Raw genomic sequence first — 72,089 nt, 5'->3', positions numbered from 1 at the left:
AGTGATATCAAAAACAAAAGCAGCTATTAAACGGGAACCTAAAGTCGAAGGGGAAAAAAGAGGTGATGGACAGCAAATTGTTCCTATTGGATGGGGCTTTGTACTTGAGTGACCTGTGACCTGTTTCTTCATGGATTTTTGGGACCATGAGGCCATATGGCAAACAGGATATTGAGATGTATATTTTAACAGGAACTATGGAATGAACTATGGATGAATCACAAATTTTCTGGCTCGATATTTCAGTCCACCTGCCCGTAAGAAAAAATAACAATAATGAAAATTAAAACATGGAGATTTGCAAATCACTTTCATTGTTTTTATTTCCCCTTGTTATCCACGAGCACCGTTGGGCAGGGCTATGACATCTTATAAAAAAAAGAAAGAAAAAAAAAGGCCATTTTTAGATTGTTTTACATAAAGCCAGATGTTTTTCAAAATGTGTTGTTTCAGTGAAAACGTATTCTCGTTTATTGAGAAAACAAAACATGTTATCTCTCAAGTGTCTCTTCCACGCATGTGCATGCTCAGCTCACAGTGCTCTCTCTCTCTCTCTCTCTCTCTCTCTCTCCCTCTCTCTCTGTCTCTCTCTCGCTCTCCTGTTATCTGGGCCACACTTGCAGGATGACATTCAGCAGGATTAAAGTCTCATGTAAGACCCTCCTCAGTTTACAACAGGGCTGCCAAGGGAGGGATGGGGGGGTCTATACAACAACGCACTGTCATGAAACCATGTGCACACACGTGCGCACGCACACACTCTCACACACAAGCAAGACTGGTGCCTACTAAAGCGACTGCTGAGTGTATACAGCATTAAGGTGAGCGCTGTCTCCTTGCTCCAGAGTGTTGGGAAAGAAAAGAACAAGGAAGTGGCCAAACCTCAAGAGGATTTGTGTGAGTGAAGACACATCAAAGGTTTTTCATTTGGCCTGCAGGCCTACAGAACGTGCCTGAATGTGAGTGTGTGTGTGTGTGTGTGTGTGTGTGTGTGTGTGTGTGTGTGTGTGTGTACACATGGCATCAAAGTCGGACGTGTTGTGCATGCAGAGTTGCTTTTTGATGTGCAAATTGATCTGGAAATATTGATACTTCTGATCTGGACAATTTTCACAAATGATTGATCCCAAGTCTGTTTTCACAGGAAATACTACCATGAAGACTACAATGATACCGAATGTGCCATCAAGTCTAAAAAGGTATAAAGTGAAATATGTAGTCAATATTAGTGTCAGATATAGGAACTACTTTTCCTTCCTTTCTTTCCTTCCTTCCTCTGCTAACGCTTGCGCACACTGATTCGCCAGTACAGGGAAGCGGCCTTGTTGATCACAGCGAGTCAAAGGAGAGAACGAAAGAAGAAGCTGGCCAAAAAGAAAACAAAGCATCGTTTAGAGTCGTTTCCCCCGTGTACACGTAAACGAGGCAACGTAGTGTGTGTGGAAAGTCTGCGAGGTTCTGTGTCAACACCACAAATCTTATCAAACACCCGAAAAAGTACCACACAGAAGAACACGATGAGTTACAGCGGAGGCCAGTAGAGGAGCGTGAGAGAGAGGGAGTGCAGGGAACCCCCCCCCCCCTCACACACACACACACCCACACCCACCGCCTGGATGAGACAGAGCTCTATGATAGAAGCAGACCATGTCAAGGTACATTGTTATTATTTGATACATTTATATATAGTACAATAATGTATTCTATCAATTTTGCATTAAAAGATGATCTTTATTTTTTTTTTTAAATTAAATTTTAGTTTAGTTGGAAGAACAATATGTCGTAATTCATTTAACTCGCATTCCTGTCATCATCTTAACACAAGGGGATGAAACGTAACCAAAACAAAAATTGGATCCCTTCTTTTTTGACAGTGGTGGACTGAGTATCTTGCATCATGATACTCAAAATCCCACTGTGCGATATTAGGGCACAAAGAGTTCCCTTGGATTTAGCAACTCTAATTTGTGTGATGGAACTAAAGCAGGCGTGGGCAAACTACGGCCCGGGGGCCATATGTGGCATGTTAAGCTTTTTTAATCCAGCCTGCCGAACTTGAAGAAATGATATCAATAGTGAGTAAGTCATAAAATATGTGTATTTCATCCATTTCTTCCAGCGTTATAAGAGTCATGTGAATTAAGAGCTCCATACTGTGGGGCTTCAAAGACACACACACTGCCTGGCCAAAAAAAAGTCGCCACCAAAAGTAAAGGTCACACATTCTAATATTTGGTTGGACCGCCTTCAGCTTTGATTACGGCACGCATTCGCTGTGGCATTGTTTGGATGAGCTTCTGCAATGTCACAAGTGTTGCTTTCATTTTTTACCAAGATCTTGCATTGATGATGGCAGAGTCTGACGGCTGCGCAAAGCCTTCTCTAGCACATCCCAAAGATTGTCAATGGGGTTCAGGTCTGGACTATGGCGGCCAAACCATGCGTGAAAATGATGTCTCATGCTCCTTCAACCACTCTCACAATTTGAGCCCGATGAATCCTGGCATTGTCATCTTGGAACATGTCCGTGCCATCAGGGAAGAAAAAGATCTATTGATGGAATAACCTGGTCATTGAGTATATTCAGGTAGTCAGCTGACCTCATTCTTTGAGCACACAGTGTTGCTGAACCTAGACCTGAGTGACTGCAGCAACCCCAGACCATAGCACTGCCCCCACAGGCTTGTACAGTGGGCACTCGGTATGATGGGTGCATCACTTCTCTTCTTACCCTGATCACTCTGGAACAGGGTAAGTCTGGGGGAGCAATGGAAGGTCATGTGGTCTGACGAGTCCAGATTGACCCTGTTCCGGAGTGATGGGCGCATCGGGGTAAGAAGAGAGGCAGAGGAAGTGATGCACCCATCACGCCTAGCGCCGACTGTACAAGCCTGTACAGTCGGCAAAATGAATGCAACACTGGATGGAAACCAATCTTGTGACATTGCAGAAGCTCAACCAAACAATGCCACAGCGAATGCGTGCCGCTAAAGGCGGTCCAACCAAACATTAGAGTGTGTGACCTGGGTTTTTTTGGTGGCGATTTATTTCATGGCCATGCAGTGTATTTTGTTGCAACTTTGCTTTTGTTCATTTTCAATTGACATTAAAGCAAATGTTTTGTTTTAGAACCCATTGTGGCCCACCAGTCAAAAAGTTGGCCCACCCCTGGAGTAGACGGGCCAAGGGGGTTCTAGATGATTCTGGGTGGTTCTAGGTGGTTCTAGGTGGTTCTCCGTGGTTCTAGGTGGTTCTGGGAATGTTCTGGGTGGTTCAGGGGTGGTTCTAAGAGTTTCAAGGTGGCTATGAGTGGTTCTCCATCCGTCCTCTCCTGCTCCAACCCCTAAACTTTTAGAAGCCATTGTGGCCCACCAGTCAAAAAGTTGGCCCACCCCTGGAAGAAAGTCGACCGTCAGGCTGTTTGCCGGGCTGTGCAGTATTAAAGGTTTACAATGAATCATGCATGTTTGCCAGTGAGCCCAGGAATCACATTAATCTTCATGAATGACCGAAATCACCGAAACCCTTGGCCGGAGGAAGAAGGGAATGAAGGGCGCTGATACTGAGGTGTTGGGGGGGGGGGGAGTCGCTTGCTTGATCTTTCCTATAGTGCAGAATGGCGGGATGACGGCTAATCGCCAGTCATCAATAGGTGCCATTGTGCTTCAGCTGTACTGTAATATCCCAGCCAGGAGTGGCTGAGCGTGTTCCACCCCGCAGCCATGGGATTACCTACAGTGCCAGGTGGTCCTGCTGATCGCAGAACGTCATCGCTTCCCAGCAGCAGGGGGACCGGGTCGGAATACTGGAGGGGCTGGGGGGGGGGTTTGCGTTGACTCCTCCACAGTTGTTGTTATCTAGTCCACTCACGAGGGGAAAAAGCCTCCTAGAAAGAATCGTCTTCCAGGTCTCTCAGGTCTGAAAGGTTGCTGGATTAAATGCATATTTCTCCTCCTCCAGGAGGCTTAACTCTGAAAGCTTAGTGGCCGACCGTTGAAAGCCGTGTTTTATTGTGCCACAATATAAAAAAAACGAGAAAAAAAAAAACTCGAAGGGCAAAAATTTACTAGCTTACTGTGGAAATTTGAAAGTGCTGTGGCCCTTGAAAGCCAGCTAACGTTAGCATGAAAAAAGTTTTAAACGAACTAGCTTTTTAAAAAAAATATTATATATACACGCACACACACACACACACATATATCTGTATTTTTTCCATATATATATATATATATATATATATATATATATATATATATATATATGTATATATATATATATATATATGTATATATATATATATATACATATATATATATATATATATATATATATATGTATATATATGTATATATATGCAGCAGAATCCTTTTCCCCCTTTTAATCCCCATGCAGTCAAAAACCTAAAAAACAAAATCATCTGAAATGTGTGAGTCTTTTTGAACAGGTTCTTCTGGGAGCGTTTTTGCGCTGCAGTTTGCAAATCAGGAAGAGCAATAAAAGCTCGGGTGGGGATTATGCGAGTTGTTGCTGGCATTAATAAACTCCCCCGGAAAAAAATAAAATAACTAATGGCAGAGGGAGGAAAAAAATAAGCCAAAGCTGCAAACACAAAGACAGTTTTGTGTTGCAGCTTGAGCCGAAGGTGCAGCAGACGGTCGGTTGCTTCCAGCAGCTGCTGGTCTGTGTTTCTGCCCCTTAATTAGCTGCTACCTTCCCTTCCAGTATCACAGCAACATGTGCCTGCCACCAGCTATCGGGAACCAGTTCATCACAGGGCCACAGAAGCCACTTTCCCACTGACATGAGACGGTTGACACTGTGTTTTCTGAACGCGGGTCGACTCAATCAATCGGCATTTGGCCCCTTTCCCACTAACCAAAACCAAGCAAGATGCACAGCCTTCACTTTCACCCTTTGGTCTGTTGTGTGCGCGAGCCACGAGCGAAAAAGCCAGAGAACAATGAGCGATTCTGCAGCACTGATGGAACATAATCCGACACCTTCGGCTTCGGTACGTGATATACTGGCAACTGGCGCGACATCATGACTTAGCACACGTAACGCTCAACGTCATCCCGTGCGGCAGGTCAAGGATGTGATGTTGATGCGGGTCACTGGGTCACCCTAACCCACTACATGCCGACCGGAGCTGATTTCAACCCGGGTTACTTGACAAGATGTTTGACGCGTATTAGCGCAGGTCGGTGCACCTTTCCCACTGCCACCAAAGGCCCATTCATAGCGGGTCTACCTTAGCTTTTTTGGCCAATGGGAAAGGGGCTATAGAGACAAACAAAGACAGACAACCATTCGTACTCACACACACACACACCTACGGTAAATACAGAGCTCCCAATTCACCTCACGTGCATGTTTTTGGAGTGTGGGAAGAAGCCAGAGACCCCGGAGGGAACCCACGCAGACACAGGAAGAACACGGAGAGACAAGGAGAACATGATGACCTGGGAGGAACGCTCAGACACGGGGAGAACACGCAGGACCAGCACCAGCAAAACGGACCAGGAACAGTACCAGCACCAGGACCAGCACAAGCCTCAGCACCTGAAGCAAAACCAGCATCAGGAATAGGACCAGCAGCAGGACCAGCAGCAGGACCAGGAATAGGACCAGCAAAAATGACAAACCAAACACAGGCCCCGATCCACAAAGTGATTGCACGGCTTTTGCGGCAGAAACTCCGTGTAAACGGCGCCAGAAACGGTGGTTCTGATCCACAGAGGTGCAGGGAGTGCCAGGGCTGCGCCAGACTCATTGGAATGTATTGAAATGAGTCATTAGGGGCAATAGGACACGCCCCCTTCTATGCAAATATGCCTCATTCAAACAGCGGCAGATCCAGGAAGAGTTTGCACTCTAACCCTAACCCTAACCCTAACCCGCAAACACCGCCAGAACCAGAACCAGAACCAGGAGCAGCTTCTGTCTGTCACAGTGTTTCTGGCTTCTGAGTGAAACTTTCCTCTCTGAAAAGCCTGAAATATATCCAGAAATGTGACATATAGATCAGCATAGACTGCAGTGTGTATGGCAGTATTCCAGACGGGCTGTGGAGAATCCAGCTGGTCCTCAGGTGTTGGTGACTGACGGGTCTGGACTTCCTCTCCATGATGGCAGCAGTCTGGTAGAGGAGGAGGAGGCATCGTACTGCCAGGAGCACAGCAGAACCTTCATCCCAGCAGAGTTCCACTGTTTGGCACTGCCAATGAAATACTTTCCCAGAATTCCTTTCTTTCACTTTCAAACTGCTCTCAGGCTGCCGGGCCGCAACATTCGCACTTGTTTCAGGTGCTGCATCTGTTTGCGTCTGCATGTCATGAGCGCAGAAACCTTTGTGGATCCCCGCACCTGTGGGGCAGGTTGCAGCCGCAGTCTCTCTGCAGAACGCGCTGCATTTCAGCGCTGTGCTTCTTTGAGGATCCGCCCCTCCGTCTTTGGTGGGAAATGAATCCTACACATTGACAGAAACATGTTTATTCACGCCCTCGTTTCAAACACCCTGCAACCTCAGCGGGACAACATGTGTTCAGCAGCACAAAGGAACAGCAGTTCGCTCAGCAGAACCTTTTCCTCTTTACCTCGGGTGCAGCGCCGGGCCGGAGAACACGACCCAAACATGGCTTTGCTTTGTTTTGCCTTCTAATTACAGACACGTAGTTAGTTTCTCCTACACACAGAGCTGGTGTGCAAACAACGCTTAAAACACCATCAGTGTGTGTGTGTGTGTGTGTGTGTGTGTAAGTGTGTAAGTGTGTTAGTGTGTTAGTGTGTAAGTGTGTTAGTGTGTTAGTGTGTGTGTGTGTGTGTGTGTGTGTGTACATGTGGGTCGGAATAAGGCGACATACATTACCATCGTGCAGTGCACCAGTATTAACAGCTGGTGAAAGTGTGGCCCGAGTTCCTCTTCCTGTGTGCGTGTGCGTGCGCATGATGTACGTGTGTGTGTGTGTGCGTGTGCATGATGTACATGTGTGTGTGTGTGTGCGTGCACCTCTCTCTCATCTTTCTATCTCACATCTTCACAGATGGGAGATGATTGTTTGCTTTTCTTGCCAAGCAAAAAATGCTTTCTTCTCTTTTTTGGGCCGCATTGGTGTGACTTGACAGGCATGTTTTTCAGTGTGCATGTGTGTGTGAGTGTGTGTGTGTGTGTGTGTGTGTGAGTGTGTGCCTGCGTGCATACGTGCACTCTGGCCAGACTGAGTGAACAGAAGAAGTGCTAAACCCTGTTCCTCAGCTGAGTGCTGCTCCAAAATCCCACGGGATTAAGCGTAATGAGTGGGATTGACAGACAAGACAACATTGTACACCTACATAGGGAGAGTGGGGGGGTCGGGGGGAGGGGACAGTGGGACACACACACACACACACAGGGGCAATTATGTGGAGGTGTATCAAAGTGGCGCTGAGCCCTGGTGTTTAAAGAGAAGGAAGGCAGCGGGATTAGCCTCTGTTACTTTCACGTCTGGTTCTGTCTGCTTTTCACTCTTCTTTCTCACTTTGTTTCTTTTCTTGGAGCATTTGTGCCTCAACCAAGAGCGTCAAGCACTGCTCTGTAGCGACAGATCCTAATCCCTGTTGCTCCATTTTGCCCTCAGAGACGGAATTCCATCCCATTCAGCGGCCAGATCAACTTGCACGCTAGCTGGCTATCTATCTATCCATCCATCCATCCATCTATCTATCTAACTATCTATCCATCCATCCATCCATCCATCTATCTATCTATCTAACTATCTATCCATCTATCTATCTATCTATCTATCTAACTAACTATCTATCCATCTATCTATCTAACTAACTAACTATCTATCCATCTATCTATCCATCCATCCATCTATCCATCTACCTATCCATCTATCTATCTTGCACACTTGCCTTCAGACTTCTCATCCGTGTGCTTTTTTCCCCAGAAGTCCGGAAGACTCAGTAACGTTTGGTAACATTTGTTCTACCAGACTTATTACCATGGATGTATTATAAGAATTGGGCACCGGACTGGCAATATGGCGGCGTGCCAACTTTTCCCAGTGGCCACTCAAGGTACTGCAGCAAGAGAGTTGCATGGGCCAAATTCCCATAGAACGCAAGACAACAACAAACCCCTTTAATACAGCGGACAGGACGACTGTGACCTGAAGCACAATTCACAGCAAATCTTTCTATTGTAGATTTTTTTTAGTTATGGTCTTTTAGTCATTTTAAAAAATACGATAAATCCCCAGAAAAGAATTCATACCCAGCGTGATGTCACAACTTCGTACGCGCTGTGTCTCAGCTCGTTCTGATTGGCTGCGTCCTGACGTGTCTGTAAGGGACGTTCTCCAGAATCGTTCTGATTGGCCAAATAGATCATGTGAGTGACACAGGCATGATGGGAATGGGCAGTACCGCCCGTGCTGTATGCATGGCACCATTAATGCGGAAGTCAAAAACAGCGTTTGCTCTGAGTGAGCAGCTTCATTGAAATGAACGGGGATGTTTGGATTCTGGGGGCCTGCTTATTACAAATTATTATGATTATTATTATTATTGCAAAAATCAGCCAACTGAGGAGGAGATGGAGGAGGAACTTACTTTACCTGAGTAATGCACTGTTGATTGACATACTTGCGCCTTTTCGCAGCACTTCTGTAAACCTACCTCAGAAAATAAATGTGATCAAATCAAATGATTCTTGGTCTTTATTATGGGGATCAAAACCTGACGTTGACCTGGGCCACTGGTCACAATAGTGGGGCCAGCCAGTCACCTTCAAAAGAGGGCCAGTGGCAACATTGGCTTATTGTCCACCCCTGAGATACTCTGTTTATATACTGTCTGTACTGTTGTCTGTACTGTTGTCTGTACTGTTGTCTGTACTGTTGTCTGTACTGTTGTCTGTACTGTTGTTGTGGAGGGTCTGATGGATGGGTGCAGTTTTCTATTTGTGTCTTCAGTACCTGCAGCTCTAGCCACGCCTCTCTTCGACCTGAAGTTCCAGCAGAGTCTTTCTAGAGCTTGTTCCTTTTTTTGTTTACTTCATCCAATTGTTCCTGCCATCAGATTGGCCCAGAAAGAGTGGCGCGGTGCCGTTTGTTGTACAGTTTGCCCTTTAGCTGCCAAGTTTCCTTTGAAAAGATCCGCTTTCATCTTATCACGTCACATGGTGGCGGCGTGGGCTTCAAAGACTGGGACTGGTCATGTACCTGTGTGTGTGTGTGTGTGTGTGTGTGTGTGTGTGTGTGTGTTGCATCTTTGTAAGCTGTACCCAGAAAGCCGTTCCAGGTTGTGAGACTGAGGGCCCGATCCACAAAGCGATTGCCCGGCTTTTGCGCCAGAAAATGCGTGTAAACAGCGCCAAAAACTGTGGTTCTGATCCACAGAGGGGCGGCGCAGGTAGCGCCAGGCTGCGCCAGGCTCATTTCTGTCTGTCTGTCACAGTGTTTCTGGCTTCTGAGTGAAACTTTCCTCTCTGAAAAGCCTGAAATATATCCAGAAATGTGACATATAGATCAGCATAGACTGCAGTGTGTATGGCAGTATTCCAGACGGGCTGTGGAGAATCCAGCTGGGCCTCAGGTGTTGGTGACTGACGGGTCTGGACTTCCTCTCCATGATGGCAGCAGTCTGGTAGAGGAGGAGGCATCGTACTGCCAGCAGCACAGCAGAACCTTCATCCCAGCAGAGTTCCACTGTTTGACCTCTGAGAACGGGACGTTTTAAAGAGATACAGGCTGCCGGGACACACAATCCGTGCCTTGCTGGAGACAAACTGTGCAAACTGCTCTCAGGTTGCCAGACCGCAGCATTCGCACCTGTTTCAGGTGCCGCATTTGCGGCCGTGTTTGCACCTGCATCTCATTAGCGCAAAAAACCTTTGTGGATCCCCGCATCTGTGGCGCACAGCACGCCACTTTGAGGATCCGCCCCTGTGTGTTGTGAGCTGCAACACAATCATGCAGCAGACGCACCGTACACACTGGTACACGACAACAAACAAACAAACAAACAATGGACGGATGGACGGACGTGTCACACAGGCCCAGACAAGACCGGACCCAGGGGCCAAACAGCTGCAGAACGCTACGCTTGGTTGTAGCCGCTACTCACGGCAATCAGAACCAGGCTAAAAGGCTGAGACGAAGTCCGGGTCAGGCGAGGAATCAGAATTCCAAGGAGCAAGCAGAGAGACGGCATCAATGCCAGAGTCACGACCAGGTGATCAGTCCCAGGGAGCGGCCAGCAGGGTTAGGGTTAGGGACCAACAGGGATCAACAATGGGGAATCAGTTCAGAGAGAAGTTCTGGAAAGGCTCGTACCTGTGTGAAGACCGTCTGACAAAGAGTGACTGCAAAGTCGGAGCTTCAGAAAGCTGGAGCTGATTGCAGGGGATGAGCAGGTGTGTAGATTGCAAACTGGGAGCAGGTGTGTCAATAGGCCAAAGGAAAAAAAGGTTGTGACAACATGGACGGAGGGATGGATGGATGGATGGACGGATGGATGGATGGATGGATGAAGAGATGGATGGATGAATGGATGGATGGATGAATGGATGGATGAATGGATGGATGAATGGATGGATGAATGGATGAAAGAGCTGCAATCCAATCGTGCAGCAGAAGTGCCTGTACGCGTGTGTACACAACAACAACAACAACAACAACAACAGCAGCTTACACACACATGCCTCAGCCCGTGATGAATGTCAGCATCCGGGCCGGTTTTCAGAACGTGAGTGAAACTTCTGTGAAAACCGGAGATTAGAATGAAAAACCTAAGAAAAGATAGCAGCAGTTCACCGGCCTCCCGGCTCAGAGATGGATTGCATCGCTTTCTTTCTCTTCTTTCTTTCTCTTTTTCATTTCTTTTTGCGACCAGATGTCCTGGTCTGTCTCTGGTCGTCTCATGTCAGGCAGTTTGAAGGCTGAAAGAGAAATAACGACTTTGAAAGACATAACGATGGAAGCTGTTCCACATCATATTGCTGTCATTTGTAAGCGCTGCCTCGTACCTGAGGCCGTCAGCCGAGGGATTTCCCTCTCACGTCACAATGGAAGATAAGACTCAAAGCGCCTCTCCTCTTTTCTTTTCTTTCTTCTACTTCCCTGTTAGATGGATGCCGGGAACCTTTTAAATGGCAACAAGGTTCTTATGAAAGCATCAAGCGGCTTTAGGGTCTCTTGAGAGACGCAGGATCATTCTCAACCCGGGGACCCGGGGACCCGGGGACCCTCAGACCTTTTTGAAGGAAGAAGGAGGAGAAAAAAGCTTTGTGCTTTACGAGTGTGCGTGTGTTTGCCGTTGGATGTTTGGCATGTGTGTGTGTGTGTGTGTGTGTGTGCGTGTGTGCGTGCGTGCGTGCGTGTGTTCCTGCACATGTGTAACAGTGTGAATCCAGTGCCTTTGAGGTGTGTTAAGGTGCGTCTCCCACTTTGATGTTTGGCTTTGTGTTAAAAAAAAAAGGTTTAGGTAAAATGTGTGTGTGTGTGTGTGTGTGTGTGTGTGTGTGTGTGCTGGCCAGCACAGTGGATGTGGTTCACCTTGCACCAGCCACCTGTAAGCCATCGACAGAAATTAGCCTCTTTAGTCTTGATGGGTTGCAGAGCAGAGGGGGGGGGGGGCTGCTGAGAATGTGGTAGGAGGGCAACTCACACTGTGTGTGTGTGTGTGTGTGTGTGTGTGTATGATGCAGTGTACAAGTAAAATAAAGTAAAAAGGGGGGCCATACCACACAATGGAATCATTTGTTTTCCTTTTTTTTTTTCACTGTGTGTGTGTGTGTGTGTGTGTGTGTGTGTGCGTGTGTTTGCATGTATGTGTGCTTGTGCATGCACTAATGAAGTTCTGGCAGCCTGGCCCAACCGTACCCAAGTTTGCCCTCACATGCGCTAAACGCACACAAGCTGGACTCATTACATTCAATAAACAAATAAGTCATTAATAGCGGCCCACGGCCTCCACGTGCACCACTGCAGATGCTGCTGTTGCTCCGTGTGCACTTGTGAGTGCACAAGTGCACAGATCCCATTGGCTGCGAGCTTTTCGGGCCTGGGCGAGACTAACAATGTGGCCCTCGTGTTGGCTGCTTTCTGTCCCAGGCTGGAGGATTTCCTGTGGTCCAGTCATGTGGGCCTGATTACGGCCGGCTAAAGCAGTGTAGCTTTGCTGATAAACACACACACACAAGCACAGAGAGAACGAGGAGAGTGGGGGGGAAGAGGGTCGTTTTACGTTCAGGTACCTAGTTTTCTAAAGGAGCCTATTGTGATTTAAACAGATTCATTTTGCTGCTCTACGTCCAACAATGAAGCAGCTAGCTTGAGCCATCCAGGCTTTCCAAACACCAGTGTTTTTCTCTCGCTCGGCATGAAGAGGGTGATTCATCTCTCTCTCTCTCTCTCTCTCTCTCTTCCCCCATCCCCTACCTGTCACGTGTATGGTTCCGCCTTGGAGCAACTCACTTCCTCGTGATTGGCCAGCCACTCGCTGCTAGAGCTAGTTAGCAGGAGGGGAAGGTGGCTGCTAGCTCTCATACGGTGAAGTTTCACAATCCCACATTTTAATACAGAGTCTGCAGAGGAGCTACTGTGATAATTCCTTTGGAAGTCTGAACAGCTCATTTCATTGTGGGAACATGGGAACAGCTACCTCATCTACAGTAGCCAGACACAAGTTGTCATTTTTCCTACTTGTTAGTCATTCCCATCAATGTTCACTGTAAATGCTAATTACCTGCACCCCAACACAATTTTTCTTTATTTTAGAGGTTTCTTTGCCCGTGTGGTTCTTCTTCTCTCTCCTGGTTGTTGCCAAGATGTGGTTCAGTGTGATGGGGTGGAGGGAGTGGCAGTAAGGGGGGGGGCTCACTTTCTGCAGCCCAGGCCCTCATACCAAACCCCACAGCTGGTCCCACTGATCAGCAGGCTTGTTATTTCTGCAGGAAAGCTACAGAGGAATTACACAAACAGTGATTATGTCAGTTTCTGAATATCAATACAGGTTGTGGGGTCGAGAATGCAGGAAAGAATCAGTCATCGGGTGCATTTCTACTGACACTGAGACTAAAAACACCCAGGGGGAAACGTGTCACAGCTGCTCCTGGATCCCATTTTAGGTCGTCCAACAGCACAGCAGCACTTTGCTGTGTGTCGTTCTGAAGGTGGAGAAAGATTTGATTTGATTTGATTTATTTCGAATATGTAAGAAAGGAAAGAGAATTACAAATGATACAAAAGCAAATACACACAAGAAAATGAAAAAAATATATATATACATATATATGTATATATATATATATATATATATATATACATATATATATATATATATATATATATATATATATATATATATATATACTGTATATACAGCAAGGTAAGAATAAGTAAGCAAACACCAGTGAAAAGTTCATGTTCATGTTCGAAAGGGGGTAGGAAGAAGTCAAGACTTTTTATTCCTACCCCAAGACTCAAATAAAAATACAAATTTATGAACTAAATTAAGTTTATATAGCAGAAAATAGATAACAGAAAGTAACAGAAAACAACTCTAGCAGGTCTTGATACTTACACATACATATACTTGTATAGGAATAATCATAATCATAATCACAATAGCAGTAATGATTAGAGTATTATTGTTATTATTATTAATAATAAATAATTATAATAATAGTTTAAAGAAATTATATTAATAGTAAGGAAGAAATAAAAGAGCATTATTTCATCCATTTTTTCAGTGTTTTAAGAGTCATTTCAATAAAGACATTGACGTTGAAGCAGATATTTTCTACATATCCCATGATGTTTTTTTCCTCCTATGAGCTGGGTCACCAAAACACTTCATTAATCTGCTCCTGCTCCGGCCCCTCTGTCACATTTTAGAAGGCATTGTGGCCCACCAGTCAAAAGGTTTCCCCACCCCTGGTTTAGACGTCCCAGAGGAGGTTCAAGGGTGGTTCTAGGAGGTTCAAGGGTGGTTCAAGGGTGGTTCTAGGAGGTTCAAGGGTGGTTCTAGGAGGTTCAAGGGTGGTTCAAGGGTGGTTCTAGGAGGTTCAAGGGTGGTTCTAGGAGGTTCAAGGGTGGTTCAAGGGTGGTTCTAGGAGGTTCAAGGGTGGTTCTCTACGAGGTTCATGGGTGGTCCTAGGTGGTTCTCAGGTTGTTCTGGGTGGTTCTAGGAGCTTTTGGGGTGGCTCTAGTTCAGACCTAGGCAAATTATGGCTCGCGGGCCACATCTGGCCCTTTGTGCATCACTGTCCGGCCCACGTGAGGCAAACCATAACCTGAGGCGCGTCCACGCCGAGGGGAGCGTCCGCGCTGTGCAGCGAGTTTTCTCTCTGGGCGAACAGATCTTTGGGAAGCCCGGCTGTATCGAGCCCAGATCTGTGTCACGACCTCCGGGTGCAGCACCCACTCCCCGTACGTTGGCGCACCTCTGGACAACAGGTCTGCCCCCGTGTTCAGAGCGCCCGGAACGTGCGTCGCTCTCAACGAGAGAAGAGGATCGCAGGTCCAGAGGATCGGTTGGCGTGCCAGCATGTGTAGCCGAGGCGAACATCACCCGCCTCGACGGTTGGTACACGCCACCGCCAACACTGTCGTGTTGTCCGTCCTCACCAGTGTATGCATGTGTGTGTGTTGTGTGGGGCCCTCTGACTCAATTCAGGTTTCTCATGTGGCCCCTTGCACGAAAACCACCCCTGCTCTAGGTGGTTCTAGGTGGTTATCGAGTGGTTCTAAGTGGTTCCAGGGTGGTTCTAGGTGGTTCTAGGAGGTTCTGGGGTGGTTTCCGGGTACTTCTAAGTGGTTCCAGGGTGGTTTTGGGTTGTTCTCCATCTATCTGCTCCTCCTCCGGCCAAGCTTAACGGGCCGCACACGGTTTTCCCACCCTCCGCTCTACAGTGTCTCTCTCGGTGTCCTACAGTGAACCTCCAGAGTCGCTCACTCACGGTGTGAATTCAGCTCTGACTGGAGCTGGAGCTGCTTTCATGTGCGTCACTGCGGCTCCTCAGAACGACTCCTGCTGGATGAATCCCCAGTCAGGGATGCAACCCACCACCAAAACAAACAATACATTCCAAAAAAGAAGAAAAAAAAACAAAACAAAACTGTTAAAACAAAAAGGTAAGCAATGACTGTATTTGTATATAGACTCTGTCTGCTTTATAAGGATAAAGCATGCAAAACATGCAGGAGTATGATATAAACAACGTCGAGCCCAAATGGCTGACACACTCTGAGCTAATGTCATCATTTTTCACTGCATTAATAACCTTTTAATATATACACATATATTATTTTTCCCTGCGTTCTTCTTTAGCAGGAACTTCTCTCTCCGCTAAGATGGCGCTCCTTGCTGTTTGAAGGGCTGCGGCCGAGCACCAAGGAGTTGTTTCTCATCTGGGTCTTGTGGAGTAGAAGAAGAAGTGTTTGTGTGTGTGTGTGTGTGTGTGTGTGTGTGTGTGTGTGTGTGTGCAGCCACTCTCCAACGGGAAATTGTTAGCAAATGGTCTCCAACTGCTGCTGCCCTTTTAGCTTCGCAAACACAACCTCCAGGCCTCCCTTCACCCCCGCACCTCCAACCCAAACCCACAATTCACCTGCACGACAACCCCCCTGGGGGCTTCTCTTCCCTCTGTGACCCCCCCGCCCCCTCCCTCCACTACTTCCTCCCCTTGTTTTTCCTTTCTTTCTTATTTCGCTCCCACTCTTCAGTGATAGCGATATTTCTATTATTTATATGTCACATTGTCTCTCCTTTACACACACACACACACACACACACACAAAGAGTCATTCCTGAGTGGGTAAATAGTGTAAATTGGGGGCTGCCCCCCACTCCCCGAACCCCGGGGGTCAATGGGGGCCAAGCTCTCTTTTCATGTCATTGCCATCCAAAGGCTGATTGGTTGATTGCAAAAAAAGGCCTCCCTTGTGCTCCGGTAATTGGCCCATCACGCCGAGCACTCGCGCACACACACACACACACACACACACACACACACACACACACACACACACACACACACGTGCCCACACTAATGCACAGAAACGTGCAAATGGACACAGACACAGACAGCCGTTCTTACAGCCAAATGACTTAATTGGTGTTAATTGCATAATGAGAGCGGTGAATTGGGCCCGGGTCAGAGGTGACACAGGTTGAAGTGCGGGGTGGAGTGGGGCTGGGGGGTGGGGGTGTTGGGAAGATGTGAAGTTTGCCTGCCTGTGGACACACACACACACACACACACACACACACACACACACACACACACTTTGCGGTGTGGAGGGAGGCTCTATCAGGGGTGGGCAAACTTTTTGACCGGCGAGGCCACGATCGGTTGGAAAACGTGACGGTGGAGCTGGAGCAGCAGCAGATGGGTGGAGTGTTTTGGTGACTCACCTCACATCATGGGATATGTATATGTGCTGTGTTGTCGTATGTGTATTGTATTGATCTCTTTATTGAAATGACTCTTAAAACTCACAAAACAATGGATGAAATCGGGCTATTTCCTGACTTACTGACTATTAATCATTTTTATTTTTTTATTAATATCATTTCTTCAAGTTCAGAAGGTTGAAAAAGCTTCACGGGCCGCATATTGCCCACCCCTGCTCTATATGCTTTAACACAAGGATTCCATTTGACTCTGTCAGCATCTGTGGCTGTGTGTGTGTGTGTGTGTGTGTGTGTGCGTGTGTGCGACTGACTGAAAGTGCTCTTATTGGTTGAAAACGTTTAAGCCATCATCATTAGAGAGTCGCTGCTGGAGGAGATGTGCTTTAGCCAAGGACATAATTGGGCCGTCGCAGTGCTGTGTGTGTAATCTTCTCATATTCTATGAAAACAGCAAGACGAGCAAAGCCAGTGGCCGTAATGGGTGTAGTTCAGGGTGGAGACTCCTCACAGCTGAATGCTCTGCGTGTTAGTTTGCCCACTGACAGACACAGAGGACCAAGTGTGTTGAAGTGTGTTGAGGTTTGCTTGACACACAATCACATGCACTCACATTTTCTGTCTCTTGCGTGTTTGTCTTTACGTTGCAAGTCATTTGTCTGCGTGTGTGTGTGTGTGTGTGTGTGTGTGTGTGTGTGTGTGTGTGTGTGTGTGTCTCCTTGTAAATATATCGTGCGAGGACTGGGGTACATTTTTTAAACAGACGTTTCTTCAAAGACTTTAGCACTGCCCGGCTCCTCCTCCTTTTCCTCGTCCCTCCCCCTTTTCTCCCTCTATCTCTCTCTTCCGCCTTCCTCTTTTTCCTTCACACAGCTCAGATGGTGGATTGTTAAACAGCAGCTCAGTTGAGGGAACTCCTCAACGTCTCACAAAGGTGTGTGTGTGTGTGTGAGCGAGAGAGAGAGAGAGAGAGAGAGAGAGAGAGAGAGAGAGAGACACTTCTCCCCGCTGTTTATGCGAGGGAGTGACCAGTAATGGATCGGCCTCGTGTTCACCTCCTCTGGATGTGACCCGCTTCTATTTTACACCCATCCAACAGCACCACCTCCCATCCAACCTTTTGACTGGTGGGCCACAATAGGTTCTAAAAATGTGACAGAGGGGCTGGAGCAGGAGCAGATGGATGGAGAACCACCCAGAACCACCCCAGAACCACGCAGAACTACCACAGGACAACCTTGAAGCACCAAAGAAGCACCCGAGGGCCACGTGTGGCCTGTTAAGCTGATCTTGAGCTGATCTTCGGACAGCATGAGGAGATCAGGAGGACCGACGCCAGGAAAGCCTCGGGTCCTGGCGATATTCCTGGTGGTGTCCTGAGAGATTGTGCTGAGAAGCTCACAGATGTCTTCACAGGCATATTGAACACCTTGCTGAGCCAAGCTGTTGTCCTGATGTGCCTCAAAGCCACAGGCATCATCCCGGTCCCAGAGAAGCTGTCTCCCTCTTGCTACACTGGCTACCACCCGGTCGCACTCACTCCCATTGTCATCCAGTGGCTCGAGTGGCTCGTCATGCATCACATCAAATCCATCCTCCACCCCACACTGGACCTCTACCAGTTTAATGTCTTTCTGACGGGGAGACCACAGGCAGTCCGGGTCGGCAGAAACACCTCCAGCACCATCACGCTGAACACAGGGGACCCCCAAGGAGGTGTCCTAAGCCCCCTCCTCTTCGCAGTGCTGACCCACGACTGCACACCTATATCCAGCTCCAACCTCTTCATCAAGTTCGCAGATGACACGACTGTTGTGGATCTCATCAACACCAACGATGAGACCACCTCCAGGAGTGAGGTGGGCCGCCGGGCCATGTGGTGCAAGGACAACAATCTCCACCTGAATGTGGAGAAGACAGAGCAGATTGTTGTGGACTTCAGGAGGAAACACGGCCACCGCTCCCCACTAGCCATCAACGGGGCTGCGGTGGAGCGGGTGAGCAGCGCCAAGGTCCTGGGTGTACACATCTCCACCTAAGAACACCCCTGGTCCGTCTAGACCAGGGGTGGGCCAACCTTTTGACTGGTGGGCCACTATGCGTTCTAAAATTTGACAGAGGGTCCGGAGCAGGAGCAGACATCTGGAGTGTTTGGGTGACCCTGGGGTATGTAGAAAAAGATGTGCTTTATTGTCAATTGAAAATGAGCAAAAGCAAAGTTACAACAAGATGTGTGTCTTTGATGCTCCACGGTATTTGGCCTTTATTGAAACCACTCTTCAAACACTGAAAGAATGGATGAGATACAGATACTTTATGACTTACTGTCTATTTATTAAGTATCGGCGGCCGGATTCAAAAAAGCTTAACGTGCCACACGTGGCCTCCGGGCCATAGTTTGGCCATGCCCGATGTATTGCTTGTTCTGGGGGCCCAGTTGGTTCCTTCTTCTCTGATTGGTCAAAGCGCTTTGAGACATTTGTGGATGTGATTTAGCGCCGTGCAAATAAAAGTTGATCAGTTGATTAACGGGACGGGAGGGACGGGTCAAATCATTGATCCGTGGTCAAAAACCCTGACCTGCGCACCACTACTGCAAACACTCTGCAGGAAAAAACAGACCACAATGCGGAGGTATTGCAACAAACCAAAGGAGTGCGAGCGAGTGGCGCTTGTCAAGTGCTTTCTTAGCCTTCTGTATGTGGCGGGCGAGCAGGGCTGCCAAGCCAAACAGTGGAGACGTATCGTGGCCAGGAGCCTTCGGGGAGCAGCGACCCCTGTTTGCTTTACCACCACTGGGCAACATTCAGCGCTCGCTTTGGCTCCCGCGTCCGCAAGAAAAAAACCTTCACCTCCATCAGAAGCGTCGCTCAGGAAGCAACATCCCCCCCCCGCCCGAAGGCTCTTTATTTTCTACAAGAGTCTGTGTCAAAACAATGCTCACATACCCACTTGAACTAGAAAACAGATTCAGCTATTTGTTAAGAGAGAGAGAGAGAGAGAGAGAGAGACAAAGAGAGAGAGGGAGAGAGAGAGAGAGAGAGAGCGAGAGCGAGGGAGAGAGAGAGAGACAAAGAGAGAGAGGGAGAGAGAGAGGGAGAGAGAGAGAGAGAGAGAGAGAGAGAGGGAGAGAGAGACAAAGAGAGAGAGGGAGAGAGAGAGAGAGAGATCCGTTTCCAAAGGCAATAAAAGTGATTCAGCAGAAATCCCACCGGTCATTCATTTTACGCCAAGGAGCAAAAGAAAAAATGTTCCAGAGTTCAACAGGAGCTGATTTTGATCAGCTGGAGGCCAGAACCAGGTTGTTTAACGGCTCTTTAGCCAGGCCTCAACCCCGGGCTCGCCACATGCCGACGTCTCTGCGCCATCAGATACGGACGCTAATGCAAAGTCTATCTGATGCTAAACCTGCCACGTAGCATTAAATGACCCTGGTGCATTAGGGCCTTTTCATTTCCACTCTTAGTGAGACGCTGAACCCTCCACACTCCCAGTCGGGCCTACCTCGGTTCTGGTGGCCGAGCCAGAACCTGTGACAATTTGTCAGATACAGAAGTGGAACTCGTTTGCCATGGTTTGCTCGTGGGGGGGGGATAAAATGAATAAATAACTAAAAACAACGTATCTAATCATCTTTCAATGGCTTATAATTTTCCAATATGATCTACTTTGACAGCTCGGATGGCTCCAGCAGACCAGAGTTCAGAACACAGCAGCTATGCATGAATGGATGGATGAAAATAGGATCTGATTATTGTTTAATCATTATTATTAAATATTATCTATAGTAATATGTCATACGATTGCCTGACAGTCAAAAACATTGTTCAAAGCATTGTGTGTGTGTGTGTGTGTGGGTTTGCACCATTTTTTAAAGCTGATTTGCTCCTCAACCAAGTCTAGGCAGTTCAAAAATGGCCGGGTTTGTGACAAAGACGGAAGGAACTGACACACCCACGCCCAACGGTGGAACCACCGCTCCAAAAGAACCTTGATATGGGCCGAATAAAGTCAGACAAAATGAGGCAATGGATGTTAAGTATGGCTTTACGGCCAAAACATACAGTAAACGGCCATGATTACCAACACGCGTGTTGGTAGTATTCTTATTCTAAGCAATTGTTGGTTAGAATAAGAATATTGTGAGGGGGGTCATAGGTCAGAAGCTAATGCTATTTGGGGAGCTGTGAAGTGGAAAAGTTTGGGAACCCCTGGTCTGGTGTCGTGTCTTGTAGCTTTATTTTTTCTATTTTTTTAATGGGGGCTCATGAATAAGAGCCGACCCGACCCGACCCGACCTGACACTCAGGGCCGATCAGGGTCAGACTTATGCGAGAAAGTTTGGCCGACCTGGAGTTTCCACCAGCAACACAAGCCAAAGTGGATTTCGCAGTCGTTTCCGTGCGAACACTGTGTGTGTGTGTGTGTGTGTGTGTGTGTGTGTGTGTGTGTGTGTGTGTGTGGGTTGACTTTGTCCTCAAGTGTGTAAGCGGCACTGAGGCGCCTGTCAGCTGCCATTACGGCGGGGAGGGGCACAGATGTGGGGTATGCAGCACTCGGGGGTGTTGGCTCATGGGAGTGACGGTTGAAAGTCCCGATCTGCGCCCTGAGAAAGCCTCCCACTGAACATCAGCACATGACCTCGCTTGGGAGGCCTGGATTCTTTTCAGCCCGCTAAGCCCATGTGATTCCCAGCGCCACTCACAGTTCACACACACACACACACACACACACACACACACACACACACACACACACACACACACACACACACACACGCAATCGGTATATATCTACCCTGATTCCAACAGAACAGGCCAAGCAGCACCTTCTGAGAAGAAGTTATCGGACTGAGAAGTAATATCCCACTTTCCCAGAGCCCAGAAAAGGTTGCAGGTTCTCTGTTAACAGTGTGAGAGCAGCTTCACCTGTTCCCCCTGTCCTGCTTCTAGCAGCTTTTCTCATCCTCCACCATCACAAACCTGTCAGATTTATCCCACGGCGGTCGCAGCTGCTCCATCAGCCGCTCCTTTAGATGAGTGCAATGTGTTCTGGCAGTAAATATGACAAAAAGTCTGACTCACCTTGTCAGAACTAATGAGGATTATTTACTCTCTCTCTCTCTCTCTCTCTCTCTCTCTCTCTCTCTCTCTCTCTCTCTCTCTCTCCCTCTCTCTGAGTACAGAGTCAAAGGTCCGTCCCCTTATGTTCGATCCAAAGAATCTGTGCTTCAGGTTTACTGCCAGGGCCTTTGCCTTGTGTCACGAGGAGACCCAGAGAGGGCACAACCACTTTCGGCACTCGTGGTTTGCTTGTGGCGTCGTCTTCACGTTTCTGCGGAGGTTTCCTCCCCCTCTTCCTTCCTTCTCCCAATCTCTGAGCCCAAACGTCTGCTCCGCACCAGGCCAATCAGCAAAGGTGGCCCTTCAACCCCTGACCCCTCCCCCAGCCCCAAATTACCCTTTACCACCAATTACACCCCCCCAGCCCCATTCCTCAACACACACAAACAGTCTAAGTGCCTGGCAGTGTGCATGATTAAAAGTGGAACCCAGCTAGTGTGTCGATCGCCCCCCCGAATCACCACCACCACCCACGAAAAAATGTGAAAAAAAAAAAAATCAAAGTGACCCGGCCCAAGCCTGCGCACATTCTATCCAAGCCCATTAAGTGTATTTATGGGCCCAAGCCCAATTTAAAACTAACATTTAAATAATTTGGCTGTTAACCCCGTCCAGAACAAAGAGGGGATTTTGGAGCATCCGAGCGAGAGCAAATTCTTATGAAGTGAGTACAAAGCGGGGGTGGGGTGGGGGGGTTAGTTAGTGAGGGGAGGGGAGGGGGGGGGGGGTGGAGCGCTCGGGGCGATTCGGCAAATTTAACGTGGCACAAACTAAATTTTGCGAATCGACCCGCTTGCCCGGGAGCTTTGCCCGACATTCCAGCAGACAGTTTGAGTGTGAGACCCAAACGCAGAAGACGAGATCTTCATGAGCGCAAGGTGGCCGCAGCAGCTGGCTCAGTTGAACGCAAAAAGAAGGTCAGAATCTCGAAGCCGTCTGTGACGTACAGAATGAGCAAGAATTCACCTTCAGACTGCTTTTGGACCAAACAACAGGCAGAATCTTCTCTCCCAACCTCCAGACCCGATGCTCACGAGGCAGCACATCTCCCAAGTTTGCAACATTTAGTTCCTCGTCTTGACTTTTCTTTATTTGACTAAAATGCACAGACGCAAAAGATGAGATCTTAATGAGCACAAGCTGGTCGCAGCGGCGGCTGGTTCAGTTGAGCGCAGAAACAAAGTTAGAACAGGAATCCAACTTCAGACTGTTTCTCTCGTCTGGAGAGCGGCAAAGGCAGAATCTTCTCTCCCAACCTCCAGGCCCGATGCTCACGAGGCAGCACATCTCTGAAGTTTGCAACATTTAAGTGCAGTTTAGTTAAAATGCACGGACAGACGCGGAGCCTTTGAAAACGTTGGTTTGCCATTGTTCCTCACAAATCCCCCCCCCCTCACCCAGCGAGTGAGAGAACGGGTCAGACGGAGGTAGAGTATCACTGGCAGACCACCAAGCATTGTGAAAGCCCCTCCCTCTCTCTATCCCCAGCGTATATCCGATGTGCTGGATGTCCTGGGGCTATACTGACCCCGGGAACACTAAACAGCCTCTGCCCAGCAACGTGATTGGCTGTTCCCTGAGACCAGACTTAAACAGCATTAAGCAGCTGCGCTAGCGTAAACATTCTCTCTTCACTTTACATCCACTCTTGACGTTGTTACCCCAAATGTTTCATTTTTCCAAGGCGAAACAAGCATCTCACTTTTTGAGCGTATTGGCGCAACAGAAAAAAATGCAGCAGCGTGAATAAATCACACAAGCAAATAATCAGGGAGCCCTCTCACGCAGGTGTGACGGATGGATAAATGAGGGCACTGTTAGCGTTGGAAAGGCCAGGGGGTTCCACTGTTTGATAACCAAACACAATTCTTAGCTGACTGTGTAAATATCAGTCTGAACACGTCTACCTTCAAACACTTGTAGCTACTGAATAGACAGTACTATCAGATTTGTTGACACAAAGTGCCCTGCACACACACAGTACCTACACGCATGGATACAGATTCATGGGTAAACACAGGCACACACACACACACACACACACAGACGCAGAGAGAGAGAGAGAGAGAGGGGGGTGGGGGGGGGGGGGAGCGATGCTCTCCCTAACACACACACACCTGTGTAAAGGTGAGCTTGTTTTTCCTCGGGAGCAGATTGAGATCGGAAGAGTCAGGTTTATTTGCTTAACTGGTTCAAGTAATCCCAAATAGATATGAGATTACGAAACCAAACCGTTTGTAATCCAAAGATGCAGCTCCATACACGGCACTGGAGAAACTCCAATCATTGCCTTAGAACCCACGTGCATGTAAACACCTGAGTCCCATTAGGATCGGAGTTTGAGAACTCCGATCCTAATGTGATGGGAATTGGAATTTCTCTGCCATGTCTTCGTCTTAGTCGGACTATTAACTGGACAACGCGTGTGCGCACTCGTCACGCCTCCCTCTCGCCACTCAGGACCGAACAACTACGTTGTCTTACAAAACAGACGGCGCGAAAAATCGTAGAATAGCAAATAGGAATGTTCACCTTGTGATACGTATTTGTTGGTATTCATATTTCTAGCTTTTTGTTCACATTTTTTGCAAGTTAGAAGTTTGACTTTGTAAATAAAAGCACAGCAAAGAGATGTTTTTCTGATGTGCTTTTAATTTGGTAACTTTGCTGTTATTCTGCTGGGACCGGCGTGCAGCGGCACGAGCTTCCTCCACGGTCGGCTCTTTAACGAGCGTGTGTAGAACTGAAGACACCGTTCCTTTGCAAAACCTGCACACTTTTTCCCTGTGGATTTGTGCGCTGCAAACTGCTTTGCAACGACGCAGTCTTGTGCAAAGCTAGCCAGTGTGTATACAACAATAGCGCTTCTCCTCTGGAGGGGAAGTGGCGTTCTAACAGTCGACTCCTGGCCTTGAAACATCTTTCATCAGAACACAAAGTTCAATCCGACCCTCTCCCACCAGTCCGCTCCGAACCCGCATCCAACAAGAAGGAGAGTTTGGGGTCCGCAGCGACGGCACAAAGCGTAGCGTGGAAGACACGAGTGTGTTGTTGTAGCCCTCCAACAGCAGAGGACGTTCTGGTCTGCCTTTTAAAATCACCACGAGCACCAGAGAGAGGGAACACCTGATCTGCAAAGTAAGCAACACGTACACTATCAACTATCGCTCCATACCATAATGATTTAATACGTCAACCTGTAGCAGCTGGCCGGCTGAAAAGACTCACTCCGCCCCCTAGTGGTGGGAGGAGGACACGTTCCCGTCAATAATTTGAACTTCTCAGCTGCATGTATACGGGGGCCAAGGTGAGCACTCTGATTGGACGAGGAGTCCCATTGAGCTCTGCATGTGAACGCACTGTAGTGTCTCTATGCCCATTTATAAAAAAAAAACACATGTCTACGCACACACACACACACACACACACACACACACACACACACACACACACACACACACACATACGCACTGCAACTTTACTCACTAGTCTACTTACATACCTCTTTGGCTTATGTCCACAATCTATATTGTTACGGCTCAGATGGAGCTGGGTAATCAGCTTTGCCCCCCCCCCCCAATTCATGTTGGAATTCATGATATGAAAGAGCGAAGTGTTTGTTCTACCGTTTCCCCCGTCGCTTCGCGAAAATCGAATGAATGGATGCATGTTGGAGAGGGAAAAGAAAGAAAGATTCCTCTGTTCTAATTCCCCAGTTTGTCACGGTAAGGAAGGCCGATACGTCCTGAGAATGGAGCCAAACTCTGGACAATAAAAAACATATGGATGGAGAACTCTGGGCAGTGAGAAGGAGGAAGTGACCTGTAGGGGTCAAGAGTTGGAGGCTGGGGGGGGTCGCTGGTGTCAGTCGCTCTCGTCTCGTCGGGAAGTTAACAAGAGGAAGGAGTGTTTGAACGGCCGACAGCTCTTAGTGCAGATGTTCAAGAGACACAGAAGATGAGGGTGCGTTTCGCACGGCTTCTCTCTCACCTGTTTCAGGCCTCAGTTCCTGGAATCTGAAAGGAAAACATCACGACGGTGTGCAACGGTGTGAGTCTGTTTGGCCCGTTTTACTGAAGTCAGCATACATGGGGGGGGGGCATAAATGTCCAGGCTGTGATTCTCACCGGGCAGTACCACCAACAGCAGGTCAACTGTTTGGCTGGTGGGCCACTATGGGTTCTAAAATGTGACAGAGGTTGACAGAGAATGACTCTTAAAGCATCGAAAAAATAGATGAAATACAGTTATTTCATGATTTGCTAACTATCAATATCATTTCTTCAAGTATCAGTGGGCTGAATTAAAAAAACATAATGGGCCGCATATGGCCCCCGGACCGTAGTTTGCCCTTGCCTGTGCTCCAACCTCTCCGGTCCTGTCGGATTCCAACTTCAAAGCAAAGTTGCAGCCACCGTGCGCCCCCACACACCCCGTTAGCAGTTGAACCCTCCACCCTCCCCACCCCCCGATCCTCCATCCCACACCCGCATGAAAATGCGAAATGGGGGCGAGAGAGAGAGAGAGAGAGAGAGAGAGAGAGAGAGAGAGAGAGAGAGGCCGTGTCATTTGCCATGGCCTTTTATCGGAGCATCAGTCAGGCTGCCCTCAGATTCTCTTTCCAGATGGAGGTGAGATAGGGACCCCCGCAGATACCCCCCCACCACCGATCTCCTACCTGATGGAGGTGCTTTAATGTAGACTCGGGTTTCACGGCGCCCCCCCCCCCTTACCCCTCGGACCGGCGAGGGACCATTCGCCGTCAGGATGCAGGCGCCATCCAGGATCCCGGCTTCTGATTGGCCCCCGCTGCTCAGCCGCCTCTCGGCTTTGGAAACTAAGCTGCGGGCCAAGGTGTCGTTCTGGGACGATGATATGATATGTGATTTTCTTCTTTCTCCTCCTCCTCCTCCTCCTCCTAAGGTGAAAAAAATGTGCGCGGTTGTAGACACGATCGTTAACGGAAACAAACGATAACGATAACGATAACTAACTTAAACTAAAACAAAGTCTGATATGGGACTTTTTTTTCGAATAGGACGAGGAGCGTGATAAAAGCGAATGTCTTGTTGTGGAAAGAGATAAACTATGTGACTTGCCTCTAAAGGGGAAAAACCTGACAAACCTCCATTTAAGAAACTCACACCAAGCGGCTAACGTTGAGCACCTGAACAAGCTAGCCTCTGTCGGCCCCCTCCCCTGCGGCCCTCCGAAAGAGAAGCAACATCTCGGCTAGGTAGCCCGGGGAATGAGACAACTGTAATGGACAGCTTTCACCGACCACCAAGCTGCTGGTCAGTAAGTCCACAGGAACACCACAAGCGGGAAGATGCAGCAGTGAACATGTTTATTGAGACTGGGACGTCGACACGACTGCGTGTCTCAGTTGCCTTCAAAAGGTTCTGCACTTCACTCCAAACAAAATCCAAAGGCCCGGTGCTGCAAGAGTGAAGAACCTTTCTGGAGCTGAGATGGAAAAGGCTTTGCTGGTTATTTTTTAATTTTTTTGGTTTGACCAGATGTGTCTCACAGTGCCACACACAGTGTTTGTCTGTCATACATGTATTCCTTGATGTAGCAGTTCCCCCAAAAAGAAAAAGTCAGTTATAATGAACTCACCCTCATTTTTTAAACATCTATCTTTTGTTAAATGTTATCCTACAGTAGTCACTCTGACCTTTTTCAGTCCACGCACCAGACAAATACCCCAAAGTATGAGACAACTTAAACTGTACCTGAAACTAATAAAAACTAAACTAAAACTAAGCTTTTTTGAAAATATAAAAACTAATGAAAACTAGCAAACCCACGCTAAGAACCAATTAAAGCTAACTAAATTATAGGGGAACGAGTCAAAACGAAATTAAACTAAAACTGAAAAATCCCAAACTATCACAACTCTGGTACACAACTGTACATTGACTCAGTAGCTGCAAGGCCTTGACGTACGTGCGGCCGGCCTTTACGAGAGCTCCTGACATTTCTTTTAGTAACATAAGCACTGCCACTCACACCGCTCTCAGAGCCAGAGAGAGAGAGAGAGAGAGAGAGAACAGCAGGGGAGGGGGACTCGTGATAAGACTAAAATAGAAAAGAAAAGAAAAGAAAAAACTTTGTCAGATTTGTCAAAGGAACCTCTGAGCACCGAGGGAAACATTAAATTTAATGGGAGAAAGGTAAGAGGGCCGTGGAGTGTAAAAAAAAAAAAAAAGGGGGGCAATTTTCAACTTTTTGCAATCCAGAGTTTTGCATCAGCAACACGCCGCTACCGCCGCGGTCCACTGCCGGGGGGAATCAGGTGATAAATGGATATTTGAAAGCGTCCTGCCAGCAGCCGCTAACACCTCCCTGCAGCCTTCCTGGTTGATACTCCCGCGTACGTGAGTGTGAATTTAAAATAAATAAATAAATAAAATGTAAGAAAAAAAGAAGTCCCCCCTGACTTGCTGCGCTGCTTCCCAGCGCCAGCATATACATACACACACCCGCGTGTGTGTGACAGGGAGCAGCACTGTGTTTTTGTGGGCAACATACAACCTCGGCATCTGGGAACAGGCAGTGCAGATTCCTCCTGCATGGGCTGTATACTGCTTGGCACACCTCGGACCTGGACCTGGACCTGGACTAGGAGGAGAGAGGAGCAGAGAAGAGGGGAGGAGAGGAGGGAAAAGAGAGGAGGAGAGGAGGAGAGGTTTTGGTCTCGAAGTTCCGTTTCTTTGACCACTGCAGGACGTACGATACAACACAGAACACGACACCCCCTCAACAGTAAATATCCTGCTGAAGCCCAGCATATTATCCATTATCCTGTAGAAGTCACAGTCCACCCTTTAAGACCAGGACCAGCTCCACGCAGCCGCCACTCAGACCTGTGTTCTTGCGTGTCAGCCCGATGGCCAACTGGGCAGAGCCGGTGAGAAAGTTCTTTGGTGTTGTGTTCAAACTCGGGACGTCCCGATCCAATCATTTAGATCGGATTGATTCAGCATATTTTATTCGATCGGTGATCCGCCCATCCTGAAATGTATCAATGACATCGTGCATTTATAGTTGGCAATGTATCCATGAGAGGTACGTTAATGCCCTGTAACAGTAATCTCTGCCGCGCTCCGAAAGGACGCCATGTATAGAGATCAAAGGTTTCCGCCTGGCCACACGTCCCCATAGTTCTACGAGTTGGAAGACGAACGCAGACCCACGACAGAATTCAAATCTGCAAGCTAATGGTTTCCCGTGTTGGCAGCAACAAAGCTTCCTATAACACAACTCATTTAATCTGGCCTCTCAAGAAAGACGAAGCAGAACATGAGGAATACAGCGGCGCTACCAAACCAAAAGCTGCTTTGAAGCAGCAGACGCTGCTCGCTTGGTCTAAGAACAGACAAGTTAGCCGTGTTAGCCGTGAGCTGCTACACTGAGCTGCTACACTGAGCTGCTACACTGATCTAAGTTTCTTTTGCTCTGGTGGTTTACTGTCACTGAAGTTAATGATTCATTTTATTGACTGAGTAAAGAGTGCAGTCATCACCAAGCTCTGGACACACTTTGAAAATGAATGCACTGACTTTAAAAGCACAATTTTACATAATGTATGTAATGTATATGTTTATTTAATTTATACGTTTTATATAGTTTGCTCACTTCTTCGATTTGTAAAATAAACCAAACGGTGAGGAAAAACAAAGCATGGATAGATCATTGAAGCTAACGATCCAGTTTATTTTGCAACGCACCAAGAGAAATGTCTGAATCCAATGGATTCTGTTTCTTCGAGGTAAGAAAAAAGAACAATTGGAAAAAATCGGGATCGGCAATTACTCATCATTAAAAAAAAATGTGATCGGGACATCCCCAATTCATTTTGGGCCAGAAGTAATCAAAGGAAACGAAAACCTCCCAGAGTCCCTAAAGACAGAACCAACAGCCCAGGACACTGAACAAATAAATGCTCCAGTGTCTCAGACCGGTTACAAAATGTGCACCCCTCCCTCACATCCGGATCCAGGTGCGCTCTCTGTCTGTGGCTATTGCACCATACACAATCCTCCACTGGAGGTCTGCTGCCCATTTCTCAATAGGCAGCTTGTACAGGGACCACCAGCTGCTTCTTGGGGAAAAGTCTGGGCCAAAGAACTCAGTCCACCTCGACTCGTCTACTCTGGCCAAGGATCGCTGGTGAAGGAACCTGAGGCTGATTTGATAGACTGCCTTCCACCCCACATTCTCAAACCTGTCCAGTTGAGGAGTTGCAAACGCTAGCGGCTGACCTCCCTCTTGCCAATCCCACACTGCTGGGGTGACTTGCAAAGAGGGGGTGCCGGACTCACCCTCCTCAAACCACTGCTCGCACCGAGTCTGATTTAGTGCACATGTTCTCAGATGTGGTGGCAGTGAAGCACAGACCTCATCCACCACCTTAGGAAGAAGCCCGGTGGGGGTGATGTTGGGATGTCCATGGACCTCGCCATCATACTCATCAGATGGCCGGGATTGGCTGGCAGACAGGCTGGTCATGACCAACAGACGGAGGTTCCTCGAAGAGCCAGATTCCTGGAGTCACCCCCAAGACACGTGAGAAACGTAATATCTGTCAAGGCTGGAGTACCGAGCAATACAATGGTGACAGTCCGCCAAAGTTTCAGGCTCAGTGAGAAAAAGTTGTCTATCGTAGCCCAAGCTCTCCACAGCAAGTCGAGCCGTATTGAGCCGGCCTGGGCCAGAGCTGTACACAAGTCTTTGAGCAGTTGGAAGTCAGAAAGCAGCAACCTTAGAATACATTTTAATCAGCCCCTGCACCCCCTTCAGCCATGGCTGGATATAGAGCTGCAGCCCGGACCCAGGGCTTGCCGGACCAGAAAAAGTCTACAAGGACCCTTTGGATCTCCTTCACCACACCTTTCGGCGGTGACAAGATGGTAAACGTGTCCAAAAAGAGCCGAAGCAACCAAATTCCTGGCAACCAGAACCCTTCCCCTATATGACAACTGGGGTAGCAACCATTTCCATTTAGACCACCGAGCGCACACTTTCACCTTGATTCCCTACCAGTTTTCTTTTTTACTGAAAACCCTCTGTGCCCAAAAACACACCCAACACTTTAAGTCCCTCCTCGGTGCTGCATGACCCCTCTACCCCCCCAGCAATAAAGCTTAACTTTTTGTCCAGTTCAGTTGCCCATGCAGTAGAAGTATTTTCTAAACATTGGGCATCTGCCTGGCTCGTGATAAAGATGTTAACATCATCTGCATAGGCAGAAACAGTACAAGAGTGATCTAGCTCAGAGAACCCCGGCAGCGAGAGACCACTGAGTCGATCTCTCGACCTGCTCAGCAATGGCTCAGTGGCTTGGCGGTAAAGCTGGCCTGTAATAGGACATCCCTGCCTTATTCCTCACTGCACAGGGATCGGCCGACTCAGCCCCGCCTCCATCTTCACCATACATTGTTCACCACTGTACAGTAAAATAATCCAAGACAAAAGCCCATCACCGATACCAAATGCCCTGTGTATAAAATGATCCAGACACACAATACCAGCATTCACATTCACATCAAAGCTGCAAATATCAATCACATCTCCGATCAGGAAAATATTATCAAAGATTGTTCTGCCTGGCACACAATAAGTCTGATCGGAGTCCGGGATTATCGAAATAAAATCCTTTAGTATTTTGTAGTCTGCACAGAGGAGGGCAACTGGCCTCCAGTTCTTGGCTAGCACCAAGTCTCCCTGTTTTGGAAGCAGGGAAAGAACTGCTCGTGGACAGGAGACTGGAAGAGAGACAGATCCAAGACACTGCAGCAACACAGCATGCAAGTCAGCTCAAAGGAAATTCCAAGATTTCTTTAAAAAGTCAATAAAGAGCCCATGTATCCCAGGTGCCCTCCCAGGTGCCACCTGCTCAACAGCAGCTGTCAACTCCTTCAGAGTCAGCCCACTACCAACAGCTGCTTTCTCCCTCACTGAGCTGAGGGAAGCCCTCCAGAAGTTCTTCACGCCCTGAAGAGGTCAGCGTAGAACTCCACCGCATGGCTCCTTATCTCTCCAGGGTCAGTGGTCACTCTGCCTCCTGGGAGCTTGAGGCAGGTCATCAGCTTCCTCCATGCCACTGATCTCTTTAGGTTGTAGAGGAAAGAACTGGGGCAGCTGGAGGAAGCGTGGCCAAACTAGGACTACCTTCAGACTCTCCTGCAGAACAGAACTTAACTCCAGCCTCTTCTCATGCAGCAGAGGGCCCACACTGGCACCAGAGTAGCTTGGCAGCCCGTCCTCCATCCTCATGATGTCAACCTCAAGCTCCTGCACTGCAGCCTTAATCTTAGCAGTGGAATGGGAAGTATTCTGTTGACAGAACACCCTGATCTGTGCCTCAACAACCTCCCACCGCTGTCTCAAGGAAACAAAATGGTCTTTTTTCAGACTCCATTGTTGCCAAAAAAAAATTAAAAAAACTTTGACAAAAGAAACTATATCGCAGGCGCTTATTATTAAAAGCCCAGCAGGATTTAACCCGTGCACCAGGCAAACGGACCATCTCTATGCTGATAAAATGGTGGACTAATGTTGCTGTGAATGAGTGTGGACCTAATACTGCTGGGGATGTGAATTCTGTCAAACCTTGCTGCCTCCCTGTTGTTGCTGACCCGTACCCACGTGTACTGCCTGGATTGTGGATGTTCACCCTCCATGTGTCTACCGAGTCCTGTTGTGTGATGATGCTACTAAGACATCGACTGTGACTGGGGCTCCACACCTGTCCTATCCATTGTGAAATCTATTGTACAGCTGAAATCCCCAGCAACAAGCGTCTGACCCTGCTGGTGTTCATGAAGTTAGTTCTCTAGCAGGGCAAAAAAAGCGACTCTCTCCCAACCTGAATTTGGAGCGTGCGTGTTAACGAGGCAGAAAACCAAAGACTTTACTTCGGCTCTGACGGTGAACAGACGACCCTTGACCACTTCAGTGGAAGACCAAACTACTGCAGATGAGTTAAAGAGAATTACAATTTCGTTCGATGTCGCTGCCATGAGCTGGTTGTGCAAGGGATTGGTGAGTTTGCAAAATGTGTTGTCTAGCATGAATACTTTACCGTTACTTTACCCTGAAAGACACCTCCAGAGTCGGAGAGTCCAAAAACATAAAGGACCTGCCACCTCAAAGACTGCACGTCCTTCAGCCTTGGATCCCTGCAACCCAGACTCACTGTCGCAAAAGTGCTGGCAAATTTGTAGAATCTAGAGAGCTCATTTTCCAACAAGTTGTTGGGAATAAACAGTGGGACAGCGGAGACGGTGATCCGCATGGAGGGTGTTGACAGCGGGGACACCGAGACAAACACATCCCAGAGAAGAACGGCGCTCCTGATCAGCTGGTGGACATGGCACTCCTCTTTAAGGAACACAACCACAGCTTTGTTCATGTGCGACGCAAAAGACAGAGTGCCATGCCCTACCTGCTTGCCTACAGCCAGCAGAACCTCCTCCACGGTAGCGTTAGCTCCCGGAGGGACAACCCGCACTCCCTGTCTGAGAGACGGAGGAGGCTTCCCGGGCCGACACCATTCCTCCAGGGAGCCGAGACACCCGACAGTAAATGCATATCGCACAGCAAACACACAATAGACACTTTAAAAGAGCTCACCTGATCATGCACTTACGAAAGGTTAAAAAGATCAATAGAAGGACAGGACTCAAGCAACTACTCTGCCCCACCACCACACTGCACTGCCACTTACGCTACCATTCACTGCAAACGGAGAGGAGAGGAGAGGAGAGGGGAGGAGAGGGGAGGAGAAGGGAGAGGAGAGGGGAGAAGAAGAGATGAGAGGAGAGGGGAGGAGAGGAGAGGGGAGGAGAAGAGAGGAGAGGGGTGGAGAGGAGGGGAGAGGAGAGGGTAGGGGAGGAGAGGAGAGGGGAGGAGAAGAGAGGAGAGGGGAGGAGAGGGTAGGGGAGGAGAGGAGAGGGGAGGAGAAGAGAGGAGAGGGGAGGAGAGGGTAGGGGAGGAGAGGAGAGGGGAGGAGAGGGGAGGAGAGGGGTGGAGAGGAGGGGAGAGGAGAAGAGAGGAGAAGAGCAATGTCATCATCACCTCATGGGATGAGAGAGCAGAAAGCAGAGGGAGGTGTGCATGTTTAAGAGGAAAGATTGCACCTATCCTTGGCAGCTGTGATAAGGGCATTAAAGCTCTTGCAAGCGTCCGTGTGTCTCCTCATGTCTTCTCCTCAACGCCTGAAAATAAAATGATAACTCTAAACAACGCTGACGTTGTTTTACCTCCAAAAGGCTCCGTCCACCGCAGCTCTCCCGCATGTTTTCTCAGAAGAAGGAAATTATATAATTAGCCTTTTTTGAGGGTTTTGTTTTCTCTTTCGCTGGTTGCCCCCCCCATCCTTCTTCCACCCTAGTGTCTTTCTCGGCAACTCTGCCGTCCCATGACAGCATGAGTTGGCTGCGGTTCCAGTCCAAAGGGCCTTAATTCCCAACGTGCTTTATTCATTAATTTCCCCGAGAAGGAAGAAAAACCGAGGGCCGTCAGTGCACCTTTGATTCGGGGTCAGGAGACATGGGTGCCAGTGGTCCAACGCTTTGCATGGGGAGGGCAGAGAGGACATGGCTTTATGCTCTCTAACTCCAGCACCGCCCGGAGGCCTGGAGTGCTAAAAAAAAAAAAGGGTGGGGGTGGGGGTGGGGGGTGGCTCACTGTTGCTCCCTGGGATCAGCCAGGTATTGCTTACATAAAAAGCAAGTGAAAACAGCTGTAGGGATAATTAGCTTGATTCTCCATTTCATGCCACAAGGGCCAATAACTTAAAAAAATGGAGTCTTGTTTGGGTTAGAACTTGCAGGCCCGACCAGGAGGAAGTTGTAAAAGTCAGGCAAGAGGAAGAAAAAAAGAGGGAAAGGAGGAGGAGGAGGAGGGATTACTGGGAAAATGCATTGAGGACGGAGAGAGCAATTGAAATGATTGTCTTAGAGGAGATCCTCTCATGGCTCGCTGTAGGTTGTATTTTTCCTTTTTGAAGGGTCTGTGGAAAAGATGGGCCAAATTTTGGGCCACAATGAGTTCTAGAATTTGACAGAGGGGCCTACACATATATGTATGAGGGATATGTAGAAAAAATGTCACGTCGATTTAATGTCAATTGAAGATGAACAAAAGCAAAATTTAAACAGAATGTGTCTTTGAACCCCCGCAGTATTTAGCTCTTTATTGAAATTACTCTTAAAACGCTGAAATAACGCATGAAATACATCTATTTTATGACGATTATTACCATTTCCTCAAGTTCTGCCAGATTAAAAAGCCAAGCTTGTGGCCCCCGGGCCATAGTTTGCCCGTGTCTACGGTTTCAAAATGATTAGCAAGACGTACAGTCATGCTTTTTTTCCCCCTCCCACATCTAATAGTCATATTTTCTAGGAACCAATGACCTCAGAACTAGGAGTGACCCGAACTCCCATTCATTCATTGCAACAGATTGCACTTTTTGTTTCTTTCACTTAAACTGCTGCCGTTATTTTTGCTGGGGTTACTTTGTGGACAAAACAATCATTCGCCCCCCCCCCCCCTCTCCGTTCCTGCGTCTTATCCCATCACCTGACCAGGCCACCACGCCAACCAAATGGCTCCTTCTGTCTCGCTCTTGCTGGTAGGTTTTAGGTGAGGTGGTGGTTTGGCGGAGGGGCACCACAGTGTTTGTACCCATAATTGAGTTTGGTCCGTCTCTCTCTCTCTGTCGGAGTAAAAGAACACCAGCCAAGGGGGTTAAATCCGAGTGAAAGAAACTGCACTTTAGCATAGGTGGTCCCCAACGTCTGCGAGGGTCAATTTAACAGGCAGCTTAAGTTTGGAGCAGTTACAGACAAGAAGCGTTTTGGTTTCTTCCCCCTGAACTCTCAGACTTTAACGCTGAGCACAGCCGGTCAGAGGGACAGAAGGGGGGGGGGGCAGTCGCAAACTTCAGGACAACAGGACCCACTTTGACTGGACTGTATATTTGTTGCGTGCAGATGAACTATGCAAGGCGCTCGGCCACAACTGGTGCCCCCCCCCCCCCCCCCCCCAAAAAAAAAAAGCCAGAGGGAGGGGCATTTGGAAAATGTGACGAATCAATCATTTTCCTGCCTGCAGCTGCTAACCGAAATTGTATGAATATGAGAGAGTGCTCACCCTGTCTGATCTCACCATCAAGCACACATTGAGTGGAGGAGTGGCGGGAGGGGGCGGAAGATTGGAATGGCCGATTGGACTTAACAGGAGATGATGGCAGGGCCGAGCAACAGGAAGAGGGATATTCTCTATTATTCAGTATTGCCGCTTGGATCTGGAGATTACCGCAAAATGTTTTATTAAAAATACAAGAGTTCAATTTGATTTAATGACCCGATACTACCAAGGGACACAAACAATGCACAGCTTTTTTTGCAAGCAACTAAAACCATTAGCCCGTGGAATGAACCAACAAACTCTCTACAGTCTCTTTGAAGTCCTCTTTGATGAAGTGACTTTTTAAACACTGAGAATTAAACAAATGAAATATAGCAAATTCAACAGCTGCTGCTATTGAAAAGTTATTTAGAGTTATGTTATTCTTCAGGATATCGTCATCATCACTGTGGAACAGGGAAACAAAAACATTAATAAGGTTTATTAATATAGTTTCAAGTTCATTGGGCCGGATTGAAAATCTAAACGGGCCGCATTTGGACCCCAGGCCGTAGTTTGCCCGTGTATGCATTAGCCAATGTGCGTTTCTCCTCTCCCTTGAGTGGCTCATTGTGATGGTGTTGCGTCTGATCCGCAAGAGTGCGTGTCAAGGGATTGATCAGTAGCTGCTTCGATTAAAGGGAAGCTCCTTTCAAGGTTAAAGGTTTTTCTTTCCTCTAAACTAACACACACTGTAGCTAAACATCCACTGACTGAACGTCACTGGTTCGAACTTCTGATACACTTAACCCTTTCACCCCACGGACCTCCGATGTAAAGAGAAAGAACACAAGACATCTACGTACTCAAAATGGACTGAGTTCCCGTAAGTCTCTGCGGGCCGCTTTGATTCAAGACAGCGACGTTAGCTAAAATATCCACTGCAGCCTCTGAGAAAAGGCACAAAATCAGTGAGAGCACGACAGCTGCCTCTGTTTACAAGCTCCCGGAAGTGGCTGTGTACCAGCGGCCTCAAAGAGAGAGACAAAGAGAGCGATGGGCAGCTGCTTGTTATTAAAAGCCGCCGCAGAAAGTAAGGAGAAAGGAAAAATGTTGGAGGACTTTGACGTCGGTGCCGAAGCGCTCCTGGCTTTTGGAGGCGACGTCTAAACCCGTCATGGGCAAACTACGGCCCAGGGGCCATATGTGGCCCGTTAGGCTTTTCAATTAGCTGTATGTCATTCATTGTTCTCAGTGTTTTAAAGCTCATTTCAATAAAGAGCTAAATACTGTGGGACTTCAAAGACACATATTTTGTTGTAACTTTGTGTTTTTCCCATTTCACTTGACATGAAAGCACATGTTTTCTACAAATCCCATGATATATTTTTTTCTCCTAAGAGTTGGGTCACTCACACCCTCCATCCATCTGCTTCTGCTCTGGCTCCTCTGTCAAATTTTAGGACCCATTGTGGCCCACCAGTCAAAAGGTTGGCCCACCCCTGGTCTAGACAGTCCAGGGGTGGTTCTAGGTGGTTCTGGGGTAATTCTGGGTGGTCCAAGGGTGGTTCTAGGAGGTTCTAGGTAGTTCTCGGTGGTCCAGGGGTGGTTCTAGGAGGTTCTCTGTGGTTCTGGGTGGTTCTAGGTGGTTCTGGTGTGGTTCTCTCTGGCTTTTGGAGGCAACGTCTAAAGTCTTGGTTGAAATCCAATCCAAAAATCTTCCTGACTCGTTGGTGACATCACACTGGCCGTATGGGAACCTACAAATACACCAAGTTTGACCCGTTTCTGCATGTGGAACTCTTGAAACTCTCACCAGAGCCTCAACAGTTCACAAAGCGGGTGAAATATCAATTTTGGGTGAACTGAGCCTGGACAGTTCAGTTTGGGGGCATCTCCAACATAATTTAGCATGACCCTGAACATGTTGCACAAGGCTGCCAAACAGCCGTGCATCATCCCACATCTGATGGATTACACATTCCACTGATCGTGAAACTACCCAGTTGAATCAGAGGCAGGTTCAGCAGCGAGTGTTACCATTACAAATGGCTGGGAGTTTTGTTTTTGTTCCCGCCAGTCCATATGTTTAAATGTCTTCTTTTTTATTTGTCTTCCTTGAGGAGCCGAGGGAGCAGGAAGTTGTGGACAATGACCTCTGAGATGAGAAGTCTTGCAGCGGTCTGCCATTAGAGCCTTCCTGTAGTGTTGTAGCCCAGACCCCACCAACCAACCAAGATCAAGAAATTTGGTGTTTGAGACCAAAACAAGATCAAGACTGTATTTTTCAAAGCAAGATCCCAACAAACCAGAATAAATGACCAGTATCTTTTTCGTTCGCTTCTACATAAATATTTTATTTTAACAAAGATATCTTCAAAAAAAAAAACTTTAACATTTTGCTGCTTTGCTAGGTATTTTGAACCATTTAAAAAAAACTGTTTCATATAATTAAAACATAAATTAACTAGAAATAATATTTTTTGATTATTAATTATTTCAAAACGTGTAAAAACCTTTAATATCCAAGCTCAACACTAAAAACACGCTCATCTTACTCACGGTGGTTGTGGAAGAGCTCAACGTTCTGCATGTCTTTGGGGATGATGTGGTTAAACAAAAGCTTTCTTTTCTGTTGTTATCACTCATCGCTGAGTTTCCACCAGCCTTAATAAAAAAAAAATCCCCGGATGCCGAGACCGAGACGAGACCGAGACCCTTAAAAAGTGGTCTGGAGACCAAGACCAATCTCCATGTGACAGCGGCGGTCCTGGCACTATGTCTCCAATGGATCACGTGCCCTGGCCACTTGGAATGTATCAGGGAGATCCCTTTGGCCGACTGGTTAAGCTTGCATGACCGGGAGTCTGGGGTTCGAAACCCGGCTGCGCTCTCTGCGCCTTGCCACATCCAGTACTACGAAACCACTTTCCTGCTTGATGTAATGTTGCTTTCCTTCATCATGTTTGTCAAGAGCAGACGTGGGCCGCGACCGCCAAACACTGGCGGGTATTGAAACACAACAACAACAACAGCGGTGATTTTAACACCTCCCCCGTGACGACGTGCAATAATCCTTTGGGGCGGAAGGCTTGCACGCACAAACACTTTTATTTTGAAAGAACCCGCAGTCCCAACCAAAATGCTTTGCCCGGCTGCACGTGAGTTTGCCGAGTAAATGTGTGTTGTGTAGGAAGCAGAGAGAGGTGCAGACAGAGAGGAAAGAGAAGCAGCCTTCAAACAACGTCCACTGGTAGGTCATGCTCCCCAGTCCCCCCCCCCCCACCCCCCCTACTCCTCAACCACACACACACACACTCCTCCCAGCCCCGGGGCCCTATTCTGGCCCCAAAATCATTAATTTAAAGGCAGACGACAGCCGCAGAAACCCGAGAATGGCATCCAACACATACACACAGAACACTCACACACACACACACACACACACACACACACACACACACACACACACACAGGCATCTACACGTGCAGACACACATATTTGATAGAGCTTACACGCAAGTGGGGCTTTATGTGTACACACACACACACACACACACACACACACACACACAGACACCCTGGGTTGCCTAACAAATGATAGTGCTTTAATTGCTGAGCGTGTTTATTTACTTGCGACTGTAATTGATGGTCCTGTGTTGCCTGGCAGCCAATCAGAGGGAGACGGGAAGAATGCGAGCGGCCTGGCAGGGCTTGACTTGCTATTTGACATTCTTACCCGCCCCCCCACCTCCCCCTGCATCCCTTCCACCCCCCCCACCCCCCCCAAACCTTCACCCCGCAACCATGTGCACAAAACACAAGTTCAGACGCTGTCACCTAACACACACAGTCTCTCTCTTTTGGGCCTTGATTGTGCAAAATCAGCTGGTCTGAATGTTCACATTCAAGTTCCTCGACAGCGCCCCCTCTCAGTGACTGATGATACCGTCCTCGTTGATTGCTAGTTATTTGCTGTAGCCTGTTTGCTCTGCCAGTGGACATATATCAGTTCTTTCCCCTTCCCCTTCTTCTTCTTCTTCTTCCTCTTCTTCCTCTTCCTCTTCATTCATTTTCTTCTTCCTTCTCACACGCAAGTGGGGCCCGCAGCAGCACTTGCCGACTGCGGTTGCGGGCCTGGATAACGGACGCATTCCAACCCCCCCACCCCAAACCTCCTCACCTCCCAAACCAGCCACCCACCCTCTCCATCCCCCACCCTTCCGCCTTCTCTGGTTATTAATGAGCACTTGATGTTTGGACTGCTGCCAGCTGCATTTAGAGGGTTCTTAAAGAGCTCTGGAGCCCTGCCAGGCCGTCGGAGAAAGGAAACGGTCAACCTGAAGCTAAAGGAGGTGGAGTGGGTGCTGGTTGGGTGGGTGGGGTGAAATAAAACACAAAACCTATCTGCAGTGGGACGCCTGAGCTCCCTTTGTCAGTAACCAACAAAACATGATGTAACCTTTTTTTTCGGGGGGCGGAGTCTGGAAGTTGAAAACAATTTTGGACCCCTGGCTAAACGGTTCCTGTGTGAGTTTTTCAGCCATGCGGTTTTCATGTTCTTGTGCGTGCGGTTTTGCCTTTGACCTCTGGACTGTTGCACCTGTTGAGTATTTGTCACTGACGTCTCACTGTCACTGTTGTCTTGCACTTATTGGTTGGTCTCCGAGGAGTAAACAATACATAAATACTGACTGGCTCTTCTCTGCTTTTCCTTCTGCAGGTACCAGGAAGCCTTTTGGCATGTTCCCCACCGTGATCCCGCCATCAGAGCAGCAAACCACAACCACATGGATCCTCCAGATCGGCCAGCGGGGGGGGGGGTCTCCAGCTCGTTGACGGATAGACTTCGGCCCCTGGCTGCTTTTCTTGTGGAGCAGGAGCCGGTTTTTATTTGACATAGCCGCGATGCTACGGTCTTCTGGCTTCGTACCAACCTCAGACTGTTTCTCTTAATTGCATGAATGTGTTTGTCTGCCTGCTAGACCGGGGGTGGGCAAACCTTTTGACTGGTAGGCAACAATCGGTTCTAAGGTTTGACAGAGGGGGCCGAAGCAGTAGTAGAGCAAAAACATATATTGTGGGATAATTAGAAAATATGTGCTTTAATGTGAATGGTAAATGAACAAAAGCGTTTAAAGCAAAACATATGTCTTTGAAGCGCCATGGTATTTAGCCCTTTGTTGAAATGACTCGTAAAAAAACTGAATAAAAAAACTATTTTATTCTTTACTGGCTATTAATATCATTTCTACAAGTTTGGCGGGCCGGATTATAATTCCCAGGCAGTAGATTGCCCTTTTTTTTTTTTTTAATAAAATGTCACAAGATGGACCTCAAAAGCGAGACTCCTTCTCAATGTGCCGAAGGAGACAAAAAAAAAAACAACAACCCGAAAGTCTGCTGGAGAAAATGGACGACGTGAGTGTGAATCACCGGGACGGCCCACGGAAAAACCAGCGGAGTTAGTCATTTGTTTGACTATCTCTCCATGTCCTGCGGGGGGATCAACAGGAAATGGCAAATTTGGGTGGTTTTAAAAGATGCGACCTAAAAGAGAAGGGAAAAAAGTGGCTTGGGGATCAGCTTACACCTTCTGTGGAGAGCAGGACCTTTGTTAACAGGAAGGGAAAGACTGCAAAACGGCAAACTTCCTGTAAGAACAGCCTCTTGGTCCATCTCTCCCGGGTTCTCTTCTCGCTGGATCAACTCCAGTCACGTTCGCTTTTCGCAACTTCACGTGTTTCTACAGTTTTCAATACCAATCTAATTTTTTCTCTTTTTCTCATTTGCTTTACGTGACTCAATGTACTGATTTATTTTCTCGTACATCGATCGGCCTGGTGAATCCCAGTGGCAGCACGCAGGAATATCAAACTCTATATGTGGTCACTGTCCAGGCAGTATATCCCATCATGCATTGTGCTTACGCTGACCCAAAGCTAGAAAAGGCGAGCAGTAGTTTTTAAAATGTGGGAAGATGCTGAGCATAATGTTCTTGTCACAAAATTCCATGCATGTGTGGAAATTCATCAATATATTTAATTATTGATTCATTAATTACCACTGGCCTGCAGGATGTTTTAATAATGCAATAGTACCGATGCCATTAACGGTGCCAAGAGTGTCTGAAAGTTTTTTTTTTTTTAATTTTGCTGATGAGTCTATATATATTGTGCAAGGCTGGGAAAACCTTTTGACTGGTGTGCCACAATGGGTTCTAAAACTTTGACAGAGGGGCCGGGGCAGGAGCAGATGAATGGAGAACCACACAGAACCACCCGAGAACCACCTAGAGCCACAGAAGAAACACCCAGGACCACCTGGAACCTCATAGAACCATCTAGAACCACCCCAAAATCACCCCGGAACCACCCGGAACCACCACTGTACCATCTAGACAAGGGGTGAGTCAACCTTTTGACTCATAGGCCACAGTGGATGGGAGCAGCAGCAGAGGGATGGAGTGTTTTGGTGACCCACCTCATAGGAGGAAGAATATATCATGGGATGTGTAGAAAACGTGCTTTACCCTAAAGCACTTGGATGAAACAAAATGGATGAAATACAGCTATTTTATGACTTATCGCCTATTGATATAATTTCTTCAAGTTCGGCGAGCCGGATTAAAAGAACTTAACGTGCTGCATACACGATACCGTGGCTAGAACTGTCTCTGTACGGAGAAGCAAGTAGGAACACTTTGTGATTTCCGGACGCTGCCAGCCTTCACCTGTTATGTACAGTTTTTTTTGTACAGTATGTGTGTGTGTGTGTGTGTGTGTGTGCGTGTGCGTGTGTAGTACCAAGTACCGCGAAGGTGACCCCAGTTCCAGAAGGGTCAGTGGCCGCTCTCGACTTGATTCCGGAGTGTTTTCCTGCGGTGCTCAGCTTTGTCTCTGCTGTTTGAATTCAAGCTCTTTTCAAAAGATCTTCTGTCCAGCAATTCTATCACAGCGACGGCAACGCAAACGCTACGGATAGCGGTGTCGTCGCGAAATTTAAGTGCGACAGCGGTTATTTTCACAAGACTTAAGTTCCTCCCCACGACTAAAGGCAACTACAATAGCCTCTTGCACTGAGAAAGAATTCTCCCCACTTTTCATGGTCTACCAATTCTCTCTCCCTCTCATAAACTCAGCCAGATGTTGCCCAGTTTTTTTTTTTCCTTCTTTACCTCCTCCTTAGGGGGAACATAGGGGGTGGAGGTGGAGGAGATGAGGGGGTCCGGAGGCATGGTAAGGGAGCAGAAATGCAGCCCAGAATGTTTTGAAAGTGCTCTTTGACGCAGTTGCAGCCTCCAGCATCCACCGACGGTAACATTAAGCTGGAAACGGGACCACTTGCAGGACTCGCTACTTCACACACAATTCAGCCACACGGAGAGGAAACCCTCACAGGGATTTGGCCATGAATTCACTTTCAAATCCAGTTTGTACAGGTTCCATTCTGTCGCCTTTGAAGTGTATAAAGGTCCCACGTTAGAACCATCCTGTTTTCTCAGGTTATTTTTGATGAAGATTTTTTTTCTTAATCCCAGGCTCCCGCATAGCAGTTTTGTGTAGTCATAAAAAAGATAAATTAAAAAAAAAAAAAAAACTTTTTGGGAACTGAGCCCTTCCAGCAGAAAAGGCTCCAGTTTGATCATCAGCACTTACACTGTGTTGGACGTTAAATCCCAGTCGGGGGTGTCATTGCAAACCTGTCAGTCGACCTTGCCTTTTGTGACATCACAAAGAGCAAAAACTTAGCGTTTACAACAACTTTCTAACAAACACTTTTTTCTGACTGGGGCGCCCACTGAAAGACTGCAGACACATCACTGTTCAAGAACACACACAATAATAATCTTTCAATAATTGTCAAATTATTTCAAATTCAATGTTCCCCCAATTGTCATGATCTTTATTTTTATTTTTTGTCAGTATTCAATGGGAGTTTCTGTGCCGACAGAAAAGGCACAGAAACGTGTTTCAATACACCGTGCAGAAGGCACCGAGTTTTGTGATTGATGACACGCCAGACAAATAACAGTTTGATCATGTGTGACTCATGTTGATCAGGTAGGCTTTTAGTGTTCGATATATAGCAATACACACACACACACACACACACACACACACACACACACACACACACACACACACACACAGTATTTACAGGTTGGTCCTCCTGAGGTCTAAAACTCTATCTGCGCCCCTGGGAGACACATGTGTGAATGTCCCCCCCCGCCCCCCTGAAAAATGTCACTAGTCTGCCATTTCCTGCTTTACTTTTTTTTCTGGACATAATGCACCATAAAAAAAATGACTGCAAAGGTCGCGGTAACTCATGGGGGCCTTCAGGTGATGAGAGCAGCCTGTGTAAGCACGCTGGCTTTGGACCTGCTTGTCTTGATTTAGCCGGAGTGGTAACTTGATCTGCTGCGGGAAAAAAAAAAAAAGAAAGAAAGAAAAACCGAAGTAAAAGAAGGTGGGGAGTGAAAAAAAAAACTACCTATATGCTCTACTAGCAATAGCCTTGGGTGCTTTTAGAAGTTTATTTGAGGTAATGGAGACGCTTGTTTTGTTACAGTCCGTTCCGCGACGCCCCTCCCTTCGCCTCCTCCGTCCGTCCGTCCGTCCGTCCGCCGCTCCTCCGTCTCCAAAACTTCACCCTCACTCACCCAGAAAAACCGCCTCCTAGCTCGGAAGCTAGCGGACTGGAGGGGAGGGGGAGGGGGAGGGGAGGGGAGTGGCGGAGGGCGGGCTAGTGACGCGCATGCGCAGTAGGTAGATCCTTGACGCCGCGCATCCCAGCGCTGGCCTGTCGGGGAAAGAGGCGGAGGCGGCCGGCGGCAGGTGAGAGAGAAGAAGAAGAAGAAAAAGACGGAAGGAGAGAAGAAGAAGACGGAGGGAGGGAGGGAGGGAGGAAGAGAAAAAGAAGGAGGGAGGGAGAGTCGCCGGCACATTTCTGCACTTGAGGCTGTCGCACACACACACTCACACACACACACTCACACACTCAGTGCTTCTCTCACACCGCAGCTCTCGTCGACGTTTTCCTCGACTTCTTCGTCTTCTTCTTCTTCTTCGTCTTCTTCTTCTTCTTCTTCCTCCCCTCCTTCGTGTCACCCAGAAAGCCAAGCCGCACTGTTTGGGAGATTAAAGGAACGTTTCGCCGCAGCACAAACTGTCTGGAGCCGATCAATTGTGGCATCTGTTTTCTTTTGGGGTTTTTGTGTGTGAGAGTGACTTTTCTTGCACGCCAGGACTCTAAACTCGACTGAAGGGAAACTTTTTTTTGGGGCCCCCCCCGTTTTTGACCGTTGTTTTGCCCAGAGATGGAAGGTACGTTGACGAGTCGCCTGTGGCGAGGAGCTCCGTGCGGATCCGTCCGCAGGTAAACTGGATTTTTTTTTTTTTTTTAATTTTTAATTTTTCTTCTTCTTTTTTTTTTTAAACGATCACATCCACATTTTCTTATGTGTGTGTGTGTGAGTGTGCGCGCGCGCGCGCTTTTTTCTTGATATAGCTCGGCTATATGCATAGAGAGAGAAGGAGTTTTATTTTTTAAACGCTTCTTCCAATTAGAAGAGGATCGACGGGGGGAGATTGGACATTTCCGCCGGTGGCCTCTGCTGTTTTCCAGGCTGCGTCTCCACCACTCATTCGTTAAAGACAAGTCTTGTTTATTTTTGTTTTTAAATACATTTTTTTTTTAAATACATATATATATATATATATATATACACACACACACACACACACACACACACACACACACACACACTCTCTCTCTCTCACACACACACACTCACACACAAATATATATATATATATAAGACCGCTGCTTCCCCACCGGTCCAAGCCAAAGTGTTTGGAAGCGCTGCTGGATGCGGCTGAGGAGCTCCCATCTCGGCTTCCTCGCAGTTCTTCCGCAAACACTGTAGAACCTGCAAGACGGAAGAGAGGGAAACTGTTTGAATCCACCAGGGGGATTTATTGCTCTCGATCTTGCGTGATCTGCAAGAAAGTGGATTACAACTTGTTGCTGGCTCTTCGCTCTCCCCCGGTGAGTATCGCTGTAGCTGCTCTCACACAGACGCAGCTTGGCGTTCAAGTGCGAAAAGTGCTCGTTTCCTGGAAGTTATCGTTTGGGAAAAACGAATGGTTTTGATTTTTATTTTCTTGAATTTTAGAGAGTTGTTGACGTGTGATGCGAGAAACGCACCGATGTCGACGACCGCGGCGTGTTGATTGTGACACCAAAACAACTTTACAATTGTTTTGTTTTGTTTTGTTTTTTTGCAGTCGTTTAGTGATTTACATTTTGTTTAAAACGTATTCAAATGACGTGCTGGATAGTGTTGCTGTAAGCGCCCCATTATATATAGGTTAAATAAAAAATAATGATCTTTGGTGCTCAAACCCTTGTAACCTGGCTCCCTCTCCTGGTTTTTTCACACAGCAGAACCAGGGGAGGAAATGCGCTATTAAACACGGATAATATTCCAGACGAGAAAATTTAAAAAAAAAAAAAAAAAAAAGGTCCCTGCGCTAAACGTCTTTTCGCTGACTCACGTTCAAAAGAAAAAAACAAAACAAAACAAAATAAGGTAGTTTTTCATCGCAAGATTTTAAACTGAAGGTGACGAATCAGTCATTTTAAAAGTACGCCGAAACAAGTCGTCCCCTCGACACATCATCTATTTGTTAAAATGAAAGTTTTAAATATTTTAAATTGTTTTTGTTTTTTTACTACACAGCACATAAATTGTGTCATTCCGCTCTTCTTTATTTAACTCTGTTTCCCCCCTTTTCTAGACTGCAAAGCTTTAAATATTTATTATTATTATTATTATTATTATTATTATTATTATTATTATTATTATCATTTATAAGATGAGCCGCTTTCCTCATGTTGTAACATGCAAAAAACAAACAAAAAAACACAAACAAAAAACCGTGCGCCAAACGAGCCTCACACGCACAGTTTGGCGCACAACTAATTGAATTGTAAAAGTATATTGGCAGTGGAAATGATGATAGCAATTCTAAATAATAATAATAATAATAATAATAATAATAATAATAATAATGATAATAATAATAATAATAACCCGCTCTGTGGCGGTGCGGTGGCTTCAAACTGTGTGTTTTAATTAAACGTGCCGGAATGAGTGTTACATTTAACGGCCATTAAAATAGGAGCACTTGGCTGCGAACTACAATGAACCTGGAGTCTCGACTCTGGCCTCCTCCGCGACCACAACCCTGGGAGAAATGGACGCCAGCGTGACAAATTGAGAGCGCATTTAACAGCTTCCACGATGCACACGCACGCACGCACGCACGCACAGGGTCCCAACTCGAGGCTGTGACACATCTGGTCAACTTTAGAAGGCAGTCACGGATCTATATCATTTATTTTTTGGGTTTTATTCAGCTGGTAGTTTGAATAACAAGCAATTATTATTATTATTATTATTATTATTATTATTATTATTATTATTATTATTATACCAGGCTGTCAGTTAGAGTATTGTTAAATCTTGTTTCGCGATAAACTTAAATAAGTTTTTGGATTTGGCAATTTCTGAAAAATTTCTGAAAAAAACGAAACCTTGCAAAATATCATGTGGCCCATGTGCTTAAATAAAATGTATCTCACTTTTTGTGGTTATTTATTACATTTCTTTCAGATTCGTTTTTCTAATCAAATGTAATAGACATAATATATATATATATATATATGTATACTGAAAAATCAAAAATTAGATTTTAGTCAATTAAATTATAAGCCCGTTGCTGAATATTTTATTTGAAACTAAAGTGAATAAAATGTATTAAAATAAATTAAAGCAATTTTGGGGTTTGACCTTTGACCCCCTGTGTGAGATGTACTGACAGGTTTTTTTTTTATTCATTTTTTATTTGTGAAAAAAAATTGCTGCTGTTCCTGCTCCTGTTTTGCTATTGCTGTTGCTGCTGTTACCACTGCTGCTGTTACTGCTGCTGTTCCTGTTGCTGCTGTTACTGCTGTTGCTGCTGCTCTTACCGCCAATTTACACCAAAAGCGAGTCGCGTGGGAACCGCTCCGTACCCTCTCACACCAAACACACACAAAGAAAAATAAAGATCAACCGAACTGCGAGTATCGTACAGAATGCAGGTATTTAAGTGTACCTGCATTTTCTTCATCATAGTTTCAGATTTAAAGTAAAATCTCCTTTATTTTTTGACAGCCGAACTGAACAGTGTTGAAACTGATACGTCACGTCAACGTTTCAAAGTAAAATACAGCACATATAAAAGCAAAGGACAGCAACATCAATCAGTCCACCGGGTTTTCCAATCATCGACTTCCTGCCTCAATGATTCTACTTGTTGAGCTTCACGTGGTCCCTACGCGTGAAGCATGAAAAAACTCTAGCATTTTTTTTTTTTTTCCCAGAGCTGCGTGGTTTCAAGCTTCTGAAACGCAGCCGTGCCACACCTGGTGTGAACGTGCACACTGACTTTAATGGCCGCCGTCTACTGCGGAGCCGCAAACGCGCCGCAGACACGATTGGTGCAAATTGGGGGTAACTGCTGCTGCTGCTGCTGTTACTGCAGTGACTGTTACTGCAGTGACTGTTACTGCAGTGACTGCTGCGATGTTACTGTATCCATCAGTTTCATGTGATTCACACTCATAACTACAGCCAAAAGCGCAAGCGAGCGCTAATGTACTGTCTCTCTCTCTCTCTCTCTCTCTCTCTCTCTCTCTCTCTCTCTCTCTCTCTCACCAGACATCCAAATAGTTTTCCTGAATTTCTCCTTCTTACATTCCAGAAATGTGCCCTGTGTCAGGCTAATTTGCATCTCTCTCTCTCTCTCTCTCACTCTCTCTCTCTCTCTCCTCTTCCAGAAGGGCGGCACTATGACCCTGGGACTCTGCTGGCCTCTAGGCTCCAGATGCACCGTCTCAGTGCTGGTGCTGCTCCTCGCGCTCTGCACGCAGGTGGCAGTAGAGGCCAACTCCTGGTGGTATGCACTCATTTTTCCCGCCTCCACACCACCGCACCATACATACCACATACCTGTCTTTTTCCTTGAGCTTTTTTACACCCAAGTGCGTCACTTTTTTCACAAATGTGGTCCAGAATCAAAAGGTTTGAAGGGAAAAAAAGCCAAAGATGTGTCTGTGTGTGTGTGTGTGTGTGTGTGTGGGTGGGTGTGTGTTTTAGTTAACACAACACGCTAATTATGACCCATGAGTTTTAGGCCACTCCCCCACCAGCTTACACACACACGCGTCACTCCTCTGCATAATATATGTGTATGTGTAGATAGAGAGAACAATGTGGCTCGTGAGTGTGCGTCTGAATGTGTGCAAACACAGACAAGCGTGTGTTTACGCACACACTTGCTGTTTAACGTCTCGATGGAGGCTCCACTTAGAGCAAATCACCACCCTTAGAATCCCGTGTCTGACTGTCTTCTTCTTCCTCATCCTCCTCTTCTTGTGTGTGCTAGTGTCTGAGCTGCCGTGGTGGTGAGAAACGCAGAGCGTTTACAGCGGGCTTTTACTCCTCAGTAAGCTGATCAGAGCTGCTGTTGCCCCCCCCCCCCCAACTGCATGAAAACAATCCAAGCAAATCATTTTAAGAGGTTTTTATACAGAAGTTTATTTTAATGAGCTCGGAGTCGACGTCAAAGCACAACTAGTTGTCCATTGGAGGACTACCGTGTGTGTGTGTGTGTGTGTGTGTGTGTGTGTGTGTGTGTGTGTGTGTGTGTGTGTGTGTGTGTGTGTGTGTGTGTGTGTGTGTGTGTGTGTGTGTCTAACTTTTTCCAAAGTAAGAGGACACACACAGGTGTGAGAGATTTAAAGTGTCAGAGAAGTGAAACGATTGACAACATGCACTTTTGTGCGACTGTCAACCTGCATGCGTGTTTCGACACACGGGCTGTGTGTGTGTGTGTGTGTGTGTGTGTGTGTGTGTGTGTGTGTGTGTGTGTGTGTGTGTGTGTGTGTGTGTGTGTGTGTGTGTGTGTGTGTGTGTGTGTGGGGCCTGGAACCAGAACTTTCTGTCTCTGTCTCCTTCTCTCTTCTCTTCCCCTGCTGTTTGTCTTTCCTCTCACTCTGTCAGACACTTTTCATTTCTGATTAATCCCCCTGAGCAAAGTTGAGTTTTGTCAAGCTGGACAGGAGGTCACTCACAGAGACACGAGAAAATGTGGTTCATTTCCAAAATAAAATACTGCGATTGACCAATTGAATCATATTTGTGTACGTTATATTTGTCAGTATGTGGTATCAGAGTGTGAGAGAGATGAAACAGACATAGAAATACACACACGTGAAATGGCCAATCTCACATGCAAGTACTTAGCAACACCTGCCACATCTTTACCATGTGAGAGGTTGTTCTCACTGTCTGGACATATTGCCCAGAGGAAGCAAGCTGGTCTGTTTGAGCAACTGGCTCAGTGCAAAATAAATATATAAAATAAATATCCTGAGTTACAGAAAGAGCAGGGTAAAAAACTAATTGTGGTCAACCGCGAGTTAACGCAGGATGGTAAACGATTCAATATTACGATTCGATTAAAAAATTATCTCCTCTTATTAAAGTTTGATTCGATACTCATCGATTTGATACATAAAATTTGATGTTATACTAAATATTTGTTGTAAATATTTTATGAAACACACAGTACAATATTTTCTTTTCAAATTCTTATCAGAAAAGACCAAATATCCAAAAGCATGGTGCCTTTATGCCACTGGCAAAAACACACAAACAGAACAACAAAATAACATGTCAATGTATTTTTATCGTTAAACATTGACCAAACACAGGTAACAAAAGTGCACTTTCTTTGACCTGAGCAATGAGCATAGGACTTTAGAAGACTTTCGCTGGACTATAAAATCTTGGAATTAAGGGCCAGTAAGTGAATGAGGCTGTGTGAGCCACATGCAATGATTTATTTTAATGACAATGAAGAAACCTTTACATCGAATCCCGAACTTTAAGGAACAGTGTGCGCGATCTATTAGCTTGACAGATAGCGGTGAGGGTCTACTGACTGCAGAGTGGTGAGGGTCTCCTCTCTGAGGGTCTACTGACTGCGGAGTGGTGAGGGTCTTCTCTCTGTTCCTCTCCTGACTGCAGCTGCTTGCCAATGCGTGGGGCTGGAGGCTGTGAGCATCTGTGACTGCTTCGGGGCGGGGGAGGGGCTCGTAGCAGCACCCGCTGCTCGCTGGAACTGTGTTCAGCGAGCCGGGGAGCAACACGCGCTTTCATGTTAGTCTCCGAAATACCAGAAAAGTCTCCAATAAAACCAGGCAAAGTCACTGGATGTGTCGCCAGTTTTGACAGAAACGTCGCTATGGGGAGTTTTAAAGTTGCCAAGTTGTCACCAACACTGCAGCTAGGCACCTGCCGCGCTTCGCAAGCAGCTTCAGGTCCAATCCAAGGTCGATCCAAGGAGGTTGGCTACATAAAAAGCTCTTGGGTCAAAGAAAGTTGAGCACACCTGCTCTAAAGCGTCTTCAACTCTAATAGTTTTGTTGCTTTTTATTCCCCTTTATTCACTCATTCACTGGTCCGTCCTTCCATTCAGCTACACGTTAAAGAATTGCAGCAGCGTTCAGTCGTGTGTTGAGACTCTTACTTAACTTTTGCTACTCTTCTCCCCCTCCCCCTGGGACCCTCCTTACCCCTGCAGGTCCCTGGCCATGAACCCCCTACTCATCCCGGAGGCCTACATCATTGGGGCCCAGCCCCTGTGCAGCCAGCTGGCGGGCCTGTCGCAGGGCCAGAAGAAGCTGTGCCAGCTTTACCAGGACCACATGCAGTACATCGGCGAGGGCGCCAAGACGGGCATCCGGGAGTGCCAGTACCAGTTCAGGCACCGGCGCTGGAACTGCAGCACTGTGGACAACTCCTCCGTCTTCGGCCGCGTCATGCAAATAGGTGAGGAGCCGTTACCTGTGTGTCAAATACAGAAGGTTACAGCTGTGTTGGACCATCCATCTGCATTCTGCTGCTTTATCCCGAGTGAAACTCCATTTGTGTGTGTGTGTGTGTGTGTGCGCGCGTGTATGTGTGTGTGGGTATGTATACAATGTGTACAAGTCACCGACCCTGGATCCAGCAACACAGCCCCAGACCATCACACTTCCTCCTCCATGCTTTACAGTTGAAGCCACACACTGTGGAACCATCCTTTCGCCGACTCAACAGCGTACAAAGATCCTGTGTGATGAACCCAATATTTCAGATGTTGATTAATCTGTCCATAATACCTTCTTCCAGTCCAATGGCAGTGTTTCTTGGCGCGCGCAAGCCTCTTTGTCTTATTCTGACGTCTTAGCGATGACTTTCCTGCTGCAACTCGTCCAGTCACAGTTGCAGCTCGAAGTCTTCTCTTCACAGTTGAAACAGAGACTTGCTTACTACGACCACTATTATTAAGCAGTGCTTGAAGCTGTTGGCCTGTGAGCTGCCTACCACGCAAGCTGTTAACTCTCTGAACTTGTCCAGTGATTCAGTTGTATCTTTGGGTCTGCCAGACCTCTTCCCCTCAGAGTTTGCCCCAGTTTCTGACTTCCTTTTTGATGTTGAAGGAAACTCACTCACCTTCACTTTCTTTGCAATTTCTCTGTAGGAAAGACCTCCATTTTTAAGTGTTATGATGGTCTGTCTGTCTTCCAATTGCTTTTTTCCTGCCATTTTTGGAGCAAAGCACTACTTTCTGCAGTGCAATACTGTTCAACTGATGCTCACGAGGGTATGGTACCACAGTGTGTTCCAACACTGCTTTTATGCTGACAGAGGCTTTTGTGAGTAATCCAGCAAAGTTGGAACACCTGTAGGAATTAGTAGCACCAGCTGTCAAGGCTTGATCATCCTCCATTGCTGCAGGACAGCTTTCAATTGTTAACCCATTTTGTGCTCCCTGAAAAAGGCCTTTTTGTATAATTATGAAATGTACCTTGTTTTTCAGTTTTGGGTAGCCTTACCTTCTTCTTTTTTACCCTCTGGCAGTTCAATACTTACCTTTGTAACATTTCAAGCTATTGATTGGACTTGAGTGACTTAAATTGCAATAAATAACTGGAAAAATTGGGGTGTTCTAAAACTTTTGACCAGTAGGATATATATATACAGTACATACAGTACTTACTTACTTCTTCTACCACATGATCTGGACTTGGGTCACGGGGGGAGCAGCCTCAGCAGAGACACCCAGACTTCCCTGGCCCGAGTCACCTCCTCCAGCTCATCTGGTGGGACCTCAGACAGTCCCAGGCCAGCCGGGAGACATATTCCCTCCAGCATGTCCTGGGTCTTCCTCGAGGAGGCCTCCTCCCAGTGGGACATGCCCAGAAAACCTCCCCATGGAGGTGTCCAGGAGGCACCAAAACAGATGCCCGAGCCACCTCAGTTGGCCCCTCTCAATGCGGAGGAGCAGCGGCTCTACTCCAAACTCCTCTCTGTTGACTGAGCTCCTCACCCTGTCCCTCAGGGTACGCCCAGCCACCCTACGGAGGAAAGTCATTTCGGCCGCTTGTATTCATGGTCTTGTTCTTTCGGTCACTACCCAAAGCTCGTGACCATAGGTGAGGGTGGGAACGTAGATCGACTGGTAAATCCAGAGCTTTGCCTTTCGACTTGTTTCTTCTTCACCACTCTTCCCCCGCCTCTGCTTCCTCAGCGGAAGACGTGACGGCAGGATTAAGGAGATCCTCAAAGTATTCCTTCCACCGCCGGACAACATCCCCAATCGAAGTCAACAGCTCCCCACCTGCACCATAAACAGTGTCGGTGGCGAACTGAGGCGCCAGACGGTTTGCCAGAACTTCTTCGAGGCCGACCGAAAGTCCTCCTCCATGGCCTCCCCAAACTTCTCCCAAGCCCGAGTTTTTGCCTCCACTACCGCCCGAGCTGCAGCACACATGGCCTGCAGGCACCCAATCAGCTGCTTCCGGGGTCCCACGAGCCAACATGGCTCGATAGGACTCCTTCTTCAGCTTGACGGCATCCCTTACTTCCGGTGTCCACCACCGGGTTCGGGGTTTACCGCCGTGACAGGCACTGGAGACCTTACAACCACAGCTACGAGCAGCCGCGTTGCCAATAGAGGTGGAGAACATGGTCCATTCGGACTCAATGTCTCCGACCTCCCCTGGGATCTGGGAGAAGCTCTCCCGGAGGTGGGAGACCGCACTGACAGAGGGCTCAACCAGACGTTCCCAACAGTCCCTCACAATACGTTTGGGCCTGCCGGGTCTTTCCGGTCTCCTCCCCACCGCCAGCGGAACCAACTCACCACCAGGTAGTGATCAGTTGACAGCTCAGCCCCTCTCTTCACCCGAGTGTCCAAGGCACAGGGACGGAGGTCTGATGACACAACGACAAAGTCGATCATCGTCCTCTGGCCCAGGGCATCCTGATGCCACGTGCACCGGTGGACACCCCAGTGCTCGAACATGGTGTTCGTTATCGTCAAACTGTGACTAGCACAGAAGTCCAGCAACAGAACACTATTCGGGTATGAGATTAAATGTGCGACGTTGCATCCGAAAATGAAGTGGTCGCCACTCTGTCCCACCAGTCGTTACTCCTGGTTCTGATCCATACGAGCTGCAGTAGAATTAAAACCAGTGACTTGATACAGTCCGCAAACAGGAAGTTGATTCTTATTCGTTTTCAGGTGAAACTCACCGTAGTTTTGTGCTTTACTGCCCCCTAGTGGTTAAAAATGCACTAATGCGATCACAAGTGGCACGCTGGAGACGCATGCTAATGCTAATGTGCGAACAGATGCTTCAAGATGCGTACTTGTGATACGATCCCCCAAAACAGTTCCAAGTGACCGAGTGACTCCGACACCGAGTCGCTCAACTTTGTGACGTGCTTTCTAAAAGCTAAAATGTTTTTCTACGCATGGCTGCTGACTGGGACGCCAGCACATTTGTGTACTCTACCGCTCAGGAAAGACGCCATTGCACATGTGCGACTCTCGGCAGAGATTGTCACGAAGTGAGATGGTTCACTCCACTGGAAAAACACAAGTCTGGCAACAATTTTTCGGAATTCATTGTCGACTATTTTTATTATTGATTTTTGATGACAACGTCGACAAATCGTTGCAGCCCTAGATCTAGGTGGTTCTGGGGTGGTTCTAGGAGGTTCTAGGTGGTTCTACGATGATCTGAAACAAACTGTCACGAAGCATCGCCACTCAAAAGGGGCCGAAAAACCCAGTGAAACACACACATACACACACACACACACACACACACACACACACACACACTCACACACACAGCGGAGAGCTCCATAATTGAAAGCAGCAGAAGGAGATGTAACGTTACAAGCATGTATTTCATTTCACACACTCTTTCATTTTTCTTCTTTTTTTGCTTTCATTTCGTGCCAGACGTGACGTTCCTGTGCGTGTGTGTGTCTGTGCGTGTGTGTCTTCCCCCCTGCAGGCAGCAGGGAGACGGCTTTCACCTACGCCATCAGTGCAGCGGGGGTGGTGAACGCAGTGAGCCGGGCCTGCCGGGAGGGTGAGCTATCCAGCTGCGGCTGCAGCCGGGCCGCCCGGCCTAAGGACCTGCCCCGGGACTGGCTGTGGGGCGGCTGCGGGGACAACCTCAACTACGGCTACAGGTTCTCCCGGGAGTTTGTGGACGCCCGCGAGCGCGAGAAGAGCTTCCCCAAGGGCTCGGCCGAGAGCGGGAGGCAGCAGATGAACCTGCACAACAACGAGGCGGGCCGCAGGGTGAGGGAGCAGTAGAACACACACACACACACACACACACACACACACACACACACACACACACACACACACAGACTGTTTTATACATGTCTCCCATGATGTGTCTTTCTACTATGAGGAGGGTCACCAAAACCCTCTGGGAGGCGGGGGGGGTAGGTGGTTCTGAGATGGTTTTCAGATGGTTCTGGAATTGTGGCTTTCGGGTAGTTCTAGTTGGTTCTGGGATGGTTCATGGCTGGTTCTGGGTGGTTCTCCATCCATCTGTCCCTGATCCAGCCCTAGACCCACAATCACCAATCTCTTATCAGGCCAAGAGCTCGATAAAAGGCTGTGACGTGATGGTCCAGGTCAGTGAGGTGGTGGTTCCCCTCCTCCTCCACTGATCCAGTGTGGAAGAGTTGGGTCAGCTCTGCCGCTCCTCTTGCTCGGGCCTTTGATCCGCTTGCTGTCAGAACCTCAGCAACAGATCTGCACTCTCCTTCCTTTCCTTCTCAACATGTTGAAACTCTGCACTCTGAGGAAACGTTAGTCAGGAGATGTTGGTGTTGTGTTCTCCGTCAGTCTGGAGGAACACCGTGCAGCCAGGGTGTTTCTTATTGGGCGGCTGCTCCGCTGGGGGAGACGTGGACATCTGAAATATTAAACCATGCACTGATGTGACGACCGCCTTCTGATCCAACCTTCTGTCCATCCATCCATCTCTCCCTCCTTCTCCCTCCCTCCCCCTCCCAACCCCATCCTACTTCCCTCCTTCCCCTCACTTCCTCCCCCTACTTACCTCCACTCACCCCTCCCTCCTTCCCTATCACCCTCTATTCCTCCCTCTCCCCTCATCCATCCATCCCTCCCCCTCCTCCACTCACCCTCTTTCCCTCCTTCCTTCCCTTCTTTCCTCCCACTCCCCTCGCTCCCTCGCTCCCTCCCCTCCTCCAGACGGTGTCGGACCTGGCCCACGTGTCCTGCAAGTGCCACGGTGTGTCTGGCTCGTGCAGCCTGAAGACGTGCTGGCTGCAGCTGGCCGACTTCCGGCGGGTGGGCGACGCGCTGAAGGAGCGCTACGACGGCGGCGCCGCCATGCGGCTCAACGGCCGCGGCAAGCTGGTGCCGCTGAGCGGGCGCTTCAGCCCGCCCGGCGCCGCCGACCTGGTGTACCTGGAGCCCAGCCCGGACTACTGCCTGCGGAACCAGAGCACGGGCTCGCCGGGCACGGCGGGCCGCCTCTGCAACAAGACGTCGGAGGGCACGGACGGCTGCGAGCTCATGTGCTGCGGCCGCGGCTACGACCAGTACAAGGCCCAGCTGGTGGAGCGCTGCCACTGCAAGTTCCACTGGTGCTGCTACGTCAAGTGCAAGCGCTGCACCCGCATCGTGGACCACTTTGTCTGCAAGTGAGGGCCAAGGGGCAAAGATTAGTAAAGAACAGAGTTCCTCCATCCCTCCTCCCTTCCCTCCAGCTCTCTTTTCCTCCATTCCCTTCTCTCCCTCCTTCTCTCTCGCCCTTCCTCACTCCCTCTTTCTTCCCTCCCTCCCTCCATGCCTAGAGTAGACGTGACACGTGACAGATAAGAGAGAGAGAGAGAGAGAGAGAGAGAGAATGGAAGAAACAAGAAACTATATATATATATGTATGTGTATATATATATATATATATATATATATATATATATATATATACATATATACATATATATATATATATATATATATATATATATATATATATACATATATACATATATATACATACATATATATATGTATATATATGCGTGTATATGTATACATACATATGTATACATATATTTTAGAGTTAAAACAATGATGCCGTCGCAACAAAAAGACTGACTCGTTTTTTGAAAAATAAGTAAAAAATAATTACATCTTCAGAGAGTATCGTGAAATATTTATTTTTTTCAGATTATGTTTTTGTTTTCATCCTTCTGGCCTCATAAGCCGGCTGCCAGTTTGAATTCCTAAACAGTCACAAACGGGCTGTAAACATGGCGTGACTGTGCTGAGAGCAGGGAGGAGGAACACTATTGGACGGGACGCGGGCCGCAAGCAGCCAGTCACAGCACAGAGGTTCCCTCAGGCGCTGCTGCAACTTCCTCCAAGCGTTATGCACTTTGATAACAGAGGCTTTGACCCCGCCTGTTTGTTCTTGTGTCTTGTTGGGCCAATATATCCACATTATAACCTCTGCATTCTTCCGTAATCAACTTCCAACGGTCCAATTTAACATTGTTCACCAGTGCTTTACATGGTGCCAGTATATAGGGGGCAGTGTCGAGACTACAACTGTATATAGTACGTCTACTCAACAAATCTATTAACTGTATTTATTATCATTTTTTAAATTGTCTTTTTAGGCAGGTGACTACCTGTTCAGCACGGGCCCACTCATTTCGTGTTCACTATTGTTTTTAGTTTGAAAGGGAAATGCACCTTATTGTTTTGGACCCACAGGTCCCTCTTTCTCACTCGGCTTTCCTCTAACACACACACACACACACACACACACACACACACACACACAGATGTCATTTAGTACCACTCAGCTGACTGCTCACTCACTCACCTTGTGATGATTCTCCATAGCCACCAGCTACTTTTACCAATCCCACTGTGTATATTTATAAGCTTTTCTTCATGAACTTTCTGAGTTTTTTGGGGGGTTTTTTTGTTTCTTCAAATGTTATAGCTGATATTTTGTTATTTTTTATAAATTGGCTCAATGCTCTACTTTGTTTCAATAAATATCAAATGTAAAAAACAAAACAAAACAAAAACGACCTGGTGGGGAGTTTCTTAATCACGGCTCTCATGCCGGTTCATCGCTGTATTGCCTTGTGCTTCTTCAAGACGAGTCTTTAAAGTTCTACATGTAGATCTATTTTATGATTGAGATTTATGATCGGGATTCTCCTACTCATCTTTCCGAAGCAAAAGCGTCGGCCGACCGCTCTTTCAAGCGTGTAGCCAGCAGATTGGCTTTTTGGGAAGATGATGGCCTGAAGATTTGGACGTCTCGCAGGAGGACGTCCACGATCACCTCCACCTCAATCACCATCACCACCTCCACCTGTCCTACCACCTCCACATCGTTCACTACCACCTCCACCTCGACCACCACCATCTCGACCTCAATCACCACAGCCACAACCAACACCAGCACCACCTCCTCCATCTCAGTCTCCACCACAACTACCACCACCACCTCAACCACCACTCACTACCACCTCCCCAATAGCACCACCACCTCCACCCCCATCACCACCAGCTCTGCTAACACCACCTCCACCAGTAGCACCACGACCATCAAAAGCACCACTACCACTAACCTCACCACCACCCCAACCTCTACCCTCTCCACAAACCATCACCACCACCACCACCAACGTTCCATAGATCCACGACGGTGGAGCGTTTGGGAGGAGGAATGATAAATCACGTGGTATCAGGGGAGGAGGAAGAGGAGGAGGAGGAGGTTGTCTGGATCATCTGGAGGGCTCGTCAGAGAGCCGGCGCTCGAAGAGGAGATTGGGTAACGAGAGACGGGGGATGAGTGATGAGGAGCCTGGTGGGGAGAGGGGGGGGGGTGGGGGGTGTAAAACGCTCTTGACGTAAATCAATCAATCAATTAATTAACTTTTATTTGTACAGCGCTAAATCACACCCAAAGGCGTTTCAAAGCACTTTGTACAATCAGAGGAAAAACCAACTGGTCCCCCTGAGCAAGCAAGGTGCGACAGCGGCCAGGAAAAACTCCCCTGTGGGAAGAAACCTGGAGCAGATCCAGACCCCAGAGGGCCGTCAGCTGACTATGACCAGTTGGGGCGAGAAGAAAATACAAAAAAATGTAGCGAGAGAGATAAAACTAGAAGTAGGCAGGCCAGAGTGAGCTGCAGGTTTAACAACAAAGCTCTCACAATATAGATGTGAATATATAAGTAAAATATATAGACATACAGAAAGACTCACTTAAGTGTATGAGGTGTTTCAATATAAATATGTGTGAATGAGAGGCCAATGGAAAGTGCTTTGGGGTACTGTGAAGCTATACAAGTGCAGTCCATTTACCATTTATAAACATGTAGATGTATATAAATAGATGTGTCGTATACATCAAATTATTATAAAATTGGATTAGGATTAAATGTTAAATAGCGGGCTGCTGTCCATGTAGAGTGTGTTTGTGTTTGGGAGGGCAAGAGATGATCCGCCATTAAATCAGGTCCGAGGTCCTGATCCTGCTGGTGAAGATAAAGCGATGGCACCGAGGACTGCATTCTCCAGCTCCCAGTGCCACGGTCATCACCTTCCAGGGACACAAAGACACTGCAGCAGTATCGTGCATATAATAGGTAGTTCAGGTAGTAGCTGTGAGCCGGGAGATGGTTCCAAAGTAAAGGAGCCAACAAAACCTCTACCTCCTGATCTAATTTTAGAGACTTTACCAGCTACCAAAAGTCCTGAATCCTCGGAGCGATGGGCTCTCGGAGGATGACAAGTTATTCATTGTAGCAGCCTGAGAGTGAAGGGCTTTGTAAGTTATTAGCAGGATTTTAAATTACATTCTGGATTTAAGTGGAAGCCAACGTAAAGATGCTAAGACTGGTGTAATGTCTCCTTCCAGTTTGAGTTAGTAGACGTGCAGCAGCATTGAGTTCATTGTGAGGTCCTAAGAGAAGAGTTTCGGCACCCCGATAATATGGAATTACAGCAACCAAATCTAGAAGAAACAAACATTTTTATAAGACAATACATTTCTAATTTTAGAAATATTTCCTCAATGGAAAAAGCTGTCCTTGCTACGTTCTGAATATGGGAGTTAAATGTCAGGTCCTGATCGAACATGACTCCAAGCTTTCCTAAAAACATCAGCCGTGGACTGATACTTACACTGGTAAGATGAGTCCAACTTCCAGGGAGCACATTCCATGTGTGACCCCCTTCTCCTCCATCTCCACCATCACCAACACCACCACTTTCTCCACCATTACCACTCGCACCACCCCTACCACTCCCACCTCCTACGATCCCCTGCACCACTCCCACCTCCATCACCACTCCCACCTCCATCACCACTCCCACCACCACCACGTCCACTGATATTTACACTGGTAAGACGAGACCCACTTTTAGGGAGAACATCTCATGTGTGATGCCCTTCTCCCCAAAACTCCATTCCCCATTTGTTCTTCTTACTCTCCCACCAACACAGGGAAAAGCTGTGTAAATATTTACAGCACCTCTGCTGTGGAAAAACAAAACAGTCTAGGATCCTTCGGTTGTGGCTTGGCACGGGCCGATAAGGTTGCGATTTCGCTTTTTTGTTTTTTTTGCACACACAATTGAGTGTCAACCGCAAGACCACTTTCATGATTATAACACACGCACACACACACACACACACACACACACACACACACACACACACACACACACACACAGGATGCAGACATTTTGAGCAACTTACGTCCCACTGCCGTCTTTTCTTCACAGTTTATCCAACAGCGACGCTTAATTAGTCTTTTCCCACTTCCTCAGAAAAGACAAATTAGGCTCTTTAGGATGTCGCAATGTGCAAAACAATTACACAACAGGGCGTCGTACCTTTAAACACTCGCTCAAAACTCTAACACACGAGTCCAAGGCTTTTCTCTTCCCTTCCCTCATTGGAATGTAGCCCCTCCACACAACAGTCCTGTACCAATCACATGCTGTGGTGTTGAGCTAAACAATGAGATTGTTTTATTTTGTCGGTGAATTGCAGCTGCCGGCAGCTTCCTATCGTGAATATACAGTGTATGCCAAAATGAATCCATGATGCAACATTAAAAACTAGAAGTGGTCAACAGGAACACTGCCTTTATGTGATTTAACCCCTTAAGCCCGAGAAGCCCCCAATTGGAGTCCAGAGAGAAAACTTGTGGAACAGAGCGGGAAAACTCGTACTAATTGCGAAGATCAAAGTAAACCACAGGGCCTGGGCTACAAGACCATGGAAGCCATTTTTACATGCGCTAAACACAACCCAAACAAGAACTAAATGAATAACCAACATTAATCCAAGTCAACTAAGAATTCTAAAGATAGGAACACCGCGGTGAAAGTCCTTGGTGGCCGAGTGCGCTTGTTCACGGCAGTACATTGTCGGTGACACTCTTCCCGGATTGAATCCTGCCCACGACCGTATAATACGTTTTTCACCGCAAATGGCTAAAATGTAATAAATAAATACATAATTGAACACATCACTAATTGTGTCATTGTTTCAGTTCAAGTGGAAATGAATGCCTAGACTATTCACTTAATAATAATTGTGTATTTAATTATTCCAAATTGTATGCAAAGTACTTTATTTAGAAAAACATCTTCAACACATGTTAAATTATTTCACGGTTCTCTCTAAACAGAACATTTGATGAGATGTTTTTTTCAGATGCTTGAAGAACATCACCATAAGATAAACCCCATCCCAACATCAACTCTGACTGAATTCAACAGTTAATCTCTATGATCCTTCTTAATAATTCCTCAATGGTTATTGTACTTGTCTTGCACATACACATTTAGGGTTTGGCAGAGGGAAACGGGATCTCCCTTTGGCCAAGTAGCCAGGGCGCATGATCAATTGGAGGCATTGCAACAGGACCGCCACTGCCACACAAAGGTGATAATTATGATGATGAACGGAACAGACTGGATAAAATAAAACAGAGGGTTGCTCTGCTTAGTGTTTCAGATCCATCTTCCTCCAGGAGGCTGCAGACGTACCAGACAGGATCCCTAGGAACGCTTGCCCTGGCTTTCTCCTTCCAGCCCCTGCGCTTCCTAATACTTTCTGCTCGTCTAAGCTTAGCGTGTCTCGACTTGATCTGCTCCCAGACGTTCTTCAGCGCCTCCCGCTCTCCTTCCTTGGCTTTCCTCCAAGACTTTCGGAGTAGGCGGTGCACCTTTACCAATTGGTCGATCGCTCGCTCCCGTCTTCCGATCTCTTTCAGCCTGGTTCTCCTCTTAGGCTTTGTTCCGAACCTTTGGGTCCCCTCCTCATAGGGGATGTGGCCAGACAGCTTCAGCTTGGATGCTAAGCTGCCTTTTAGGGAGCGCTGAAGGACTGGGACAAGACTTGTTTCAAAACTGCTCCATGCATCCATGCATCCACATGACTCTGGGTTTCTGGAGTGGTTCTTCTCCTTCTCCTCGTGTGGGTGCTCTTCTTGGTGTTTCCTCTGAGTGCTGCCGGGGGCTGGGCAGGTGATGTAACTCATCCTGTTGTGAAGGCTGCTGCTCTGCTCCCCTTCCAGATGCAAAGATGCAATGCACTCTAGCACTGTGGTGCTCAACCTGGCTGAGACTCCTCCTTGTCTGTCCTGTGTTAACGGTGCAAGCTTGGCCTGGCTGCCACCACTGCATTTGGCCTTGCCCTGATGGATGTGGTTGTGACTTTTTTTTCCCATCGCTCTCTCTGCACTCTCTGGGGATCATCTGCTCCTTCTCTTAACTACCGAGACTTGTGGAGTGGGTAACTAGCCCTTCCACACCTGGTACAGTCTTCCCTGGTTGCCCTCCAGTCTTTCCTGGACCTCAACTGCTCTTTTCTCATTTGGCACTGGCTAGCCAGACCTGCGACTTGTAGCACAGCTAGGTGGAGCTATCTGCTTGGCGTTGCTATCTGACGCACCTCTGACGGTGCCTTTGAGCCAGCTCCAGGGTCATCAGCCGGGAGCCACCCTTTACTGATGTTTCGCTCCATTACTCCTGGAACATCTCTGGGTGGTGAGCAGCAATAGGGACGTCTCCCTACTGCTCCCTGGAGCTGGCCTAAGATCCCTGCCTACCCCAAATTCTCTCATTCCTGGGAAGCCAGGGCCAGACGCTGCCCTGCTGTGCTTCCTCAGCAACCTCCCTGATGGCCCTCTTCAGCTTCGCACCTCCAATGCCTAGGGTTTTGAAGAGGCGCTGGCCAGAAGCCCCTATGTGGCCTCTGCTCCCAACTTCCACTGGGGAGGTGAATGCCCTCCATCAGTCTTGAGGGCATGCAGCTGCCAGCTCTGCATACTTTTATTAACTTTTGTTAAGTAGTTGTGTGGTATAGCTGCTGTCCATGTAGAATGTGTTTGTCCATGTTTTTTGGGGGGCAAGAGTTCATGATGACACATGACCTGCGGTTAAGTCCTAGGTCCTGATCTTGGTGATGATGAAGCAATAGCACCAAGACTCCCAGGACTGCATTCTCCGGCTCCCAGTATCACGGTCATCAACTGCCAGGGACACGCAGACTGTGGCAGTATGGTGCATGTAATAGATATTTCAGTTAGAGAGGAAAAAGTGATAGAAGCTTCACCTGCACAGAGCGATAATCCTTTTAACGGGAGATGAAGATCTCCCTCAGCGGTCTAGGCATGTAGCAGCTTAGCCGACAATGAGTTGATTTATGAGCTTTATGAGTTGAGTGAGTTTTATGGAAGAGGAAGGTCTTAAATCTACTCTTAAATAAACTGACTGTGTCTGCCCCCCCGGACTGTTTTGCTTCTTCTTCTTTTTTTGTCTCAAAGTTTCCACGTCCTCCCTGCTTCTAATCAATTTCCACTGCTATCGATTTCCCAGACCCCAAGATAAACACCGACTGCCGACACTTGATACTCCTGCTCGCTGAGGATGATGATGATGATGATGATGATGACGATGACGATGATGATGATGCTCCACGTCTCTGCCGTCTGGCTCCTCCGCTCTCACACGTCTCCATTTTTAACTTGGTGTCTGTTACATAAACACTCACTGTATTATCACTTTTTTTTCCAAGGCTTCCTTCCGCAGAGAGCGTGCACCATAATAAACACCAGAACATGTTTATAAGCACAGAACAAATGAACTGAACTTGTTTTTGTGGTTTTACATGAGATCCTCGCTTTCTCTTCACAGCGGTGGCGGCACCGCGCATACTCGAGTGTGTGTGTTTGTGTGTGTTTTGTGTGTGCGTGCCCCACAAGGAACACAGTACCAGGTCAGAGCCAGTAGTTGAGTGATTCTGTCAGCCTGCTAAGCTTTGCTGGATTACACTAAAGTGGGCCCCTGGGATTCGCTCCGACATCGGTGCAGCCCAGTGCACTGACTTGGCCATCGAGCTTCCGCCTTCACGGTGTGTATCTCCTGTAACAACCTCACACACGCGCACACACTGTACATGGGGGCCGGCGTGGGGACGTCCAACGAAAACAGACCTCAGACTCGAGCAAACGATGCTGGAAGCGAGAGGAGTTTGGAAAACTTTGGTTGTTTTTTTGTGTTTTTTGCGCAGAAGATTTTCTTCTCGCTCATCCAGGTCGGCGGTTTGGACGGCAGCGACACGCGCAGAGCAAGCTGAGCAGCGTTGCTGTTCCTTGGCTGTGGCTTGGTGCTCCTGTTGCGTGCGGTGAAGTGCAACTCAGCCTTCACTCATTGTTACACTCTCATCTACGGCGAAAATGCGTATTTTGGAACAGGACTTGCTTGAGTCCTGCACAGACTGTTGTGTTGCTGATGTTTGGTTTGCAGAGGAAAAAAAACTTTTGGTGTGAAGAAAACATCGGTGTCCAGGATAGTTCGCCAAAATGTTTGGTCCACTTTGTCAGTTCAAGACAAGGAGACGGTTGCTTAGTATGATGACTCTACAACAGCACTGTGGAACCCTTGTGTCTTTCCACACACTCACACACACACACACACACACACACACACACACACACACACACACACACACACACCGTCGACCATGTTCTGTTTGTTTGTTTGTTTTTACATTTCACCACCTTTATTTGAGCTCATAGTTAAAGAATTGTATTTGTCCTGTCACCACACTTCATTTTGTGGTCAGATGAGATCCAGATTGTAGAGAATCTGAAAGGCCACAATGAAAATACAGCACACTGTGACACTCAGGTGGGGGAGGGGTTGGCAGCAGACTTTTGACCGTTAGGTTGCCGTCAGGAGGTGAAGTTTGGCAGTGGAGCGTGGGACTGAAGCCAGGAGAGAAGCAAAAGCAGGTAGGCTGAGTGGAGCCTTGCAGCAGGAGCAGGTCCACACAGTCAGCATGCAGTGAAGGAGGAAAGGCCAACAGTGAAAATCCAGACGACCAAAACTGGGAACTTCAATCAATCAATCATCTTTTATTTGTACAGCGCTAAAACACATCCTAGGACATCTCAAAGCGCTTCGACCAATCAGAGAAAAACCAACTGGGCCCCCAGAGCAAGCAAGGTGCGTTTGCCACGACGTTATTGTCAGTGTTTGTTTTGCATTTCATATCGGTGTTTTTCCTCAACACACACGAGCACTCCAGCGAGGCCACTGTTTGTATTTTCCCACATCAACAAGCTAGCGCTGCAGCGAGGCGACATCAATAAGCTAGCGCTGCAGCGGGTTCACTTCGTGGCTTCGCCAGTTCCACCCAATCAATGCGACGCTGTGCCGTCTGAACAGCTGTTTTAAGCATTACAGCTGCACCAGTTTATAACCTGTAGTAATATCATAGCCATTATACACCACCATCATTTCCAAGCAACTTTCATGACGAGATTGAATGCGAACCAAGCGCAAAACACTGCCGTGTGTCTAAGCAACACACTCTCCTTGTTTGTGTAATTGTAGTTGTCTGTCACGTTCAAAAGAACAGGATAACAATATTTAAAACCAACAAACAAACAAACATGTAGCGCATGTTACTTTACCTTGTCGGTGGACATATATTTTCAAGCCATTCTTCGGTACGCCGGCAAAGAGTATTTGCGGTTCTCAACCAGCAGGGAGCAGTAATGAGTCCAAGTTACCTGGAGCTGCTTTTAAATGGGAGAAAAAAAGAAGAATTCCCTTGTTGTCAAAAGGTTTTTGATGCCTAATAAATAATTCTGCTGTATGCGATCCAGTATCTGGAATTCAGTTGTGTTTTTTTTCACGCTGTGTTCATGTAATGATACTGAGAGCCAAGAGCAGGTGAGCATCAGTTCCCCAAGCTGGCAAAACAGTTCAAACAAACAAACAAACAACTGGGTGCACTCTGGCAATGCCGTAAAGACCACATTTTATTAGTAAAGGCAGAGCTATGCAGGAAAAAATAAATAAAATAAAATAAAAAGAACCTAAAAGATCACCCAGGATGCACTTGGTGCAAACTCTGGAGGACTGACAGGCCCTCATCGCGTTCACCAGCGGTGAAGGAAAATAAAATTGGAATGGGCCAAATAAAAAAGCTAATTTTCCAGCGACGTTTGCTGTCCCCCCCCCCCCCCCCCGCTCCCGATGACTGACACCAGTGCTAGTTAGCGCCCTCATTAAAAAGCACTTAATGAAATGAGGTGTTTAAACAGGGGTCTTTACACTGAGGTCTTTGTGGTTAATAAATCAACATGGCGCAGACGGGAAAGAAAAAAAATCATAGAAACAACATAGCTGGAGACGCAGGTAATAGCAGGTAATGTCCCAGCAGCTCCAATAAATCTAACACCTCTTAAGATGTGACTGTCCTGCAGCGTTCACGCTGCTGGAAGACTCACACTTCCTGCTGGCTTGCATTGCGTGTGTCGTGTGACACTTTGTGTTTATTTGTCTAATTTGGCAGACGCACCACGGCCCCTCTGAAGCCGGCCGTCACACACGGCTCGCCCTGCGTTGCTGCGTTGCTGCTCGCCTCCGACTTCACCTTCGCAGGAAGATTCTCTTTACTTCATAACAAAGAAAAGAACCCTCCAAAGAGAAGTGTAATTTACAACATTTTATTTCTCAGACCGTGAAGTCCTTTGAACCCTTTTACACTGTTGTGTTTTCTACTTATCAACACACCAAGATGAGTTGGCAAATATGTTTCCTTGCTTTTACTGAAGCTCTGTCCGCTTGCAACCCCAGCTGGATATAACGAAAACAATCACGTCCATCCATCCATCGACCCATTTTCAAAACCCGCGTCCTCCTGCGCTCAGGGTCCCGGGGGTTCTGCTGGAGCCTCCCAGCTGTCTTAGGGTTCAGGCAGGGTGACACCCTGGACAAGTGGCCACTTTGTCGCAAAGCCACGCAGAGACAAACTACCATTTGCACGCACATTCACAGACCATTTAGAGTTCCCAGTTCACCTCACATGCATGTTTTTACACTGTGAGAGGAAGCCGGAGAACCCGGAGAGAACCCATGAAAACACGTGAAGAACACGTTAACTCCACACAGAGAGGTCCCAGACCCGCAATCAAACCCACAACCTTCTTGCTGTGAGGCGGCACCGGTAAATTCTGCACCATTGTGTCGCCCAACAAAGAAGTCATTTTTCATTCAAGAATACAACCAAGAATAAAATAGTCTGTTCAATACACTGCATCTGGCGAGGTGACCGAGGAGCAACTGAAAGGTTCTTACACAACATGTCTCTTTTTAAAGACAAGAGGGAAGAATTTCAGGATGTGTTCAGGGGAGCGCCGGATAAACGGTCGTCAAGTGAGCGGCAACAAGCACAATTGATTTCAAATCAGAAACTAAAACTGAAGGAATTGACTATGAAAAATCCAACATACTGTATATATTGACTGACTGACAGATTGTTTGCTAGGCCGGTAAATGTGATAATAACGTTATTCTCCATCATCTGTTCTTTTCATATCATAAAATATCCAATGGGTTGCGCTGCCTCCACTGAGGTAGATACAGGTAGATCGATACTGAAGACATCAAACATATGAGCGAGACGTGTCATCATGCCGCAAAGAAAAACACGTTAAATAGCTCTAAAGATGCTTTTCATGAAAGGTGGCCACTTTGAAGACTTTAAATATAAAACGTGTTTGTGTTATCCTACACTTTCATTGTTTCATACACAAGTCCGTGTGCGTTCATATGTAGTTTTGACACCTTGAGGGAGAAACTGCAATGTCAGTAGTCATGACAAGGAAAGAAAAGACATTACATTCATAGGTCTGAGTCCAAACCTCTCCCTGGAAGTGTATATGAAGGGTTAGGGTTAGCCATAGTGTCATATAGGGGATATTATGAGGCATATTCATTTGGGGTGGACTAAATATGACACCACTGATGACCTAGCATGGCCTGCCACTGCCACATGCTAATATTGATAGAAACACTGTAGCACCGCTGCAGCTACTCGCTGTGGTGATACTGTCATCTTAGGGCTTTGTATATCACCGACCACGGGGATTCATATTCTGGGAGATATGGAGGGGGGGGTCATTGGGGCGGTTGGCTGTCCTGCCCCCCCCCCTCCCGACCAGAAAGTGGAGCTCAATGTGCCGCCACCTTCGCCTGCTTTCTGCTGATGCAATCAATCTGCGCACAGCAACCGTGCCATGAAACACCATTAGACATGGAAATCCCACAAATTACAGCTCAGCATGTGGAGCCGTGAAAAAAGCATTTCCACATTAATTAGGGAGAGTTGTACGAGGCCTCCAAATCAAACAATTAGGCCACTTAATCATATAAGAGAAGGGGGGGGGGGGAATCTCTTAAAACCATGATTTGATTTTTATACCAGGGAACAGACGCCAATGGAACGTCCAGTGCATGTGTGTGTGTGTGTGTGTGTGTGTGTGCAGCTCGCTGACCCTCTGTCAGCCGTGGCTACCAAGGATCCGCCCCTTCCTGCGACCATTCTGGTTAAGGAGCTTCCATCAAAAATGATGGAAGGTGTTGGCCCCCGGCCCGGCACCATGACAGACTGGCGGGGGGCCCGGACCTCCGGCCTCTGGCTGGAGGCCTGCAGGCCCGGGGCCGCAGGGTGACAGGTCCCAACTCTGAGGGTCTGATGAATGTGTTCTGGCACCGAGTTGCTCATATGTCTGTGTGTGTGTGTGTGTGTGTGTGTGAGCACATGGAGTAGCTTTCAGGCCCCCTCCCCAACTAAGTTTGGCCGGGAGGGGGGAAGGGTGGGGGGGCGGGGGGGTTACTATGGCCCCGACGGGACGCAAGCAGCTTTTCGTTTTTCTTGTTCAGAGTAATTGGCTACGCCCGGGGTCTCTTGCACACACGTTCACAACCCACCCACCCACCCACACACACACACACACACACACACACACACACACACACACACACACACACACACACACACACACACACACACATATAGAGCACATTGTTGCATGTGAAGTTGCCGCGGCTCCTCATCTGTAACAGACGAAAGCGTCGTTCATCACTGACGCAGGCAATAACGATGCGATCCAGTGCAGTTGGGCCTGAAGCTCACAGATCGGCACACATGTGCAACAGTCTGGACACACCCTATTCATTCAATGTCTTTTCTTTCATTGTCATGACTACTGACATTGCAGTTTCTCACCGAAGGCATCAAAACTATGTATGAACACAGGATGGAATTGGGTAGGAAACACGTTTTATATTTAAATCCTTCCATGAAAAGTATATTTGGAGTTATTGAACGTGTTTTTCTTTGCTGCATAGTTACATATATCTTGTTCATATATTTGATGGCATCAGTATCTACCTGCAGTGTAGAAAGTTGGAAAGATTCAAATAAAATTTGCATGAGAAGGTGTGTCCTAACATTCGACTGGTAGTGCACCTTGTACCGCCCTGGAATGTCCCTTCGCTTCCCTCTCCATTCTTTAGAGCAAGAGTCAGTTTGACCTCAGAGTTTAGAATCCGAGGCATACGGCGCATGTTGGGCCTCGTGTCATTGGTCAGCACCTTCTCAAAATTGGAGGGAAAATGTAATGTGGACCACTTTGGATTCAAACACCAGCTTCTTTAGATAGCAACACTTGTTTTTTCCCTGAAGTCTAATAAGATAAACATCTCGTGTAGCTCCTTAATAGCTTATTAGCTGAGTTAGATGTTAGCGTGTTAGCGGAGGCCAGCTGTCGCTGTCGATAAATGTGTGTGACTGGAGGCCCACGTTGTGCCGCCTGCCCAGAAAAACAAGCAAACGCAAACAAAGGCGATGCGCTAGCCTGGCGCCATTAGCCCCGAAGCAAAACTAATGAGAAACGATCAGGTCATGGGGGAGCAGTTGCTGTGCCTCCCCATTCTAATTCCCCTCCCAGGCCAGATTGCAAGGCAGCTAACCAAAGCAAACATGTCAGAAACAACCTTCTGAACATTTGGCTCAACTCCCTCATGGAGGAGCGAACCCCAGCCCCGGCCGGCTCGGTTTTACAGGTCTAAATGACCCCTGGACAGTGAATCTAAAGTCAAGCCGTGGGCATTCTGCACAAAACAATGGGGATTGAAGGTGGGGAGGAGCTACGCTAACAAGGAAGTGGTGTCTAGTCCGGGGGAATAATAGTTTCCAGTGTGACGCCCAGATCCAGACATTCCCGCTCGCTGTGTGGGGAGAGCGCAGGCAGACCAGTAAAACCAGCCACCCATCCAGGCGACAGTCCGCTGCAAGCCTGCAGACAGACTGCAGACCTGGACAAATAACTCACTGTCTGCAGGAGTGCCCTCCCCACCCCCCCGCTCCCCGCCACCACCTCCCCAAAAAGTCTGAGAAGGAGCAGAGGGGGAAGTTTCTCCGGGAGTGCGGAGCATTTTTGGGCCTTGTCCATCTCCATACCGCCTCTATAAAGCCGGATAGTGTTTCACTGCACTCAGCTCTTTGAAAGAGCCACGCAAAACTTGTTGGTGATGTGCTGAGCGTTCGCTCACCGTGGAAAGGACGACACACGCTGTGCTGCGCAGGGCCGCACGACGGCTTTTTAAATACATATGTTGCATAGTTTGCAGAGGTGTGTGTTGTGTGTTGTGTGTGTGTGTGTGTGTGTGTGTGTGTGGGTTTCCACCCCGTGCATAACACTTGTTGAAAGCCATAGAGCGGTGTGACGTTCAATGACGCCGTGCGTCCGTGTGAAAGGTTGTGCATGAAAGAGAAAGTCAGTGTTTGTAGCGGTTAAATGTCGCTGACTTGTCCCCAAACACAGGAAGGACAAAAGTCTGCTCTTTATTTCTTTTGCTTGCTGTGCTCTAGGATGCACAGCTCTGCAAATATGCTCTGTGTGAGGTGATGAAGGGCACTCATACTTCTCTCAGGTTGCCAGGTCTGCATTCTGCTCTTATAATACAGACTTGCTGCCTCATTGTCTTGTCTCTGTCTACATTAACACATTCGACCAAGCTGTAGATTGTGATTCAGGACAGGAACCGGCGTGTGGTGGTCGGGCTCATCCTCTTCAAGAAGCACAATGTTTGTGGTTTCAGTGCTCTCTGAAAATGAAATAAAAGGAAAAGACAATGTTTACATAGGGCAAAGAACAGATTCCTTTTTTTGGTCCTCGATCCAGTTCAACTGAAACTAGATGGTACGACTCATTTTCTCTGCATAGCCTCAACCGCACTGTTATAAAAATCTCGACATAATTACGTTAAATTAAAAGCAGGATTTTTGCCTTAGGTGTCTTGAAGTTGATTTTAATAATGTCTATCACATTAAAGTGCAGGAACGTCAGGACAGCAGCAGCAGCAGTGGTGGTGGTGGAGGAGGAGGTGGAGGAGGAGGAGGTGGTGTTGGAGGTGGTGTCGGTTGTAATGGTGGTGGTGGAGGTAGTGGAGGAGGTGGAGGTGGTGGAGGTGGTGTTGGTTGTAATGATGGTGGAGGAGGTGGTGTCGGTTGTAATGGTGGTGGTGGTGGTGGTGGTGGTGGTTGATTCCAGAGGAG

At 47.5% G+C, this 72,089-nt stretch overlaps 1 protein-coding gene and 1 long non-coding RNA gene across 3 annotated transcripts; one reads left to right on the top strand and one right to left on the bottom strand.

The window, feature by feature from the left end:
- Positions 1 to 44,515: 44,515 nt before the first annotated feature.
- On the top strand, positions 44,516 to 58,225 carry wnt5a (wingless-type MMTV integration site family, member 5a). 2 transcript variants are annotated; one of them, XM_076014058.1, is made up of 5 exons: positions 44,516 to 45,047; positions 48,558 to 48,676; positions 51,368 to 51,615; positions 55,143 to 55,435; positions 56,369 to 58,225. In XM_076014058.1, exons 2-5 carry the CDS (start codon positions 48,570 to 48,572, stop codon positions 56,825 to 56,827), a joined length of 1,107 nt encoding a protein of 368 aa, XP_075870173.1. In that variant the 5' UTR covers positions 44,516 to 45,047; positions 48,558 to 48,569; the 3' UTR covers positions 56,828 to 58,225. The 2 variants fall into 2 exon arrangements, with proteins under 2 accessions (XP_075870173.1, XP_075870172.1); XM_076014057.1 differs by lacking the exon at positions 44,516 to 45,047 and adding an exon at positions 45,584 to 45,719.
- Positions 44,962 to 45,222, bottom strand: LOC142880272 (uncharacterized). Its single transcript, XR_012925410.1, has 2 exons — positions 45,122 to 45,222; positions 44,962 to 45,090 (listed from the first exon to the last, which is right to left on the bottom strand). It is a non-coding gene; the product is annotated as an uncharacterized LOC142880272 (long non-coding RNA).
- Positions 58,226 to 72,089: the final 13,864 nt, after the last annotated feature.

This window comes from Nelusetta ayraudi, unplaced genomic scaffold (assembly GCF_046127955.1).
Source record: "Nelusetta ayraudi isolate G7.1 ecotype Tasmania unplaced genomic scaffold, CSIRO-AGI_Nayr_v1 ptg000164l, whole genome shotgun sequence".
Classification (NCBI taxonomy): Eukaryota; Metazoa; Chordata; class Actinopteri; order Tetraodontiformes; family Monacanthidae; genus Nelusetta; species Nelusetta ayraudi.
The sequence above is the reverse complement of the archived record's forward strand: the minus strand, read 5'-3'. Positions and strand labels throughout refer to the sequence as shown.

Coding starts and splice junctions, on each gene's coding strand:
- wnt5a (XM_076014058.1), top strand. CDS start 48,570: ATGACCCTGGGACTCTGCTGGCCTCTAGGCTCCAGATGCACCGTCTCA. Junction 48,677..51,367: donor GTAGAGGCCAACTCCTGGTG/GTATGCACTCAT, acceptor TTACCCCTGCAG/GTCCCTGGCCATGAACCCCC. Junction 55,436..56,368: donor ACAACGAGGCGGGCCGCAGG/GTGAGGGAGCAG, acceptor CCCCTCCTCCAG/ACGGTGTCGGACCTGGCCCA.